Source organism: Vicia villosa, unplaced genomic scaffold (assembly GCF_029867415.1).
Source record: "Vicia villosa cultivar HV-30 ecotype Madison, WI unplaced genomic scaffold, Vvil1.0 ctg.001990F_1_1, whole genome shotgun sequence".
NCBI classification, from domain to species: Eukaryota; Viridiplantae; Streptophyta; class Magnoliopsida; order Fabales; family Fabaceae; genus Vicia; species Vicia villosa.
In genome coordinates, this window is record NW_026705802.1 from 93,066 (window position 1) to 165,154 (window position 72,089).

Here is a 72,089-nt window from a genome sequence, read left to right on the forward strand (position 1 = left end):
TGGAAAAACTATTAAAAGAAATTGATTTTAAAAGTCTTTTAAAAGAAATAAACACTTTTTTGATTTAATTTTAAAATAATTAAATAATAAATATTTTTGTGATTTTAAATTATATTCTCAAAATAGACAAGATAATTAAAGAGTTATAAAATTTCAAGTCAAAATGATTAATTTTACTATTTTAAAATAAATATCAAAGTCATTAAAAAAAAGTGAAATAAACAAGTGGTAAAAAAATAGGTTTTTACTTGGTAAAGCTTAAACCCACGCCCTTTACCTTGCAGCTCAAAACTATTACCACTGGACCATCGCGCTACAAATGATATACAAACGCGCGCATAAATATATAATATAAAATGTGTTCTTAGTTCAGGAACTTCATCTTCAACCTTGGTCCAAGTGATTTTCAAAAACCGTGTTTGTGATTTAGGCAACCATTCTCAACAATATAAAGACCAAATATGTTTAGAATTTCAACACAAACTCAACCATGTATAATTCATAAATTTATTCAAACTGTAGCTCACTAATTTCTTAGAAAACTACATGAACCCTAATTTTTCAAATCAAAATTAAATGACATATACAAAGAATAAATGGCAACCAGATGAGGGCTTCTGATCCTCACATTGCAACAAACATAATAGTATCGAGTTTTATTGAAAATGATACATAAATTCTAGAGTTCAAGTTTTAAAAAGTCACCTCTGCAAGTGGAAATCAAAACCTGGATTAGTGGATATCTGGAGGTGTTGTGATGATCTAGATAGCTCCAGTGAACTCCGAGGAAGCTTTTACAATGCCTAACTTGAATTGAGAGTGCCTCAGTCTCTCTGAAGACCTCGGGTTGCAGAGATGAACAAGTGAGATTATGAGATTTTGATTCAGGTGTTACAGATGGTTTCTAATACATACAAAAGTGTTTATATATTATATGGGATGTGTTTGGATGGTTAACTTGCAAAGAGATTTCAAGAATGAAGAGTTTCGATGATAAGGTTTTCAAAGCTTGAAAAATGAAGTTTTGACCAATTCTGATTTTGAGATGGTCTTGATAGGTTTTAATGTAATGAATTGGTGTGTTTGAAGTGCAGATGGCCTCTCTATTTATAGGCAAGAGGCTTTGAGAACTTGAGGTAACCTGATTCTTGAGTTTCAAGTTATGGTTTGGTTTGGAGTCAAAAATTAAGTTATGTGAAAATGGTGGTTTCAATTTGCAAGTACAAGCATGCTTCTGAAGTTGTTGGATGCAGAGAGGTTGCTTGATACCTTTAGGCTTACTTGTGCTCAGATGAAAATAAGTTGAGAACTTAATGCATTGACAAAGTGCAAAAGCAATGCTTTATCAAAATGGAAGTCGTGACTTTTGTACACAAATGGTATGAATCTTGAACAAAGGCTCTAACACTTGGGTAATACATATTATACTTGTGTAAACCTCTAATTAAGGTGGGATTTGGAAGCAATGTGGGTCTACAGCCAGAGATCTTGAGGTATGGCATAGCTTGGACATGAGTTTTGAACATGGGAATGACCTGAATGCTATGTAAGAGTTCTAATACTCTCTGTAAAGCCCTGAATGTCCTCTACAACTTCCATGTTTTGTGTTTCCTCAAATTCATCTTGCATCTTAGTGTAAAAAATTCCACAAAGTTGGAAGATAACTAGGTCAAAAACACTTTGAAATTTTTTTAAGTGTTGGATGAAACTTCATGAGCACATATCTCCCAAATGGATCATTTTTAAGGAAAGAGTTTTCAGTAGCAAAGTTGTAGTTTGGATCAAGATCTACAACTTTCATATTGGAAATTTTTCTTAATTCAACTTGGATCTTCTTAAGGAAAGAGTTGAACATTTTTAGGCATAAAACACTTAAAATTTCTAAGTGTTTTGAAATTCTCCAACTTTGACTGTTGTTGAATTTCTTGATTTCTTTGATTTTATTTAATCAAATGACTTCAATAAACATATATTCATGATCTTGATATTCAAAAATCCATGGTTGACCAAATTCCTCAAAATCCAAAGGTGATCTTGAACAATTGACTTTTTCCAGATGAATTGCATTCTTGTAAGTACCAATTGAATCAGGCTCTTCCAATCAAATAATGATGTGACTGGATTATAAGTAGACATTGGAGATCATTGAATCATGATTTGAACCATGGAACCAGATGAAATTGAAATTTGTTGATCTTGAATTCAACCACACTTGGACTTGGATATTGATGAGGGAATCACTTGAGCACATGAGAATACTTGAGCTCTTTTGTGAGCCTCAAAACCCTAATTGCTTGAGTTTCTTGACCAGTCATCTATCTTGTGAAACAAACAACAAGAAAAAAACAATATTTTTGTATATATTTGGTTAGCAAATGATTCATGAATGATTATGAATGATGAAGATGATGACAATGATGATCTCACTATTTACAAACTGAGGTGGAATCTCATGGTCAAAAATTAGGGTACAACACTTAAGACCCACTTACTTCTTCCCAATGTTTCTTTCATTGCTTGGAAATGAACTTGCACACTTGACTAATTGATTGTGCCAAATCTGGTCTAGTGCAAATCATAGCATACACCAAACAACCAACTGCACTAGCATAAGAAATCTTAGACATATCTTCATTCTTTGAGTCTGTATTCGGACATTGTTCCAAAGAGATCTTAAAAGTATTCGCCAATGGAGTACTTAGAGGCTTTGCTTTGCTCATGTCAAATATTCCCAAAACAAATTCAACATATCTTTTCTGAGACATCCATAATTTATTAACTCATATGCACCTGTAAATTACCATCCTAACAATCTTTTTTGCAACACCCATATTCTTTATAAAACAACCATCACCAAGGCTCCTCACATAAACACAATAATTATAGTCATATCTTCTATAGCCAATCAGAAGCATGTACGAATCAAAGCGCTTGTACCACTGTCTTGGAGACTGCTTCAAGCCATACAAAAACCTCTTCAATTTGCAAACAAGTTTGCCATGTTTAGTATCACCGAATCCCTCTAGATGCTCCATGTAGAATTTCTCATCTAGATTACCATGGGGGAAATTTCTTTTCAAATCTATCTGCTTTAAATGCATATCCTTGTGGGCTAATACTGCTCTGATAGTAGTGTCTCTAACAACCGAACTAAAAATCTCATCATAATGAATCTCCTTTTGCGGTTAATACCCCTTTACAATTAGGCGAGCCTTGAACTTTCCCGCTTCTTTTTCTGTTAATGCTGGCTTTTTCTTGTACACCCACTTGCAACTAAATATATATACATTACATTTTGCTGAAGAAGGTGCGATAGACTATAATTAAACTATGTTTCTTCTTCAAAGTTATTTGAAACAAATTTATTGACCCCACAAAGTTACTGACATTGTAGAAAGAAATTGTTGTCAACTTATGTGAAGAAAAATTATTGACCCTACAAAGTTACTAACATTGTAGAAAGAAATTGTTGTCAACTTATGTGAGCTCAAAATATATTTTCCTCTCTCCTTTTTTGGCACAATGATTCAATTGAATATTCATCTTATTATGACAAAATAATAATGTAGATCTGCTTATATGATATGGATGTACCTGTATTTGGTTGGGGTCATGCCACTTGGAAAAATGACATGATTATCACATCACTATACAAAATAGTGAAATCACACTTGCAGTCCAATCTATACACATGTCAATTGTCAACAACATAAATCTTTCATTTTCAAATATGATGTATTTTGAGGTTATTGCATCTCTATGGAAGTTGAACTACATTTCATTTCATCGGGTAATGTTTGCAAGTAAGCTAAAAACAAAAATGACGTTGAGATTGATGATTGTGAGTTCTTATGGGTAAATAATAATAAAGTCGACTATAAAGACAAATCTTTTATATTAACAATACGAACACGCAAAGTATTTTATATAATTATTTACGCTGATAAAAAATAATCTATTGAGCTTCTAACGAACATATTTAATAAATACAACAAGTAAGAAAAAACAAAGTTTACATATATCATATAATATTTTTAATTATTTCTCTACTAAAAAAAGTATATATCACATCGGTTGGGGAATGATTTCACCATGGTGGTTGTTCGTGATAACGATAGGTGTCATAAAAAGTTCACTACTTTTCCCCTTAGGCTAATGACTGAGGTGAAAATTTGGATAACGCATCTGTGAGATATTGGATCGAACTCTAGTATGGTCGAAGGGTAGCTTCTTGGTTCGACAGGATTAAGCATGAAGTCGAAGGTTGTTCACATGCTTGTGTCGAAGATGCTAGGGTTGTTAGCATGTTAAATTAGGTTTAGTGTTTAAACCCTAATTTGTTAAGTTAGCTTGTTTATTAAGTTGGCTTGTGTAATGAGCCTTGTGAAAAAGCCCATTAGTTAGTATGTTAGGTTTTATTATAAATAGCATACTAGTCTCTCATCATTGCTAAGCTGCAAATCCTAATTTAGGGTGAGAGAGGTTATTTGTTATTCTTGTAAACTTGTAATCTTGTTTTAAGAGAAAGTGAAAGAATATCAGTTATAACCAATTCTTGTGTTCTTCTTTTCTTCCCTAATTCCATATTATATTTTGTTCTTGACATCGTTTTTCACAACAAATTGGTGCGGTGAGCGTGGAGAAGATGCCTTCAACAAAGTATGAGATTGAAAAGTTCACCGGAGTGAATGATTTCGGTCTGTGGCGCTTGAAGGTGAAAGCCCTACTGGTTCAGCAGGGTTGTTTGGAAGCGTTGAAGGGAGAGACAACCATGAATGCTGCATTAACGGAAGCGAAGAAGACAACTATGATCGAGAAAGCACACAACACAATTCTGTTGAGCCTTGGTGATAAGGTTCTACGACAGGTATCAAAGGAGACGACGACATCAGGGTTATGGGCAAAACTTGAAAGTTTGTATATGACCAAATCGCTGGTAAATCGACTCTACCTAAAGCAGGCTTTGTATTCATTCAAGACGATTGAGGACAAAGTGTTGGCTGAGCAGTTGGATATGTTCAACAAGCTGATTCTTGATCTTGAAAATATTGATGTGAAGATGGATGATGAAGATCAAGCGCTGTTACTATTGTGCGCTTTGCCTCGATCACATACTCACTTCAAAGAAACTCTCTTGTATGAAAGGGAGTCCCTGACCTTTGAAGAAGTTCAATCAACCCTATATTCAAAGGACCTGAACGAACGAAAGGAGCATAAACCTTCGATTGTTGGTGAAGGTTTGGCCATTAAAGGAAAACTCTTACAAAAAGATGGTAAGTTTGACAAGAAGAAGGGCAAAAGCCAGTCGAAGTCCTACAATGGTGAAGCATCTGGCATAAGAAGGAAGGTCACACAAGAAAGGTGTGCCCTGAACGCCTAAAAGATCATGGAGGTAAGGATAATGGAAACACTGCCATTGTTCAAGATGATTTCGAATCATCCGATGTTCTTGTGGTTTCAAGCAGTGACTCTAGGAAGGAGTGGATTATGGATTCAGGTTGCACTTGGCACATGACTCCAAACAAAGACTTGTTCGAGGAATTATGTGATCAAGATGGTGGATCAGTATTGCTGGGAAACAACAAGGCTTGCAAGATTGCAGGTGTTAGATCTGTGAGGTTCAAGCTCCATGATGAGTCAATAAGGTTGTTGACTGAAGTCATGTATGTTCCTGATTTGAAGAGAAATCTGCTTTCTCTTGGTGAATTCGGCAAGAAAGGATATGTTCTCCAAGGAGAGAAAAGAACCTTAAAAGTCATGAAGGGGTCGAAGGAAGTCTTGAGAAGCGTGAAGAAACAAGGCTTGTATACCCTTTGTGAATACAAGACCACATCTCACAAAGATGTTTTTGATTCATGGCAAACTCAACAAGCATACAAGCAACAAGGCACTAGCAGAAGAACTCAAAGAAAAACAAGCATTGGTCACTCATGACAGAGCAGGTCGACCTACTATGCATATAGGTCGACTCAACACAAGCAAAATAAGAGGAACTCAGAAAAACAGCAGTCAGGTCGACCTACTCCCAACACAGGTCGACCTAAAATGAAGAAATTTACATATCATTCTGCTAGGTCGACCTACACAACAACTAGGTCGACCTAATCTGAGGAAAGGTCCCCAAAACGCATCTGAAGTGGATTCTGGTCGACCTACTTCTTTAACAGGTCGACCTAACTGGGAACAAATGACATCCAAAGGATATGCAGCTCTGTTAGGTCGACCTAAGCCCTACAAGAGGTCGACCTATCTGATCAAAAATGCCAAAATTTCTGGTTTTCTCTGCTCCAACTGATAAGCTCTCATATATATTGTCCAAGGTTCATTATTGCTTCTCAACACCAACAACTGAAAGATACACAAAGGCTTCTCATCTTCGTTCTTCATCATCTCCATCACAATTACACATAATCATTCTTGTGTTGAGGGTTAGTGATCGAGTTCGATAACGTCCATGGAACGGAATTGAAGATTCCTAGTGGGTGAAGATTTGTGGGGTTTTTGGTGAATAAAATCTGAGGGTTTTGTCCTCCAAGATAGGTGAATTTTGGGGGTTTTTATCAAGAAGCTTCATCAAGGATCCAGCTGAGTGTGAAGATTGAAGAACAAGTGTTCGAGCAATTCAAGACACTGCAGAAAGGGATCAAAGTGAAGCTCTTGGAAGACCTTGATCTGACTCAAGATTAAGGGGGAAGAAGATTCAAAGGATCGACAAATTCGGTTTATTGTTTATCGCTTTGTTATCTTCTTTGTATAAACTGCTTTCAACATTAATGGAAGATTTCCCAATTTCAGTTTGGAATTGGGGGCAGACGTAGTCGTAGCGAGGACGATCGACGAACTGCCTAAACAAATATCGTGTTCTTGTCGCTTTTATCTTTTCATTTACGTTCTGTTCATATTTGGTTATAATTGCAAATTGATCAACGATTCAAGTGTTAAAATTGTGAATTAAGAACTTGTATAAACATCACAATTCATCACACAATGAATCACTATCAATTTGATCATTATCACCAAGTGTTTGTGTTTTTGCTTCTTTCACTATTCACTACTAAAAACTTCGCTTTTAGTGACCGATTTAGTGACCAAAAAATTTTGGTCACTGTAGTGACCGAATTAGCCACCAAAATTTTATATTCATGAGCAAATTTTAAGAGGTCACTAAATCGGTCACTAAAATAAATCAGCCACCGATTTAGAGACCAATAATTTGTGATTGAAATTTTGGTCACTATAGTGACCGAATTAGCCACCAAAATTTAATATTCATCAGCCAATTTTAAGTGGTCACTAAATCGGTCACAAAAAATATTTTTATATACAATTTAATTTTTATATATAAGTTAGAGACCGAAATTTCGGTCACTAATATTTTTTGTTTTCTTTTTCTATTTTTAATCCTCTTTATTATTTTACAATTTCCTTTCCATTTTTTTAAAGATTTTAATTCTCTTTCAAATTTAAATTTTTACTAAAATTTTCATATTTTTATTGTTTTAACATATAATATATTTATAAAAAAAACTATATGTATGTATATATGTTTAAATATAAAATATAACAATTGTTGTTAAGTGGTGTAGTGGCAAATTGTTATTGATATACATGGAGGTCACAAGTTCGATTCCTAGGTATTACAATCTTTAATTTTATTTTATGAAAAAGAGCCCTAAAATCGGTCACTGAATTCGGTCACAAATTCGGTCTCTAAATTTCGGTCACTAAATTCGTCGCAAAAGCTTAGCGACTAGCACTTTTTCAACCGAAAAGTAATGGTCGCCAAATCGGTCTCTAAACGTATTAGTGACCGATTTTTAAGGTTTTTCGGTCTCTAATTCGGTCACTAAAAGCGAATTTTCTAGTAGTGTATTACTGCATTGCAAACATCGTTCATCATATAAGAAGTTAATCGATTTTCATTAGAGCGACATATTGATTCTATAGGGTATTCTCTTATCGTTTATCTCAAGCTATTTAGTGGTTTTAACACATATACAATCGTTTCAATAGTGGTTCGGAATAGACGCGAGTCGATTCAGAACCGCTTTTGCTTAAAGTTCAATTAACTCCGAAAAACTCTGTGAGATCTATTCACCCCCCTCTAGATCCTTAGGCCAGCGTCTAACAAGTGGCATCAAGAGCTCTGGTTTATTCCGTGCTACGTGAAACACTTATTGGAAAGATGGCTTCCGGACCTAAAGGGGCTCACAATAGAGCTCCAGTTTTCAACGGTGAAAACTATGGCTATTGGAAGGATTGTATGTGTGTCCACATCAATGCAATTGATAGGAACATCTGGACAGCTATTGTCAATGGTCCCTTTCAGATCACCATGACAAATGCAGCTGGTGCAGTTGTTCCAAAACCAGAAAATACTTGGGATGCTGAAGATGAAAAGAGATATGGATACGATTGGAAAGCGAGAAACATTCTAATCTCAGCTCTAGGAGTTGATGAATACTATCGCGTTTCCCATTGTAGATCCGCTAAAGCTATGTGGGACACATTGCAAGTTGCCCACGAGGGAACGGATGATGTCAAACTAGCTAGAATCAATACGTTAACTCAAGAATTTGAACTCTTCCACATGGAAGATGGTGAATCCATCGAAAACATGCAGAAGAGATTCGTTCACTTGAAAAATCGTTTAAATTCTCTTGATAGACCTGTTTCCAATGCAATTGCTACTAACAAAATCTTAAGATGTTTGAACAGGGAATGGCAACCCAAGGTTACAGCAATAAAGGAAGCAAATGATCTAAACACCTTAGACATTACCACTCTCTTTGGTAAACTAGAGGAACATGAACAACACCTTAAATGCCTTGACATGCATGAGAAAAGGGCAAAGAGAGAGAAGAACATGGAGAAAGAGGTAGAGAAGAAGTCAATAGCTCTAAAGGCTTCAAGTTCCAAGACCTCAAGACAAGAGCTAGAGGATAGTGATACAAGTGATGACGAAGACTCCGATGATGAGGAAATGGGACTGTTTGTGCGAAGATACAACAAATATCTAAAGAAAAATGGAGCAAAGCATTCTGACAAAGGCTTGATCAACTATAGAAAGCAATCAAACAAGTTCAAACAAGATGACAACAACAAAGGAAAAATCAAAGGCCCTTGCTTTAATTGTGGGAAAGCCGATCACTACAAACCGGATTGTCCATATCTTAAGAAGGAAAAAGAGAAGAACCAAAGCAAAGGTCATAACAAATCTAAAAGAGCCTACATAGCATGGGAAAGTGATTCATCTAGTGAAAGCTCATCAAGCGATGAAGAAGAATCAGCAAACTTATGCCTTATGGCTCATCAACACATGAAAAAGAAAGATGTAAGTCATCTTAAACCTGAACTCATAGATAAGGTATCTCATTCTCAACTAAAACTTGCTTTTGAAGAATTACATAGAAATGCAATTGAAGCTTTCAAACTTTTGGCCTCAAATAAGAAAATCTTTTCATATCTTGAATCAAAAGTTGAGAAAACCGAAAAGGATATGGAATCTTTAAAACAATCTATGCTAGACATTCAAAAGGATAAAGTTGAAATAGATCCTACATCATGGTTTGGTTGTGAGACATGTCACATTTGGCAAAAAGAAGTAAGAGATCTAAAAGCCAAATTAGACAAGGCTCTACAACCAAAAGTGACTTTTGCGGTTGATCCAAATAAGTTCAAAAGATCGTATACTCCTTTATATAGTAAATACACTTTTGTACCAAAAGTATCAACTAGCAAAAAAGCATATTCTCATCATATTACCTGTCATTATTGTTGCAAAAAGGGTCATACCATTGAAAAATGCAAATTTAGGAGGATTTTAGTTCCTAAAGGAGTATTTCAATGGTTGCCCAAGTGCAACAAATTATGTACTCACTACCAAGGACCCAATGAAAATTGGGGACCTCCCTCTCTAAATTAATTTTGCAGGAAAAGTGTCTTGACATTGCCGAAAGGTTGTGGTTCCTTGATAGCGGATGTTCAAGACATATGACGGGAGACATATCTCTTTTCGTTGAGTTTCACGCAAAGAAAAAGGGGTATGTCACCTATGGAGATAACAATCGGGGAGCCATACTTGGTAAAGGAAGTGTAGGTAACCCCTCTACCACTACTATAACTGATGTAGTGCTAGTAGAAGGCCTTAAGCATAATCTTTTAAGTATAAGTCAATTGTGCGACAAAGATTTTAAAGTAATGTTTACAAATTCTGGCTGCAGAATAGAACATACTAAGAAAAGAGATATTATGTTTAACGGCTTAAGAGTAAACAACATCTATATGCTAAACTTGGATGAGGTATCCAAGTCTAGTACCAAGTGTCTAGTTGCTCTAGGCGAAGACTCATGGCTTTGGCATAGACGTCTCGCCCACATAAATTTTGACTTACTTAATAAAGTTGTCACAAAAGATTTAGTAATCGGCTTACCTAAAATGAAGTTTTCAAAAGATCATCTATGTGATGCTTGTCAAAAGGGAAAGCAAACAAAAATCTCTTTTAAATCAAAGAACGTGGTTTCAACATCACGCCCTCTTGAACTACTTCACATGGATCTTTTTGGCCCTTCAAGGACTAAAAGCATAGGTGGAAACATCTATGGTTTTGTCATTGTCGATGATTACTCTAGATTTTGTTGGACAATCTTTCTACCTAGTAAGGATCAAACTTTTCCAGCTTTCACACAATTTGCAAGATTATGTCAAAATAAAATGAGCACCAAAATAGTTGCAATTCGAAGTGATCACGGTGGAGAGTTTGAAAACTATATTTTTGAAAAATACTGTGATAAACATGGAATTGAGCATAACTTTTCAGCTCCTAGAACACCACAACAAAACGGTGTGGTTGAACGTAAAAATCGGGTTCTAGAGGAGTTGGCAAGAACAATGCTGAATGAGCGTAGTCTACCTAAGTATTTCTGGGCTGACGCGATTAGCACCGCATGTTATGTTTTGAATAGGATAATAATACGTCCTATACTGAACAAAACTCCCTATGAATTACTAAAAGGTAGAAAACCAAATGTATCTCATCTCCATGTATTCGGTTGCAAGTGTTTTGTCTTGAACAATGGTAAGGATAATCTTGGTAAATTCGATGCTAAAGCTGATGAGGGCATCTTCCTTGGTTACTCACAATCTAGCAAAGAATATCGGGTATATAATAAAAGATTACTTATAGTAGAAGAGTCAGTACACGTGTCTTTTGATGAATCTTATACAAAATATGTCGAGAAAGGTCTTTTGTTTAATGGTGCAGGTCCATCCACTGAAGACATTGTCCAAGATAAGGAAGATGAGAATGAAAATATTGTAAAGAAAGATGCTGAGAAAGAGAAAGATGAGTTTCATGATGAAAATGAAAAGGAAAGCATCTCAAACAATGAAGAACTTCCTAAGGCCTGGACAAATGTGAAAGACCATCCAATTGACAACATAATAGGAGACATCTCAAAGGGCGTTACAACACGCTCAAAGATAAGTAACTTTTGTCATCATTTTGCTTTTGTTTCACAAGTTGAGCCGAAAAATGCTAAGGACGCATTACTTGATGAGCATTGGCTAATGGCCATGCAAGAAGAATTAAACCAATTTAAACGGAATGATGTTTGGGACTTAGTCCCTCATCCGGGAGATCATCAAGTAATAGGCACTAGATGGGTTTTTCGTAACAAACTTGATGAAAACAGCGTTATTACTAGAAACAAAGCTAGATTAGTTGCCCAAGGTTATAATCAAGAGGAAGGTATTGATTATGAAGAGACATACGCTCCTGTAGCACGTCTCGAAGCTATTCGTCTCTTACTTGCCTATGCGTGTTCTAAAGACTTCAAACTATTCCAAATGGATGTTAAAAGTGCCTTTCTAAATGGCTATATAAATGAAGAAGTCTATGTTGCTCAGCCACCCGGCTTTGAGAATTACATGTATCCAACTCATGTTTATAAGCTGAAACGTGCTCTATACGGTCTTAAACAAGCCCCTCGGGCTTGGTACGAACGTTTGAGCAAATTTCTTCTTAGTCAAGGGTACTCTAGGGGTAAAGTTGACACTACTCTCTTTATTAAAAGAAAAGATAAAGATGTTCTCTTAGTCCAAGTTTATGTAGATGATATTATATTTGGATCTACTAATGCAAAACTTGTCAAAGATTTTTCTAAGCTTATGCAGAGTGAATTTGAGATGAGTCTCATGGGTGAGCTAAATTTCTTCCTTGGCCTACAAATCAAGCAACTCAGTCATGGAACGTTTGTAAGTCAAACTAAATACTGTACAGAGCTGCTCAAAAGATTTGGAATGAGTGAAGCGAAGGAGATTGACACACCTATGGCAACAAATACTAACCTAGACAAAGATGAGAAAGGTAAAGAGGTTGATGTGAAATTGTACCGAGGCATGATAGGTTCACTATTGTATCTTACTGCCTCAAGACCAGACATTATGTTTAGTGTATGTATGTGTGCAAGATATCAATCTTGTCCAAAAGAATCTCACTTAAAGGCTGTCAAAAGAATTCTGAGATATTTACGCGGAACTACTACATATGGCCTATGGTATCCAAAGGGAAATGAGTGCTATTTGGTAGGATTCTCCGACTCAGATTTTGCTGGCTGCAAATCCGATAGAAAAAGCACCAGTGGAACATGTCATCTATTCTCAAATTCGTTGATAAGTTGGCATAGCAAGAAACAAGTATCGGTTGCATTATCTACTGCTGAGGCAGAATATGTAGCTGCCGGAAGCTGCTGTGCACAGATATTATGGCTCAAGCAACAACTTCTTGACTTTGGTATTAAGCTTGATCGTATACCTATCATGTGCGACAACACAAGTGCCATAAACTTGAGTAAAAATCCTGTCTTACACTCACGAACCAAGCATATTGAAATAAGGCATCACATCCTAAGAGATCATGTAGAGAAAGGAGACGTTACATTTGAACATGTAGAAAGCAAGAAGCAACTAGCTGACATCTTCACCAAACCTCTAGCAACGGAGCAATACTTCAACATTCGTAGGGAATTAGGGATACTCGATATCTCTAATTTGGGCTAATTACGTTTGTTTTCTCTTAAAGTTATTCCTTTACTTTATATCTATATATTGGTTGTTCTAAAGCTAACATTTCTCTTAGTGTAAAGGTAGTTCATTATCAAGCCAGGCATCATTCCACAATGATTAAAGGCTTCCACTAAACGGTGACACCTACATATTGAGAAGGCGGTAACGTGGTTGTTGTTCACTTCCAAAAATATTATTGATGACTATAATATGCTATCAATTATCATGCTTATAGTGACTTCATTCATATATCTCTCGTTACTCTCCTCTTCTGTTTTCTTGTATCTCTTTTGATGTTGTCAAAGGGGGAGATAGATGCTGAGTGTACGGGGGAGCTCAGCTGAGTGTACGGGGGAGCTTTTACCACTTAGTGCCAAAGCTTCTACTACCGGTTTGCCATCATCAAAAAGGGGGAGTATGTGAATACAAGACCACATCTCACAAAGATGTTTTTGATTCATGGCAAACTCAACAAGCATACAAGCAACAAGGCACTAGCAGAAGAACTCAAAGAAAAGCAAGCATTGGTCACTCATGACAGAGCAGGTCGACCTACTATGCATATAGGTCGACTCAACACAAGCAAAATAAGAGGAACTCAGAAAAACAGCAGTCAGGTCGACCTACTCCCAACACAGGTCGACCTAAAATGAAGAAATTTACATATCATTCTGCTAGGTCGACCTACACAACAACTAGGTCGACCTAATATGAGGAAAGGTCCCCAAAACGCATCTGAAGTGGATTCTGGTCGACCTACTTCTTTAACAGGTCGACCTAACTGGGAACAAATGACATCCAAAGGATATGCAGCTCTGTTAGGTCGACCTAAGCACTACAAGAGGTCGACCTATCTGATCAAAAATGCCAAAATTTCTGGTTTTCTCTGCTCCAACTGATAAGCTCTCATATATATTGTCCAAGGTTCATTATTGCTTCTCAACACCAACAACTGAAAGATACACAAAGGCTTCTCATCTTCGTTCTTCATCATCTCCAACATAATTACACATAATCATTCTTGTGTTGAGGGTTAGTGATCGAGTTCGATGACGTCCATGGAACGGAATTGAAGATTCCTAGTGGGTGAAGATTTGTGGGGTTTTTGGTGAATAAAATCTGAGGGTTTTGTCCTCTAAGATAGGTGAATTATGGGGGTTTTATCAAGAAGCTTCATCAAGGATCCAGCTGAGTGTGAAGATTGAAGAACAAGTGTTCGAGCAATTCAAGACACTGCAGAAAGGGATCAAAGTGAAGCTCTTGGAAGACCTTGATCTGACTCAAGATTAAGGGGGAAGAAGATTCAAAGGATCGACAAATTCGGTTTATTGTTTATCGCTTTGTTATCTTCTTTGTATAAACTGCTTTCAACATTAATGGAAGATTTCCCAATTTCAGTTTGGAATTGGGGGCAGACGTAGTCGTAGCGAGGACGATCGACGAACTGCCTAAACAAATATCGTGTTCTTGTCGCTTTTATCTTTTCATTTACGTTCTGTTCATATTTGGTTATAATTGCAAATTGATCAACGATTCAAGTGTTAAAATTGTGAATTAAGAACTTGTATAAACATCACAATTCATCACACATTGAATCACTATCAATTTGATCATTATCACCAAGTGTTTGTGTTTTTGCTTCTTTCACTATTACTGCATTGCAAACATCGTTCATCATATAAGAAGTTAATCGATTTTCATTAGAGCGACATATTGATTCTATAGGGTATTCTCTTATAGTTTATCTCAAGCTATTTAGTGGTTTTAACACATATACAATCGTTTCAATAGTGGTTCGGAATAGACGCGGGTCGATTCAGAACCGCTTTTGCTTAAAGTTCAATTAACTCCGAAAAACTCTGTGAAATCTATTCACCCCCCTCTAGATCCTTAGGCCAGCGTCTAACACCCTTGAGGCTGAAGTTGTAAGTGGTTCGACAAATGTTGCATCCACGAAACCATTGTCGAAGACAGAAATCTGGCACATGAGATTGGGCCATCTCAGAGAAAGGGGTCTGGTCGAATTAGGGAAACAAAATTTGCTTGGTGGAGACAAAGTCGAAAAGCTGAAGTTTTGTGTACCCTGTGTACTTGGAAAATCTTGCAGAGTGAAGTTCAACAAAGGCAAACAAATAACCCATGGATACCTTGACTACATCCATGCTGATCTTTGGGGACCTGCAAGGTGTGCATCACATTCTGGGGCGAGGTATTTCCTATCCATAGTAGATGATTACTCCAGAAAATTATGGGTATTCATCAAGAAGACTAAGGATGAAACTTTTGAGAATTTCAAAAGTTGGAAGACTCTGGTCAAAAATCAGACTAGCAGGAAGGTCAAGAGGTTGAGAATCGATAATGGCCTTGAATTTTGCAATAAAGCGTTCGACAGTTTTTGTGCTGACTCTGGTATTGCAAGGCACATAACTACTGCAGGTACTCCACAACAAAATGGTTTGGCTGAAAGGTTTAATCGAACTATTTTGGATAGAGTCAGATGCATGTTGACTAGTGCGGCGTTAAAGAAGGTGTTCTGGGCTAAGGCTGTTTCGACAGCAACATATCTGATAAACAAATGTCCTTCCACAGCGTTAGATATGAAGACACCTGAAGAAGTTTGGTTGGGACATCCACCAGATCTCGACAAACTGAGAGTATTTGGCTGCGTAGCCTATGCTCACATTAGGTAAGACAAGGTCGAACCTAGAGCTCTGAAATGCATGTTCATGGGATACCTTGAAGGAGTCAAAGCTTATAGGCTATGGTGCCTAGAGCCAGGTCACAAGAGGTGTATCACCAGTTGAGATGTAGTTTTCAATGAAGCTGAAATGGCTTTCAAGAAAACTAATGATGATGGTCGAAGTGCAGAAGAGCTGGAACAGGTAGAGATTCCTGTTGAGGTGGAACATGTTGATGCTGAATTGCATATCCCTGATAAAGTCGAAGAAGAAGTAGAAGATGCTGAGGAAATTGAGGAAACTGTCGATGACTACTTATTGTCAAGAGATAGGTCGAGAAGAGCCATCAAGCCACCTCAGAGACTTGCATATGCAGACCTTATAGCTTATGCCTTAATCTATGCAAGTGAGGTTCTAGATGAAGAACCTAGAGACTACAAGGATGTTATGAGGAGTCGAAATAAGACTGAATGGCTGAAGGCCATGGATGATGAGATGAAATCTCTTCATGATAATCACACTTGGGAACTGATCAAGAAACCTGTTGGGGCAAGGTTAGTCAGCTGTAAATGGATTTTCAAAGTTAAGGAAGGAATCAAAGGAGTGACGTCGAAAAGATACAAGGCAAGGCTGGTCGCAAGGGGTTTCATTTAGAAAGAAGGTGTCGACTTCAATGATGTGTTTTCTCCTGTTGTGAAGCATAGATCCATTCGAATGTTGCTTGCCATGGTGGCACAGTTCGATCTTGAACTGGAACAGATGGATGTGAAGACGGCGTTCTTGTATGGTGATATAGATGAAACGATCCTGATGAGGCAACCTGAAGGGTATGTCAAAAAGGGGAAGGAAGATTATGTGTGCAAGCTAAATAGATCTTTATATGGGCTAAAATAATCTCCTCGACAGTGGAATAGGAGATTCGACAAGTTCATGGCACGCATAAGTTTCATTAGAAGTCAGTTCGACCACTGCGTTTACTTCAGATTTCGACCTGGTAATTCATTTGTTATTTTGTTGCTTTATGTGGATGATATTCTCATAGCAAGCAACAATGTTGAAGATGTGATGAGGGTGAAGGATGAACTCAATAAAGAGTTCGATATGAAGGATCTAGGAGCTGCTTCCAAGATTCTTGGAATTGACATTCGAAGAGATAGAAAGAAGTCGAAGTTATGCTTATCTCAAGAAGCATATCTACGTAAGATTCTCGAAAAGTTTGGTATGTCGAATTCGAAGCCAGTTGTGACTCCAACAAACCCTCAATTCAAGATGAGTATTGATCAGTGTCCCAGTACTGATGTCGAAAGAGCCTATATGAATAGCATCCCATATGCTAATATAGTTGGTTCTTTGATGTATGTTATGGTCTGTACTAGACCCGACATAGCATATGCAGTAAGTCTTGTAAGCAGGTACATGGAGAATCCTGGAAAGGCTCACTGGCAAGCATTGAAGTGGATTTTAAGGTATATAAATGGGTCTTTGAACAGAGTCCTAATTTATGGTGGAGCCTTGGGTGAAGACAGTAAAGCAGCAATTGAAGGATATGTCGACTCTGATTATGCAGGTTGTATGGATTCCAGAAAATCTATTTCTGGATATGTTTTCACTATGGTTGGCACTAAAATTAGTTGGAAAGCAACACTTCAGAAGGTTGTTGCTCTATCAACCACTGAAGCGGAGTATATTGCCCTAACGGAAGCTGTGAAAGAAGCATTGTGGCTTGAAGGTTTTACGAAGGAGCTGAAACTTCAAGGTCGAGGTATCATTGTTAAATGTGATAGTCAAAGTGCAATACACTTGTCGAAGAATTCAGCCTATCATGAGCGAGCTAAGCACATTGATGTGAGGCTGCATTTTGTCAGAGAAGTAATCGAGCGTGGAGAAGTCCAAGTGCTGAAGGTTTTGACTGAAGACAATGCTGCTGATATGATCACCAAGACATTTCCGAGTTGCAAGTTTTTCCACTATATGTAGTTGATAAAGCTGCATGAAGAAAGCTAGTTTGTTCCCTTGATGTTTTAGATTTAGGTCCAAGGTGGAGATTTGTGAGATATTGGATCGAACCCTAGTATGGTCGAAGGGTAGCTTCTTGGTTCGACAGGATTAAGCATGAAGTCGGAGGTTGTTCACATGCTTGTGTCGAAGATGCTAGGATTGTTAGCATGTTAAATTAGGTTTAGTGTTTAAACCCTAATTTGTTAAGTTAGCTTATTTATTAAGTTGGCTTGTGTAATGGGCCTTGTGGAAAAAGCCCATTAGTTAGTATGTTAGGTTTTATTATAAATAGCATACTAGTCTCTCATCATTGCTAAGCTGCAAATCCTAATTTAGGGTGAGAGAGGTTATTTGTTATTCTTGTAAACTTGTAATCTTGTTTTAAGAGAAAGTGAAAGGATATCAGTTATAACCAATTCTTATGTTCTTCTTTTCTTCCCTAATTCCCTATTATATTTTGTTCTTGACATCGTTTTTCACAACAGCATCACTCCCCCTAGTTGGGCCTACGAAGCACAGGGAAAAGTGAATTTGGTGTGAGTTCAAATCCTATCAAAATTGTTTTTGCATTTTCAAAATGATGTGTTAGATTGGCTTTTACCCACCGTTGGAATTCCCAACCATGGATAAATGTAGCACCCTAACTTTCCCTACAGTTAGATTTCCCAAATGTGGGGTAATGTAATTTATTTTTAATTGAAAAAAATATGCCACTACCATGCTTCTATCAATTTTGGACAGAACGAAATTTATTTTGAAGCATAAGTATTTTTTTATTCAAATAGTTATTTCATAAAAATATAACCATTTTTTAACAAAAGAAGAAATTTCATCATCTAGAGAAGATATTGAAAGCCAAGAAAATGGTGAATGATAAAAAATTGAAAAGGAAGCAACACAATATGTTATCTCTGTTTCAACTTTCTTTTCTATCAATTATAGCCAGTGGGAGTCCTACGACAGAGTTTCAGTTGAAGAGGGGCCTTAGGAAGTGGGATCTTGTCTCCCCTTTTCTGTTTCAGCTAGCAGTAAAAGGCCTAGTCGGGTTGGTTTATAATGCTTCAACCATAGGAGATTTCCATGGTTTTCACTTCAATGAGGAAGTTCATTCCAAGATCTTACAATTCGTAGATGATACATTATCGTTGAATGACGGGTCTTTTAATAACTTATGGATTTTAAAAGTCATTTTGAGTGGATTTGAAATGGCTTCAGGTTTGTGCATTAATCTTTCCAAGCCCAATTTGTTCATAATTAATCTAAAGGACAGTTTTCTTCAAGCAACTTCTTCCTTCTTATCTTACGGGATTGGGTCAAGTCCTTTTGATTTCCAAGGTTTATGTCGGTGAAAACCTAATAAGTTTGGAATTTTGAAAACCAATAATCACCAAGCTTCGAAGAAAATTAAATTCTTGGAAGGGCATACAAATGTCGATTGGAGGAAGAATTCTGATGATCAACGCAGTAATGTCAGCAATCCCTATTTAAAGAGATTTTTTGGGTGTGGCATGGAAGGTCAACACAAACTTTACTTGATCAGCTGGACAAACATTCGTAAACTCAAGAAAAGGGGCGGGTTAGGAGTGAAATAAGGCAAGAGACTCAATGAGTCTCTCCTTAACAAATGTTTGTGGCATATTTTATTTGACAAAAAGCCATTAAGGTATGATTTTTTTCTTTTTTTAGGTATGGCGACATAAAGTCAAATATTCTCCCGAATTCGGTTCAATTCGTTCAAAGGAATGATTGGTTATGGTGGCGAGACCCGCTAGGCATGTTACACTGTCCAGATTCTAAACAAAATTGGTTTGCATCTTTGATCAACTGCAAACTTGGGAATGGAAGAGAAGCAGCTTTTTGGAAAACAAAATGGATTGGATTTGCATCTCTAAATTCTCAGTTCCCTGATCTATTCTTAAATTATGCATTGCCTAACTCAACAGTAGAAGAATCGGGATTTTGGTAAAATGATGTGTGGACTTGGAATTTTGCAATTATTATTGTTAAGCTTGTACCTGTAACTGATTCTCAACTCTCGAAACTAACATCTATATTTTAAGGCAGGTATAGATGGTTAATGAGTATGCAAACATTTTTATTTGGTGGAAACCCATTAGCATTTTTTCGATAAAAAGTTATTAGGCACTTCTCTCCAATTAGTATAGGGAAGAAAATCAATTGGAGTCTGACCATTTTTAGAAAGTTAGATTAACTTTGGAGAATAAAAATCCCTAGCAAAATTATGTTCTATTTCCTAGAGGTTACTTCTCGATCGTCTCCCGACCAAACATCAATTCACAAAACAAGGAATCCTTGAAGGAAGTCATTCGCTGGTCTATCCTCTATTCCTTTCCGTTGACGAAGACACCACTCTTCTTTTCGTAGGTTGTCATGTATTTGTTCGAGTATGGCTGAGGGTGTGTTGTGGGTTGGGCATCCCGGGTGTGCATTAGTCGGTACCCATCAACGTTCATTTCAATTTTTTTTGTTCTTTAATCAATGCGAGTGATATCAAGTCAAGTTTCAAATTCCTTACTCTCCCTAGTGAGAACGTTGGTTGTTAGATCATGGAAAATGCATTTCTTGCATGTATTATTTTTAGGAAGATACTTACGTAGACACAAACATAACACATAATCTTACCCTAAATCAATTATAATTTTTTTATTAATTAAAAAATAAAAATAAAATTGTCTCTCTCTTCCATTATCACAATCCTCCTATAATTCTAATTAAAAATTAAATTAAATTATAAATAAATTTAAAATTTTTTTCTACTTATTAATTGTTCCTAAAATTATGAATTTCGATTCGTTTTTATGCAAATATTTCTCTTATTTATAATAGCTGAATAAGGGGTTTTTTTTTTTTTATTTAAAGTTTGAGCACCCCTCGTAGTTCCTTTAATCCGAAGTTTTGCTTATAGAAAAACAATAGAAAATTCAATTTTAAAACTCTATTAAGTTTCCTATTTCTTCGAGAAAAAACTAACGCACTTCAGAAAAAGAAAAATCAATATAGAAGATTATAAATTTAGAACTATTCCATGCATCTTCTATGACCCCGTTACTTTAAAATCCATGCATTATAAACTACTGATTAAGATTCGGTGGAGAACAGATAATATTCGAATTTCAACGTGACTGACCAAAAAATGATACTAATGCATTGACATTCTGGTACGCAAAACGTGTCAGTTTCCGAATAAACGGCATAAAATCGTATATCAAGAGTTCTTTGGAGATGCATGCAACTCCATGCAGAATATGATATCCATCCAAAGAAACACATACATATTCTACATCATTTTTGATACATAATTGAATCAACTAAACATGTTGTTTTGACTTTATTCCCACTTTACCTTTAATAAACTTTAATCCCACTTATAAAAGTCTCAACAGTAATTGTCTGTTGACTCTCTGCTCATGAAATGAATGATGAGTAAAAAGTTTTTATGCTTAGAACTTTCAAAGGAGCCTACAATACTATGCTGAAATAATATATTGGACAAAGAGCAATTACGGGAGATTTACACACTACATTTTTAGTTTTATTTAATTGAATTTATTATATAAAATTTATTATATGAATTTATTTTTTAAAATTTTATTATATAAATTTTATTATATAAATTATATTTTATAGATTTTATTATATAAATTTTATTTTATACATTTTATTATATAAATTTTATTATATATAAATTTTATTATATATATTTTATTATATATTAATTAATTATATAAAACCAATAAAATCCTGCGTAATTAAATTTTAAAAAAAAAAAAGTATTTAATGTAGCGAAGTGGAAACCACGTCGCTACATTGGTCAACTTCACACTTTTCCACACCTGCCACACCTGCTGTGTGTGCAGGTAGCTGTTTCCCATGTAATCTTGTTGCGATGTTGAAGTCACGTCGCTACTTTCTAACGTGGTCTCCACGTCGCTACGTAGTTGCCACTTTAGCTCCTGCGACATGTTGGCCCACGTTGTTATTTTTTTGTTGCCACGTGATGTTGCATGTTGCGACGTGCTATCGACGTCGCTGCAGAGCATTTTTTTGTAGTGTGTGTAGTGTGTGAGTGGTAAATTCAATAAAAATGATTATTCTCTTAAAAATATAATCAAATATTTTTAACATATACCACTAATAGGACTTTTTGAGGGAGTCTAACCCTAAAGTGAATTAATATTATTATAGAAAGAGCAATCATCCAAGTGATTTTAGTCGCCACATCATCACCCATAAACTTAATATTGTTTATTTTTGTCTAATAAACTAAATGGGTGTAACGGCGAGTTTAGATAATCTACCTATTTGAACATATATCAAACCCTATGACTAGTCTACTTAAGAAGAATATGTATTGAGACACTAATTTTTTATCAATGTTTCAAATGATTTATTGTCATGATAAATATAGAAAATTTCTTTACCCACCTTCCTATGGGGTGACCCCCAGCGAAATCTCCCAATTGCCCCTGCTTCGGAGATGCATCTCCGAAGTTATTTTTTTTACTTCGGAAATGCATCTCCGTAAACACCAAAAAGTGGTGTTTTCGGAGATGCATTTCCGAAGTCAAAAAAAATTCAAAACCGTGAATATTTCGGAAGTTCATTTCCGAAAACATTGCTGCATATACAATTTTCCCTCCTTCACTATTTTTCTCCAAAACTTCTTCAAACCCTCTCCAAAACTCAATCAATCTCCATCCATTTTTCGTCTCAAAATCTAGTTTCAAACCGTTGATCACGTTAAAGGGAGCATAGAAAGCTACAATTTGAGGTAAACATCTCTCATTTCATCCCCTATTTCACTACATTGATTCAACAAATTTATGCTGAAACCTGCGATGGTTCGGAAGTTCATTTCCGAAATATATTACCTAACAAATTTCGGAAATGAACTTCCGAAATATGCCCTGGCAGTTAGAAAAAACAGTTTTGGCCAATTTTGCTAATTTTTGCATATGTTAGGTATGGTGCATCCGGACAACATTGTGCAAGACGATGACGTAGTAGTTCCGGAAGTTGTCAACGTTAATAACGATCTGGTTATCAACGTTAAATCTATGATCAATGCGGTTGATATACGGCAAGAATTTACAAATGATCGGAGCTTCGGTAGTCGTGAACAATTGCTTGATTGGGTTCGGAATGAAGCTAGTAAACTTGGATTTGGAATTATTATTTCAAGGTCCGACAATGGAAATAGTAGGCAGAAAGCTTTCGTTGTTTTGAATTGCGAACGGGGTGAGAGTTATGCACAATCAAACCGGATGCTAAAACACGAAGACACGGGATCGAGAAAGTGCGGGTGTCCGTTTAAGTTGCGTGCTATTCGGAGGGTTGATGATTTGTGGCGTTTAAGCGTCATTTGTGGAGTTCATAATCATGCCTTGGATGCCAAGTTACACGGGCATCCAATTGCGTGTCGTTAGTCCCGTGAAGAGAAGATTGTGATTTCGGATTTATCGATAGTTAAAGTGGCGCCTCGCAACATTCTTGCCGATTTGAAATGGAAAAAACCGGATAACGTTTCAAATATCAAGCAAGTTTACAATGAACGACACAATCTCAAAGTTTTGAAAATGGGGCCTCGGTCGGAAATGCAACAACTTTTGAAACTATTAGGCGATAACAAATATGTGTCAAGCTTCCGAACGTCCGAGGACAAAGTTACGGTGCGTGATATTTTTTGGACTCATCCCGAAAGTATCAAATTATTCAACACATTTCCAACCGTTCTAGTCATGGATCCGACGTACAAGACAAACAAATATAGGTTTCCTCTTCTAGAGATAGTCGGTGTGACCTCGACGGACAAGACTTATTCGGTCGGGTTTGCTTTTTTGGAGTGTGAAAAAGAAGAAAACTTTACATGGGCTTTGAGAATATGCAAGTCTTTGTTAGTTGATCAAAAGGTTATGCCAAAAGTCATTGTCACCGACCGGGACAATGCTTTGATAAATGCGGTCGATACCGTCTTCCCGACATCTACCGCGTTACTTTGTCGGTATCACATAACTTGCAACGTGAGAAGTAAGTTGAAACCCGCGGTTGGGACAAAAGATAGGCCGGATGAAAACGGTAAAGTTATCAAAGCAGGTGTTGTGGTTGATAGGATAATGGCGACATGGAGGGAAATTTTAGATGCATACTCCGAAGAGGTGTATACCGAGAAATTGGTAGACTTTAGGTCTTTGTGTGGTTCCATTAAGACTTTTTGTCATTACGTCGAATCCACCATTCTTGACAAAGTCAAGGAAAAAGTCGTGTGTGCTTGGACAAATCGAGTTAGACATCTTGGTTGCACCACGACTAACCGAGTTGAATCCGCACATGCGGTCTTCAAGAGGTGGTTGGGTGATAGCAAGGGAGATTTGTGTCGGGGATGGGACACCGTGAACCAAATGCTTGAAAATCAACACAATGAAATTCAAATATCGTTCGGTCGGAGCAAGACGGTTATGGAACAACGGTATAAGGGCCAAATTCTATTCTCCCAATTGATTTATAACATATCCCGATCGGGTTTGAATTTTTTGTTTCATGAAGCGAAGCGGTCGGAGACCACGGGGCCGGATAGTTCTTTATGTGGGTTCACCATTAGAAAGACATACGGCCTTCCATGTGCTTGTATACTTTCAAAAAAGAAGAAATTGAATTCACCAATACGTATGGATGAGGTAGCCGACCATTGGAAGAAGCTTCGTTTTGATGATTTTGACCCGCCGAAAGAAAATGGCTCCAAAATCACCATCTCCGACGAGTTGGAAGTGATAATGGAGAAGTTTGCTAAAGCGGATGACACAATGAAAATGCACATAAAAGAACAATTGCGAAAAATTGCATTTCCGAAGACCACCGATTTGAAACCGCCATCTCAACCGGTTAAAACGAAAGGTGCACCGAAAAAGTCCAAAATTACACAAGAAGACACATCAACAAAACGATCTCCTTCCTACTTTGAACATGTTGATGCATCATTCCCGGATTCACCGACACCGAAGTCCAAGTTTAGTGGTAACAAAGGAACCCATATTTCGAAGCCACCTCGCACACCGCCGATCAAAAAATCACCCATTGTCTACATTGATGAGATGCCACTTTTTATGCACAAATATATCGATAACATCGTTGATGTTGGAGGCGACGGCAATTGTGGATATCAGGCCGTTGCGGGTTTGCTCGGTAAAGGGGAAATAATCACACTTTAGTCCGACGGGAACTTATTGCGGAGTTGACTTCGTATCGGAACATCTACGGCCGACTATATGAAATCAAGAAAAGTTTGCAAAAATTCATGATTCACTTGTTTCATCACTTACCGGTATCGCTCCGGGTTCGAAATGGACGTCATTCCCCGATATGGGTCATCTAATAGCAAGTGCATATGATATGGTGTGTGTCGATTTGACGAGGTTTGGACTAAGCGAGACTTTCTTTCCACTTCATAGTCGACCGCCATTGGACGCGTCGAGCCGCATCATATGCATCGGGTATCTACGATCGCGGCACTTCGTCCAAGTGTTTTTGAAACCGGGGTGTCCTATACCGGCTACTTCTTGTCAATGGACGGCACATCGTTCAAATGAGGCGGAGACTTGGCCGGATCCTTTCGTTTCAAGAATGGCGGAGTTTGAAGAAATGATGAGCCAAGAGCGCGAGCAAAATAGAGAGCGGTCGAAGAACTTACCTATTTTTGACTTAGGATCCACCGATTGGTTCGGTGAATTTTAGTTTGTTCCGGATCGTTTTTTAATTGTAATGACCATTTTTGTATGTATTGTTGTTTTATCATGTAAAATCGGACCGATTCAATACATATATAATATAAGTATGTTTTATGTCATCATTGTCTAATTTATGTCTATTTTGAATTCATTTTGTATTTTTTACACAAAACACTAAGCAATCAACAAAATGTAAAATTTACATCTGTTTCTGCATAATTCAGAAATGAACTTCCGAAATATACTAGTCTGCCTCCAATTTTCGGAAGTTCATTTCCGAAAAGACCACTGAGTAGGATAAGGTTTGTTGGGCCATCATTGCTCCAATAAGTCTATAAATACAACACACTCTTCTTCATCCTCTTCACACCAGAATACACAAATGACACAAACCTATCCCCACCTAGCATTCGTCTACTTCACCACCGGCTACCCGATGTCGTTTCAATTTCGCTTCTCGCGCGACATGCTATTTGCGGAGTTGATAACGTCGCTCAACACGCTATTGCAATATTCGGAAAATCGAAAGGTTGTCAAGCTCGAGTACCGCTCGCCATCGCTTAACGACGAGGGAGACATTGAGTTCACACCTTTTGAGATCAAGAACAACGAAGATTTAGCGGTTTTGTGGACAACGTTCGACCGATTTTCTTCGAAGGGTCCGATCGAGTTGGACGCGAAACTTCAAAGATCAGGGGACGACGTTATCAAAATGTTGACTCATCCTCACCTACCCGTGTTTAACAATATGTAACTTTAATCTTATGTAATGTGATCGATGTAATCTTCATCCGATTAAATAAAGCGAATCGTTCTTGTTTGTTATTTTTCTTCTGTCCAAACCTTATTTCAGAAGTACATTTCCGAATTCCTCCAAGGGGGTGAATTCGGAGATGAACTTCCGAATACACCAATTTTCTGAAAAACAACTTTATTTCGGAGATGCATCTCCGAAATCAATGTTTTTCATTAAAAAAACACCTTTTCGGGGATACATTTCCGAAAACACTTTTTTTTTCAATATAAATACGTTTTCGAAAATGAACTTCCAAAACAAGGAATATTTTGGTAAATTTACCAGAGGTGACCAAGAAGGTTAGGAGGTGTGTAAAGAAATTTCCTAAATATATGTAGAGTTAGAGTTTCAAGACATGTAGGTTTGTCGTAAAACTTCATGTTTATATTCTATCTCAAAAAACTAAATTCATGTTTATATACTAGTGATGGACTAAACACACAAATTTTCCATATTGTGTGAATAACAAATATATTAGCATTATATGTAGCGATTGAATAACAAATACATTAACATTATTTGTAGCGATTGAGTTTAAAAAATTAATTGTGTATATTTTTAAATGTCAAAGAATTAATCTTTTAAAAAAAAATAAATGTGAATTCTTATTTACCCAACTCAAAAAGTTAAATAAGGTTACTTTTAATATAAAATATCTTGAAAACAACCACTACTAGAAATACTCGAATTTCCTGCGGATTTACCTGCGAATTTTAGCTAAATTTCCGCAGGAAACACGTTACCTGCGGATTTTCCTGCGGTTTTTTGTCCCCAGCTAAAACCTTCGTGGGTAATATTTTCAGCAGGTAATTCCGCAGGTAACTCCGCAGCTAAATCCGCAGGAAACATCCGCAGGAAATTCCGCAGGGAACGTCCGCAGGTAAATCCATAGGACTTAATATCTGCAGGTAAATCCGCAGGTAATATATTTTTAAAATAAAAAAAATATATCTATTAATATTTGCTACCCTAGCAGTATTACAGAGAGGGGTGTACCATGTGGTATTGGACTTTTCAGAGCATGCAGGTCATTAACAATTATCTATTACTGCATAAATTAATTGCTAACATCATTATATATGCCATAATATCTATTTGAATTTTATAGATAAATAAAACTAAACAAAGCTAAGTCTAATAGCACTCAGTCATATGTTCCTTCATCATTGCCATAATCTCGACATCCATTGTCTTAGGCACAATACCAACACCAGATCCCTTGCTGATAATATATTAAAATCCATCCCAAAGAATACTAATTAGAAAAGGAACTCCAGGAAAAGAAAAGTCTTAAACTAAAATGAAAAGTGTCGGTAATAACGGTAGATCCTCGCATTTCCAACAATCATCCAACATTCATTTCATATCACAAAATTCAAAATTGAATCCTTGAGTTTTGTTTTGTGGTGACAGGTTTATGCACTTTCAAAGCTTCTCACAGAAGAAGCGGCATTTAAATTCGCAAAAGAGAATGGTATTGATCTTGTTTCAGTTATAACAACTACTGTTGCAGGCCCTTTCTTCACTGCTAATGTACTGACAAGTGTTAAAGTTCTACTGTCACCATTATACTGACCAACTTAAAATTTAAGCATTAAACTTCCATGCTTAAAATTTAACATGAATTACTATAGTGACCAACTTGATCATGTATGTATGTAGGTGAAACTGAAAACTTCAAGATACTATCGGCTGTAAATGCGCGAATGGGGTCAATTGCTTTAGTTCACATTGAAGATATATGCAATGCTCACATATTCTTAATGGAACATGCTAATGCGGAAGGTATACATATGCAGCACACAAAGTTGTACACTGTCTAACTTGGCAGCTCAACTTTCAAAAGAGTATTCTAGTCCCTCCATGCAAAGGTAATATTCTTTCCTACCTTCTATATGTATACCGAATTCTGCAGGTTTTTTTAATTCATGTTTCTGATGTTATTAATACATTAGTTGCAGCAAGACTCAGAAAAATTATGACAAGGTTTTAATAATTCAACTACTTATTACAAAGTAATTACACAATTAATAATTAAAGTATAGCATACCATTGTGAGGAAACATTGACAATGATAAGGACCTTTCCTTTGTAGCCAAAGATCTTGAAGGTATCTCAAATTTCCAAGCTCAGGAGGTAATCTACTCGTCAACCCATTGGACTGCAGGTTTCTATAAGAAAACATAAAATTGAGTAAGTGAGTAAGTAGGAGAAGAAATAATTTCCAATAAGAACTAGCATAATTGAATTTCTTCTACATGTTCACAAGTAGAGTTAGCCATCCCTGTTCGACACCCACTCTGTCAAAAATAAGATATATGAATGGAAGATAGTGGATTCAATATTTCAATATGCAGCTGCATATAGCTATGGCTCAGAAAATTTAGCTTGTATACAATTTGAATGGAAGATAGTGCAACATGTACACCTTACAATCAGACATGTACGAAACATTTTTCTTCTGTTTGGAACCTTACGAGAAAGTAGGCTTTTAAACAAGCTTTCATGTCAAGATGGACAACAATCAATTCACATATATGCTCTGGAGATGAAGTGCTCTTTAAACTATATAGAGTTTGAAAAATAATTTAAACCATAACTAACCTGCCGCTTATGACGTTGGTTCCGATCCCTTAGTTTTTCACAAACTAATTTTAAGTCACATGTAACATTAAACAAGTCTTCAGCATCTAGATGGAATTCATGAAAAATGCTTTTTTCACTAATTCCTAGCTTCAAATCTGCGATGAAATTTAGTTACATGCCTGAGACTTATTTAAGGTATTAAATTGATTAAAATATACTATCCTGAAGAGTTTATGTAAATAAACTGAAAACAGCTTATGAACACTTCATAAACTATTTCTAGTGCTTTTGCTTATAAATAAGCTCAGGTAACTCAATGCAAATAGACTCATAATCTAACACTAGATAACATACTCAAGTTTTCAACAGAAAGTTAAGCTGAGAATCAAAATTACAATGAAGCACACATAAACTGCATTACATGGTTGTATCATATGTAATGAAAAGAGTTCATAAGCTGGAAGCTATGAAGCACAGACACCGGAAATACGACACCAACACTAACACGTTGACACCAGTAATAATTTTAAAAACTGAATAAATTAAACGTAATCACAAAAGAAGATTGAATGTATTATAACAAAAGAAGAAAAAAACACTACCTCCACCCCTAAATGTAAATCTAATTTTTTTTAAATATTTCTAAATATAAATCACATTTCATTCAAACTATCAGATAAAATTACTTTTAATTTCAAATCTATTCTATACTGCTTATAAATTATATCACTAAAAGCCAGAAAACCTACCTGATGACTTTCATGCGTGGGATTAAAAGAGCATCCTGGAGGATCAACCTCTAGTGCCGCAATATGAGCGAGCGAGAAAGAAATAATCCGGTTGGGACATTTCATCGAACACACCTTGCGAGCGAGAACGAAATCCGCATTTTTCTTCATTTCAACCGGTAAGTGCTCATCCAATTTAGGTTTATGAAGTTGTATACTCGTGTTAATTTTAATTCAAACTCTTCACCAAAATCAAATCACAATCAAACTGTAATAGAACCCAGTAATAGAACACGTAATTGAGTCGAAACCGTAAAAATGCCAGAATTCCAAAATGCAACCAATTCTGAACTGAAACAAAACTCGATTTGAAATCAAAACAAACCTGTGAAAAAGCTTCTCGAATCCAAACTCTAAACTGAGTTGAAACCTCCAAACTCGAACCAAAACGGTAATGATACACGAAGATGCAGGAGCATTCGACGGAGAGGACTCGCGAGGGTGGATAGAGAGAGATTCAGTGCAACCTTCATGTGGATGGAGGCGATTCACGGCAAGAGAAGAGAGAGACAGAGCTTCAGATTGAAACACGATTATTTTCTTTCTATATAAAATTTATAAATTTAACATCCTATATATAATTTGATATTTTAACAATATTATTATTAGAATAGTAGGATTAAAACTTTATAATAATAATAATTAAAAATTGATCACGTATAATTTTCTATAACTCAAAATGTATAACTGATAATGAGATTAAATTTAAAATTTAGAAATAATTTTAAAATTCATTTCAGTAAGTTATTTTTTTAGCAGTTGATTATTTGGTCCAATATATGACATATAGTAGGTTTGATTCCTATTTTATAAATTTTATCAGATTTTTGTTTTCAATTTTTTTGTATATTTTTTAATTTTATTATTCAAAATTATCATTCCATTTATTAAAATATAAATTGAAGAATAACATTAAATTTTAAAAACTAGCTTTTATTAAATTTAAAAAAAATTACTATTATTTGTTGAAATCATTTAGATGTATTAAATTTTTGGGAAATATTAATTTAAGATGCTGTCTTCCTGGTAGATTCTTTGATCCAATATGAGTTACATAATAGGTTCAATTCCAATATGAGAAATGTTTAGGTAATTAATAAAATTAAAAATGAAAATTTTCAACAATTATGAAATATATCAATTATTAAAAACTAACATTGAAATTAAAATTAAAAATTAATTCAAATACATTATAAAAATAATTACTAACATAGAAAAAATAAGGATTAAAAATTAAAATTAAACTAAATAAAAAATTAGAAAAATAAAAAAATAATAATTCAATTAGAGATTTGCAGCAAAATCCGCAGGAAAATTTCCTGCGGAATTACCTGCGGATTTTGTATTATAGTTTGATTTTGTTATGATAAACATCCGCAGTAAATTCCGCAGGAAAGTTTCCTGCGAAATTACCTGCGGATTCTATAGTGTAGTGAGATATTTTCTTTGAAATATAAATTCCGCAGAAAAATCCGCAGGTATTCCTGCGGAATTTTCTGACAATTTTTAATCCGCAAAAAAATTTATTTTAGGATCAAATTCCCAGGAAAATCCGCAGGTATTCCTGCGGAATATTTTCCGCAGGAAATTCCGCAGGTAAGTCGAGTATTTTTAGTAGTGAACAATTTAGTAATTATTTAGATACTTGGTGAGAGAAGGTTAAGTGCATGCCAAACATACTTGGTGGAGAAGGTACAACGAATATAAACTGAGTATAAGATAGGATTGAAGCTTTCAGAAACCCAAAAAGCACTTCCACGACTTCACATTTTTATGTAACTTGGTGCCGTGGAAGCCTTTGAGGGTTACCGAATGCTTTCTCCTTTCAAATGCCTTACACAATATAAGATTAAAAACCAAGGAATACCTATTTATAGTATACACAGATGACAGATTCATTTATTCTTCAACATCCAACAACTAATTGATTTGCATGATTTTAGATAAAGACTTATTATTGCTTAAAGATAGATTAGTTCGTTGACATTCTGGCTTGCAAAACGTGCCAGTTTAAGATAAAACAGAATCATATCGCATATCAAGCGTGCTTTAGAGATGCATGCAACTCCATGCAGAATAATTGAAAAATGTCTCATAGTATAAAGTAGTAATGGTGTGTTAAGTCTTGTTTATGAGGTGTCAAGTCAATAGATATATATTTCCATAATCTTAAAAGACGTAATTACTTACTCTCCCATTACAAGTATTGAAATAGAGATGTTGATAAATGATAATGATTAAAAGTAAAATAGAAAACTGACGCATAACAATTTTAAAAAAATTACTTTGGTCTCTAAATATAAAATGAACTTTGTTGACCGGGTTATGTAGTTCAAATGATATTTACTACTTTAGTTAACGGAGTGTAAGCTATTGATCAAATGTTTGAATTCTTGGTAACAACATTTTTTTTTTTTGTATTTCTCAAAATGTAGTAATGTAAACAATTTGCTGTTTTTTGTCTTCAATCTATTTCCTCGTGATGGAAAGGATTCTCCCATTTTCGGTCAAAAAATTATCTTTCGAAATGGTTTGAGACTGGGCTGATTAAGAAGGATGGGTTTGGTCTTCACACCTCCTTTTGGGAGAATTCCTGGATTAGGGATATACCTCTTAAGATTAGGTTGCAAGACTTTTTACTATCTCTCAATTTCAAGATGGTACAGTGCAGAGACAGAGCCAGAACTCTTAACTAGTGGGGGGCAACATATACAAATATTTATAACCACTACTAAAAATATTATATTTGATTACAAGATTTTACATCAGGTATAAAGATAACTGATGTGAAAAATATATGTCAAAAAATTTTATATCAGGTTTTATAACAAATTGATGTGTGTTTTCGGAACGATGGTTGGAGTTTAAACGACACGGTTTGGAACATTAAGTCGTTGGCTTGGAAGTGGTCTTTTTGCGGTAAAATTACCCATCCCAATTATTCTTTCTATGAGTTTTGTAAAGTTCCCATTTCTTTTCTCTTGTAGCTTAATTGATGGGTAATTTTCTTTTTTGTCGGTTTTTCCCGTTCTTTCGTGTAAAAAGGTTGGAGAACCCTTAGTTCTCCCGTTAATCAATTCCTTGCTTACACAAAAAACAAAAAAAACAAATTGATGTGAAAAAAATTTGATTTAGGGATTTTAAATCAGACATTTAATGGAACCGATGGGAAAAATAACTCAAAAATTAAAAATCCAATACACGGTGGCATTACCGTAACTAAAATGAAATTTTTTATTAAGGCTTTTACATCGGTGCGTTTAGCAACCGATGGGAAATATATAGCGAAATTAAAAATCCAATACACTGGCATTACCGTAAATAAGGCGAAATTATTTTATTAAGGCTTTTACATTGGTGTGTTTATCAACCGATGGGAAATATATAGCATAATGGGCTTTTACTTCGGCCCTTTAGGAAACCCGATGGGAAATATATACCAGAAAGGGCTTTTACTTCGGCCCATATAATGCCCGATGGGAAAAGTCTCCCACTATTTTCAACTAAACCCTAGCCTCCTTTGCTCACAAAACATATCTCAGCCAAATGATCTGTTTCTTTTCTTTCTTCCTACCTCTGTGCGCGACCAAACCCTACCACTGCTTCGACCTCCCACCGCATCGAGCTCCCACTGCTTCGACCTCCCACCTACTTCAACCTGCGGCGTGCGACCGAACCACTGCCTTCAGCTTGACGGCGCGCGACCGAGCCACCTTCTTCAGCCTGACGGTGCGCGACGCCATCCCCTCCGTTTCCTTTCAATCTCCCGCACATTTGTGAAGAAACGGGTACATGTTTGTGGTTTGTTTGCCCAGATTTTGTTTCATGAAAAAATTGTTAGTGTTTTTGGTGGATACATTGTTAAAGTTGTTTTTGTTAAATATAAACATTTTGATATTGATTTGCGAGTATATATTTTCTTTCTTCTCGTAGTTTCTTGTCTATGTAAAGAGTCAAAGATTTTGCTCACAGTTTTGGTTAGTATGATTTGAGTATACTTTTTGCCAGTGATGTTTTTGCTCGTTTTTTTTAATTAAATAGAAAGTTGAAATTCTTATTACTGATGCATTGTTTTAAATATAAATTTGAGCTCGTTTTTTTTAATTAAATAGAAAGTTGAAATTCTTATTACTGATGCATTGTTTTAAATATAAATTTGATCTTTTTGTTAGTGATTCTTTACATGTGTTTTGTTAGTTAAGGATTTCTAGTTTTTATTTGGTCAATGAAAAGTTAAAATCAAGTTATTGTTGTCTATTTTGTTCAAATTATGTTTTATACTACTGTTGGATAGTGTATGGTTGCTTTTTTCCACTACCTCTGGGGATAACCAATTCATATTAACTAATATACCTTCAGTTGGTCACCACTTGAAAACATATGTGGACCACAAAAGTAAAAATGTAACCCTGGCGTGTTAATACCAGTTATATATCGTAGCAATATTGGCATGGAGATTGAAGTATAATCTTATTGAATTTAGGTTTTGAACTTCGTTTTGAATGTGTTGATTTTTTTAATATGTTTATGTTTATTCATACCTGTTTGCTTCGTGAGTTCTGCCGGTAGTCAGTGAGATTGGTCTCAGGGTTATTATATAGTTAGACCAGATACCGAGTTTACAAAGGAAAAAAAGTTTAGAGTTAGAGTTAGCTAATCTAACTATCCTTCTTATCTTCTTTACTTATATGAAATAATTTTATTAGAAATGAGTACTAAATCTAAACATGAAATAATTTTATTAGAAATAATGTCTCACCCCCTCCTTTTGGACAAATATTTAATGTCAATTAATGCTGAAGATAGTCACCCTTCGCTTTTTCTCTGTCCATGTGTTTGTTGTGCAAATCATGAACCAAAGCTTAGTAAGAAAGAAATCATGGATCATATAATTTGTGAAGGGATTTGTCAAAGTTATACACAATGGATATGGCACGGTGAAGTGGTAGCAAAGTCAAATGTGTCCAAAAGAGATAATGTTAGTGTAGAAATGGATGATCGTCTGTAAGACATGATGCATGATATTGGACAAGATTCGTTTAATAGGGCACATGTGTATGATAGTTTATGCAATGACAAGGATACACCTTTGTACCCGGGATGCACAAATTTTACACGTTTGTTAGCCAAGTTAAAATTGTTTAATCTGAAGGCAATTAACGGGTGGACTGACAAAAGTTTTACCGAATTGCTTGAATTGTTGACGCAAATGCTTCTAGAAGGTAACGTATTGCCAAGTCGTTATTACGAGGCAAAGAAAATATTTTGTCCGATGGGTTTGGAGTATGAAAAGATACATGCAAGCCCTAATGATTTCATATTATACAGAAAAGAGTATGTAAACTATAACCATTGTCCGAAGTGCAAGGTGTTACGCTACAAAAAGAGACATGGTGAATCTAGTGATGATGAGGAGATCAAAAAGGGTCCTCCCGCGAAAGTGGTATGGTACCTACCGATAATTTCAAGGTTCAAGAGATTATTCGCTAATGAAGACGACACAAAGAATCTTAGATGGCATGCAGAAGAAAGAAAATGTGATGGACAAATTTGCCATGTAGCTGATTCTTTGCAATGGAAGAAAATAGATTCTTTGTTTCCAAATTTTGGCAAAGAGTCGAGAAACCTTATACTTGGAATTTCTACTGATGGAATAAATCCGTTTGATAATCTAAATACTAACCATTCTTCTTGGCCTGTTCTTCTGATGATTTATAACCTATCTCCTAGGCTGTGCATGAAGCGTAAATATGTTATGTTATCGATGATGATTTCGGGCCCAAAACAACAAGGAAATGACATAGATGTTTATATAAGTCCACTGATCGATGAGTTAAAAGTGTTGTGGGAGGAGGGGGTGGATGTTTTTGATGCGCATTCTGGTGAACAGTTCAATATACGTGCCATGTTCTTTTGCACCATCAACGATTTTCCGGCATATGGAAATTTGTCTGGGTATAAAGTTAAAGGGCATAAAGTGTGTCCTATATGTGAAAAAGACACATGTTACCATCAGCTTGAAAAAGGAAAGAAGACTGTTTATCTCGGGCATCAAAAATTTCTAAATCGTTATCATCCAAATCGTAGATTACAGAAACCTTTCAATGGGGAACAAGAGCATGGTGTTGCTCCAAAGCCCTTAACTGGAGAGGGAGTTTATCAACGGCAACATGGCATTACTGCTGTCTCTGGAAAGTACCAAAAGCGATCAATTGTGAAAAATATATGGAAAATAGGTTGCTTTTTTTATAAGTTAATTCGACATTTCTTTGATTTCTAATTGTTTTTATTTTCTTCTTAATTTTATGTCTAATTGTTTTTATCTTGTGCTTAATTTTATGTCTAATTATTTTTATCTTGTGTTTAATTTGATTTCTAATTATTTTTATTTTGTTTAAACAGATACATGGCTGATTCAACTGACAAATCCTCTTCATCTAGTAATCCTAATAAAAAAGAGTTAGAGTTCCAACTTTGATGATACAAATTGACAAAGTTCATCAAACGGGTGAAAAGATAGAGGTCGAGTTTGATCTAAAAACCTGTGAATGTACTGGTGTTGGTAAAAATGCTGCAAATTTTAAGAGTAATATAGCATCTCTTGCTCGGCAAAGATGTTCTATTTTGAAAGATGAGTGGAAAGACATAGATAATGGCATAAAAGACGCTATATGGCTTAATGTTCAGGTATTTTAAATTCAACACTTTATTATATTTTATAATCATATATATATACTAACAACATATGCCATATACTGTATGTGTAGGCTCATTTCACTATTCCAGACTGTTGTGTTAAAGACAAGGATGGTAAAATCAAGGATCTGTTGAAGAAGGAATGGATTAAATATGCGGGAGAGAGATGGAGAGGTTTTAAGACACAACTCAGAGACGAGTATGTTAATAATTCCAAAAAAGATCTCGCTCCTGCACATGTCAGGTATAATTTTATTAAAGAAGAAGTATGGGAAGATTTTCTGAAGTCTCGAAATATCCCCGCATTTAAGGTTAGTAGGAGTTATATTTGAGTTTTTTTTAATAACATTTTTATTATGTTTAGTGATAAATTTTTGAATTTATAATTAATAGGAAAAAAGTCGAAAGGGTAGGGAAAATGTGGCTAGGAATGTATACCCACATGTATTATCTCGTGGAAGGTATCGCTTGCTTGAGGAGACAATTAAAAATGAAAGGATATCATCGAGAGATGATTCTACATTAGATGATAATGGTAGTCCATCTCCACTGTCACGCCATGAGTTATGGAAGAGAGCACGACAAAAGAAAGGAGGAGAATACACATCAAAGTCTACACAAGCTGTTGCAGAGAAAATTGTCAGTAAAACTTGGAAATTACTTCAAGTATCATTATAGTTGTGGTTGATAAAAACTATTGAAATTAGTTGTGATTTTTGAATTTTGTAGGATTCTCTAGTTGAAGAAGTTGAAAAAGGTGTCTTTGTTCCACATGGACGTAACGATATCTTAACAGCAGCCATTGGAACATCTGAGCATGGCAGTCGTGTTCGTGGTGTTGGAAAGCACCATAAACAAAGCACTTACTTTGGAAGGTCGTCTTCACGTCAAGGACAACATATAGATGTAAATGAACAACTTTCATAAAAATTGGAAGCAAGACTTAGAGCGTAAGACGTTGGAACAATCTTTTATGGAGACACTTAAGTCTATGGGTTTATCTCAAAGCACGGATAATAATAAATGCATTGAAAAAATGGAAGTTGTCGAAGGAAGCGTAAGAGGAAGTTGTTCAGCTGCAAAAGGAAGCATAAAAGACGTGGAAGTTGACGATGTTCAGAGATTGTTACTCATGGTTGTGAAAATGGCTGACCAAAACTTGGAAATAGAATTAAGTCATTGTAAATCTACCGTTCATTTTTTAATGTCAGCTGAGTGTATCAGAGAGTTGTTAATGGGTTTTCATTGACTTGACGTGTCTACTCTGCAAGTTTGGTGCACGTAATTACAATTTCTTTTTTTATTACTATCAATATCTATTAATAGGTTATATCTCTCATCACTTCGAATCTAATGTTTATTTTAAAATTATTCAGGTATATTCATCGTGTGTGTATTGATAATTCCACATATGAAGTATATGGAATTATGGACCCTGTAATGTGTATATATACTAATAATGTGCCGAAATCTATAGCGGATGTTCAAAAATACATACAAGATAAGATAATGTTGGAAAACAGAGTTAACCACTTACTACCACTTATTCATGGGTAACTTTTTATGAAATTCTGTTTTCTATTTTTTAATTTTGATAACATAGATATTTTATGTGACTTTTGTGTTTCCACACACACGTACAGAAAACATTGGCAATTAATAGTCACGTGTCCAAGAGACAATACTGTGGTCGTCTTTTTTCACTTCATCGGGAAATTGATAAAGCCACGAAGAAAATTGTTACAACGTAAGTTTATCTTTTATGTGAATTTTGTTATAATATAGTATATATCATATATATATACATAAATTGTTACAAAAGTAATTTCATATTTTATGTGGCTTTATATGGATTTTTTTTCTGAATTAGTGCTTTTGAGGTTCATCAATTTGCAAATGGCAATAGAAAAAAGGTTACATGGCTTCAGCCCAATGTAAGTGTGATGTAAATTATATTTGTGTATTTAATTTTATGATAATTATTCACTAATTATGCCATTCATTCGTAGACTAGGAAACAACATAACTCTAATGATTGAGGGTACTATCTGATGAAAAATATGTTGGATATTGTCTATGCCAATATAACTAAATCTTGGATGCAGGTAATAAAATAACTTTAATTTGTTATTTTCAAAGAATCTTGCATTTCTTGCGTTTTAATTTGTTAATTTTCAAATAACTTTAATTTGTTAATTTGTTATTTTCAAATAATATAACCGAATCTTGCATTTTACAACTTAATGTGAATTTTCAAAGAATAACTCTATATTGTTATTTACGTATTGTAGGTATTTGATGATCCTACAGAATTAACACAAGATAATTTGTCTGACTTGCGACTCCGTTGGCCAAAATGTTTCTTTGAGTTATATAAAGATTAAGTTTTATCTGATGAGTTATATGAAATTGTCTATATTTCTGATTCGAGTTAGATTCTTGACTTTGGTGTTGTCTGCTGATGTTAATTAGTGTTATTGTTTATTCTCACCAAATGTAATTTTGGTGTTGTCTTCAGAAGCTACAACTCATCTTCTCGTGGATGCATGCTGGTATTTCAAATGCGCGAAAGGACTTAAATGGTTGGATATTTGGTGTTTTGTTATTTTGTAGTAGTCCACCGTGTATAAGCTTTCTTATAATTTTGTACACTTGTGTATCGTTGATTAATAATTTTGTAAATTCTGAAGAATATATATATATATATATATATATATATATATATATATATATATATATATATATATATATATATATATATATGTTAGCTATTTGGTGCAATGAAATTATATCCTTCATTGGTTAGAAAATATGAAAATAGTGACCTAAATGTGATCTGTGTGCTATGGAAAAAATATGCAAAATAGCGACCTAACTTTGGTCTGTGTGGTATTTGAAAGTTATATAGAAAATTAGGTACAAAAAAATTACAGGTTAAAATAGGAAAAACAGCTATTATACGCTTAAAAGCAAAAAACATATTACATGGGAAAAATGGAAAACCGATGTAAAAACTTAGCTATTACATCGGGCTAAGTGAAAAACCGATGTAAAAATGTCTATAACATCGGGCGGACATGAAAACCGATGTAAAATATGGCGTATATATTTTTTTATTAAAAAATTGCATTATTTTTCACATCAGACGTCTGAATTCAACCGATGTGGTATGTTAATTTTTCACATCGAGCCTTGACCCGATGTAAAATGTCTCTGACATATTACATTGTCTGACTTTACATCGGACCCAGGCCCGATGTAGAAAGTACTTTCTACACTAGTGAACATATATATATATATATATATATATATATATATATATATATATATATATATATATATATATATATATATATATATATATATATATATATATATATATATATAAAAGTTTGTCGGTACATCTAAAAATAGACCTTGTCCGAATAAAATTTTTATAAAACAATTTAGAAATTATTAGGGCTAAACTAACACATGTGAAAGTCTAAATCTTATATTTTTTTTTAAAATTAATAGTGCAAATATTTTGCAGATGATTTCAAATTGATTATCTTCTACACTAGTTACATTCAAGTCTAAATATTTTGTAGATGAATTAAAACTATTATCTTTTATACTAGTTAAATTCAAGTCTTTAACTATTGTTGCACATGCACAATGTGGGCCATGGAAACTGTATATAATTAGGATGTCAACGGAGCATAGAATGTTTGGAGCATGTTTCTCTGTGGTCTTTGTCGTGTTTCCAAATTTATTTCTCATTTCTATTCCAAATTTCCGTCACGGGAGAATATTTCCACACACATCGAATCTTAAGAAAATTTATATACTTTTATGACACTAGTATTTTGTTATTTTTTTCTTTTTAAAAAAAAAAAAACACATACATTTTGCATCTTTCATTTTTTTTTCAAATAAAAATACATATTGTATCAATAAAAAAAAAGCAAAAGAATTTGATGTAGAACTTGTAGCTTCCATGCTTCTGCCAATTTACTACCACAGGACTACTGTCATCCAGCGCAAGTGATTATTATGTGTGACAAATATATAATTGCTAATGACTCATCATTTTCTAATACATTAATATTGTTTATATAAAATTATATAATTATATATTATATAATATATAAAGTATAAAATTAAATAATTTGATTGGAGTTGGAGAATCTACGGGACAGAGGATACTTTCCCACTCCCCGCTCCAAAATAAAATCGAGGGAACTTTTCCCTCCATCTCCATTTCGCGGAGGAAAAAATCTTCAATTTCAATGCTCCGAACAGATAATTCTCACAAAACTCTTATGAAACAAATACAAATTAACATCCTTATATATAATAGTATTAAATATATGATAAATAAAACAATTATCAAACTAAGTATTATATAATAGAAACAATTTAAAAACTAAAAGTATGATAGAATAATAAATACTTAAGTATGATTTTTTTTTAATTTTATAAACAAGTTCATTGTATTAAAGATAAGTACTAGGAGTATTCAACATTGATATAAGAAAAAAGAACGAAACAATATATGATACATGAAACAATTTTTAAACTGCCTATTTATAATAATAAATGATATATAAGAATAGTCTATATAACATTGTGCATAGATTGTTTAAATGTTAGTGGGGGCATGGGCCAACACTTTATACTAAATAGCTCTGTCCCTGATGCATTATGCATACAGTGGGTGAGTTAGGAAAGTGGGAAGGTGGGAGAATCATTGGAACTTTAGGTGGAGGAGATTGTTTTTGGTTCACGAAGAACCCATGGTTTTTGACTTTTTTTTTCCAACTCTCAGTCAATAAGGGTCTGTTTGGTGCGCAGGATAAAAGACAAGATAGAATATCTATATCATATTCTATCTCAATCAAGTGTTTACTGACACAACAGGATATGATAAGTTAATCCTGAAACTTATCATATATTACCTCACTAGTTCAAATTATTATCCTGAATATGAGTTGAATTAGTATCCGGCAGAATATGATAAGAAAATGATTTACTAATTTACCCCTATAAAATATAATTTAAAATAAAAAATTAAATATGACAAAATATAAACAAAAATTAATTTAATATTAAATTAAGAATATTAATAATTAATTTAATAAAATTAAAAAATTAGAATATTTAAAATTAAAAAATTATTAAAATTTTAAAAATATGAATACTAATTTTTTTTTTATCAGATTAAATATATGTTCTTGCAAGGGTAATTTTTTCATTTTCATATATACTAGAATTCATGATCTTTTTCAAGAAAAATTGAAAGTATTTATTCAATAGTGTCAATAAGTTATTTTTAATTATAAGAAAATATTTTTTTACCGATTTTTAAATATTTTACAAAATAGTTATATATATATATATATATATATATATATATATATAAATATATATATATATATATATATATATATATATATATAAATATAATTTGAAATTATTTACTCAATAGTATCAATTTTTTTTACTTTTTGAAAAATATTTTTTTTACTAATTTATAAATTTTAAAATATTTTATAAAATAATTTAGAAAAATATAGTTAGTTTCCAAGAGTATATATATATATATATATATATATATATATATATATATATATATATATATATATATATATATATATATATATATATATATATATATATATATATATATATATATATATATACACTATCTGGTATTCTGTGTGAACCAAACACATGATAGGATAAGTCTTATCATGTCTGTATCATATCATATCCTTATCCTGCTTGATATCCTATCATGTCTCTATCATATCCTGCGCATCAAACGGACCTTAAGAATTTAGTGAGGAGAGTGATAGGTGATATTGGAAGCATAATAGGAAAGGTATTTTTCAATGGCTTCTGCTTAGTTAGTCAAAGCAGAGCTCAATCCCCTCTCCAAAATCCATCTAGTGATTGAAATATCATATTTTCTCGCATTTGGGATAGTTAGGAACCCTCAAAGTGGTGTGGTCTTCTCTAGAGAATATATTCAAGTGTAAGGTTATTGTTGTCGTGGATGGTCTTTCATGTGTGTTCTGTGGGTATCGAATTGAATTTTCCTCTCATTTATTTAGATCGGCTTGAATCTTTAAGTCGTTGAGGTTGCAGACAACACTTCCTAGGGACTTAAGTATTTTTTTGAGTTCTTTTATATCAAGCGGGTGAGAGAAAGGTATTTCTAATACGTTTTCTGGTGTAAAAAATGAGAACAGGGTCATCTATTTATAGGATAAAGTTGGCTAATAAAAGGAAAATATCCATGGTCGTTCTTAATGTTGATAATTGACTAGGCCATCCACATAATCGATTATCAATTACAAAAATAAAAGGTTTCCAAAAGAGTCATTACTAATATACTATTAATCCTAGTAGTTGATTATGAAACGTTGCAAAAATGAATAGTCAATTAAGCCTAAGAGCTAATCAATTACACATAGTAAAAAAAAGCCTTCATAAAGAACTTTTTCAGTTCTTAGCCAATTAATTAGGCCTAAAATCATTTTCTTGTAATTTTAATAAAAAGAGATGATATTCAAAAGGTTTAAAGTTGGTGGGTAATTTTACTTAGTAATGTCTAAAGTTACTCTTATACCTTTATAGACAGTAATCACTCGACACTAAATCGGGGAACTTTTACTCTTCCTCTCTTTCAAAACTCTGAAGCTTCTGGTACCTTGCCACATTATACTTGACTTACCACTTTACTGGAACCTTGAATCTTCTTCAAATTAAATTTGAGATAAATATTTAGGAAAGACACCATAATCAAACACACTTTTTAATCAGAGATCTTTGCTGACTTTACCGAATATCGTTTGACATAGGTGTTATCTTTATAAAAGGCTTTCATATATTGATCTCTAAGCATCACAACTTTATCATAACTTTATCACAAGAGTTGAGCTTTGATATCTTAAGCATATCTTTACCATCACAACAATTGAACTTTGATATCTTTAACACATCTTAATCATCACAACAATTGAGATTTGATATCTTGACCAATGACCAAAAGTACCATTATCTTAGGCCTCGGGATAAAGATGTTAGGGGCGCCAATACGATGAACACTATTGCTTTGAACAGAGAAAAAATTTAATCATTGTATATGACCAAGACTTTGACTCACAGGTAATGTCTAAAATAACATCACTACTCATTTTGAATGGTATAAAAAAAATTTATAGTGGAGCACTTGACATGACTTTACATGATCATAGATGATTTAGAAAAATATTGAGGTGGATATTGATTAGGTGGAGAAAGAGCTATTTCTTTTAAGCTTATAACCCAAATCACTTGAGAACTTTAAGGATAACTTTATTTATAGTATCAACGAGACTATTACTTAAGAAGAAGTCCATACAGCTGTGAGGTCTAAGGAAATTTCAAAGAAGAAAAATTTGAAGAATGACGATAATAGTGAAGGCTTGAGAATCTCAAGAGGAGGAAGTGAGCATAGAGGGATGTCTAAATACAATATGTTTGATGAGTCAAGGTTAAAATACTTTACTTTTTTAAATTTTTTGTCACTTCGTGAGGGATTGTCCCGCGAAAACGGGAAATGATGATTCTTTTCAGATTGAATTGCCTCAAATAAGGATAGTTATGAGAGTATTGGTGCATTGGTTGAATTTAGAGTAGTTTATCTAGGTAATTAACAATAAAGACTTTGAGGTTCGTGGTTCTGGTACAATCAAACTTAAAATATTCCATGATTGTGAGTTTAGTGTTCAAAGTGTGTGGTGTGTTTCAAAGCTAAGACACATTGTTTTATTGATAAACATGCTTGGTGATCTGGGATATTTCACTAAAGTTGATCTTGAGGTGTTGAAAATTTTGCATGGTGGACTTGTCATAGAAAAATATTCTTAAATATGTGGCTTATATATTTTAGAAGGTTTCAAAGTTTTTGTTCATTCAACATCATCTAGTGTAGACTTTCATGAAAAGAACAAACTATGGAATTTGAGGTCAAACCATGGCAGATGTATGAAGTTTGTTTCCCTTCACTTTAATGAGTTTTTCATGAAGACAACGGATAAAAAGAAATTTTATAGGTGAGTTTTCATTGAGTTTCTAGTGTAAGGATGGTGTCAAAGCAGCTTACCTGGTCAATAAATGTGCATACATATAAATAGGCTTCAAAATACATATTGAAGTTTGGAATAGAAAACTATGTAGACTAAAATGTTTTTTATGGCAAGGTTGTTTTTTTTTAATAAGCACTGGAATAAATAGGAGTAAAAGGGTTACTCCACCCGCACACACAAGGAAAACTCCGACATCTCAAAACAAGTGAGACGTAGAATATTCCAACAGTAAAAATCACAAAGGAACACTCGTTTGTAAAACGAACAAAGCCACCTCCAAAAGTTAAACACTATCTCCAACATACAATCATTGAAACTAAAAGGCTTATTTTTAAAAATCACCGCGTTTCAATTTAGCCATAAGCTCCAAACAGTCGATAACCATATTACCGCCCCAATCGTCCTCTTAGACAAACACTTAAATTTGTCACAGTTGTGAAAATAATTCACAAAATCCTCCATAGAAAAATTCAAGAAATCTCCAAACAAACCATAGACTCTCTCCTCCACACATTCATAGAAACCGAACAACTTGAAAACAAATGCTCTAAGGATTCTTCCTCCGATGAACAAAGCACACAAAGCAAATCGTTACCCTCCATCAAAATCCCTCTTTTAATCAATTGATCTTTAGTAGCAATTTTATTAAGCATAAAACGCCATCCGAAAACAGAATTTTAGAAGGAGCTTTAATTTTCCAAAGATGAGACAAAGCATTTACCGTAATTTGATCAAGAGGCGGACCCGACAATTTTTCTTTGAAACGATCATAGCAAGATTTGACCGAGAACACGCCTTCCATATTCTGCTTCCAAGCAAAAGTGTCTTTGCCATTATCCTTCAAAGAGAGCTGTTGTATATTGAAAAACAGCTCATGTACCAAAACATTGCGTTGCTGCACTGCCAGGACAGCATTGTCCGTGTCCAGCAAGGGCCACACGTCCCAGTTCTAGCAGCCACCATCGAATTTTCCTGCAATATTAACAGCAGCCAAATGATTTTTAGGAATACAAAACAACTCCGGGAAAGCCTCCATTAGCGTTTGTGGACCCAACCAATTAGAATACCAAAACGGACTATCAACATCATTCCCAACACTACACTCAATTGCTCCCGCAAAATGGTGATTGTTGAGATTCTCATAATTATCCAAAAGAATCAAATCCCTCTACCAAATTGAATCTTTCTTTTCCACAAACGAAATATCCCCGATTAAAACTTTCAACTTTGTGTTGCCGTATCTAGCCTCAATAATATCACGCCAAACCGCCTCCTTATCCGTAAGGATCCTCCACTTCCATTTGCTAATCAAGGCCACATTCATAATTTCCACATTCTTGACTCCTAAACCTCCCTCTTCACGAGCTTTGCACACCGTATTCCAACAAACCCAATGGATAGATTTTTTGAGATCACTCCCACTCCAAAGAAATTTGCTTTGAATAGATCTAATCTTATTCAACACCTTTTTAGGAGCCTTATTAAAAGATAGAGAATATAAAGTAATAGCATTAAGAACCGAGTTTATCAAGACCACTCTACCCGCCATACTAAGATGCTTACCTCTCCACACCGTCAATCTTTTTCTTAACATCAAAATTAGATATTTCCACATAGAAACTTTCCTAGCCCCCCCCCCCCCCCCCCTCAACCTTAACCCCTAGGAATTTGAAAGGCAAGCTCCCCACTTTACACGAGAGGAAAGTAGAAGTGGCTTCCATATACCACTCACCAACATTAAGCCCATTATGGCAAGGTTGTGAATTATATCTTAAATTACTATCCAAAAAGTGGAAAGGGCTACAAGTTGGGGGAAATGGAATCTGGAAGATCAAAGATCATCATTTTAAGATTTATTATTTTCACTCAATCCCGCCATGAGAAGAGAAGTTAATATCATGAGATGAAGAATTTAGAAAATACTACAGAGAATACTTGATTAGAGGTGGAGGTTCATACTATATATACTAGTAGTAAAAGAATGATTACAAAGTCATTTGAACATATCATTTGACTCGTAATAAGGTTTAGAGTGAGATTGTACCATCTCAAATGTACGGTTATGATGGCCTTAAGTGTTATTTTTTTAATGTTGATGATGTTAGAACAAGATTTGTTCTGATCAATATTCTTAGTTTTGATGATAACAATGTATATGAATTTTGCTTGAGATAATGTGGTACTCTAATTCTATGAAATTTCCATTTCAGGAAATATATAAAGAGTATGCACAAAATCAGCGCAAGAAGCACTGACTCAGAAGGTTCAAGTATGCAACATCAGAACATGCTCTCGCTAGACATCAGAAGATGGTCAAGCAGAATCAGAACATGGTCTATTGAAGCATCAGAAGAACTTGAGATCAGAAGCAGAAGCACTGAAGTTCTCGTGGTATCACGCTAGAAGCACTTCAAGGTCAGAAGACAAGAAGATGCTCTGCACTAAGCTGTTTGACTCTGATGATATTCAAACGCTGTTTAAACAAACATCAGATCAGAAGCAAGTACAAGATGGCAGACTACGCTGACTGACAAAAGGAACGTTAGAAGCTATTAAAGGCAACGTCAGTAGACACAACAAAAGCAAGGCTCGAGGTAGTTGACAAAAGAGTGAAACATTAAATGCAATGCTGTACGGATCACGCAACGCATTAAATGCTCCCAACGGTCATCTTCTCAAACGCCTATAAATAGAAGTTCTGATGAGAAGCTGAATACAACACTTTGCGCAAACATACAGAAACACTGTCAAATTCTAAAAGCTCTCAAAATTCATCTTCAACCTCACTTCATTACTGTTGTAATATCTTAGTGAGATTAAGCTTAAACTTAAGAGAAAAATCACAATTGTGATAATAGCTTATTAAGAAGCATTATAACTCTTATAAGAATTTGTTTACATTCATTTGTAAGAACTAGAGGAGATCAAGTTGTGATCGGATTCTCTAGAAATTCTTAGAGGGTATCTAAGCATTGTGTTCCTAGAGTGATCAGGTTGTGATCAGAATACTCTAGAAGACTTAGAGGTTATCTAAGTGGAAAACCATTGTAATCTTGTGTGATTAGTGGATTAAATCCTCAGGTGAGGTAAATCACTCCAAGGGGGTGGACTGGAGTACTTTAGTTAACAACGAACCAGGATAAAAATCATTGTAAAAATTGTTTTTATCTTAAGAGTTTTAAAATTACACTTATTCAAACCCCCCCCCTTTCTAAGTGTTTTTCTATCCTTCAATTGGCATCAGAGCGCCGGTTCTAAGGTGCAAGCACTTAACCGTGTTTAGAAAAGATTCAGGAAGAGAAAAACGCTTAAGTCAAGATGGCTGGTGAAGATCCAACACCTACATCTACATCTGGCTCTGCTGAGCAATACAATGGAAATGGTAACAATGGTTACACTAGACCACCAGTATTCGATGGTGTAAACTTTGAATATTGGAAAGATAGACTTGAAAGTTACTTTCTTGGTCTAGATGGTGACTTATGGGATCTTCTGGTGGATGGTTACAAACATCCAGTGAAAACTAGAGGAGTAAAGCTGACAAGACAAGAAATGAGTGATGATCAAAAGAAAGAATTCAAAAATCATCACAAGTGTAGGACTATTATGCTGAATGCTATTTCTCATGCTGAATATGAGAAGATATCAAACAGAGAAACTGCCTATGACATATATGAATCATTGAAAATGACTCATGAAGGAAATGCCCAAGTCAAGGAGACCAAAGCTCTTGCCTTGATCCAGAAATATGAAGCCTTCAAGATGGAGGATAATGAAAACATTGAGAAAATGTTCTCAAGATTTCAAATGCTAACTGCTGGATTAAGAGTTCTTGACAAGGGATACACCAAGGCTGATCATGTCAAGAAGATCATCAGAAGCTTGCCAAGAAGATGGGGTCCTATGGTGACTGCTTTCAAGATTGCCAAGAATCTGAATGTAGTCTCTCTTGAAGAATTGATCAGTGCTCTGAGGAGTCATGAAATTGAGCTGGATGCTAATGAACCTCAGAAGAAAGGTAAGTCTATTGCATTAAAATCTAATTATAAAAAATGCACTAACGCTTTTCAGGCTGAAGAAGAAGATTCTGAAGAATCAGAATCAGAAGAAGAAGATGAACTGTCCATGATCTCCAGAAGGGTAAATCAACTCTGGAAGAGCAAGCACAGGAAGTTCAAGAACTTCAAAAGTTCTAAGAAGCCTGAACGTGGAAAATCTTCTGGAAGCAGAAGATCTGACAAGAAGAATGTCACATGCTATGAATGCAATGAGCCTGGTCACTACAAGAATGAGTGTCCAAAACTTCAGAAGGAGAATCCCAAGAAGAAGTTTCATAAGAAGAAAGGTCTTATGGCAACATGGGATGATTCAGATTCAGAATCAGAATCAGACTCTGAAGGCGAGCAGGAAAACATTGCACTGATGGCCACAGTTGATGATGGATCAGAATCTTCATCAGAATCAGATTCTGAAGAGGTATTTTCCGAACTATCTAGAGAAGAGTTAGTTTCCAGTTTAACAGAACTTCTGGAACTCAAGGCTCATCTTAGTATCAAATACAAAAAGCTGAAAAAGCTATTTGATTCTGAAACTAAGAAGCTGGAAGTGGAAAATTCTGAACTGAAGGAAAAAGTTTTAAAATTATCCAAAGATATTGGATCTCCTTCTGATTCAGACAAATCCATTCCAAGTCTCAATCATATTCTGAAAGAATATGACTCGAGCTTCAGAAAGTTCTTATCTAGAAGTATTGGCAGAAGTCATCTTGCTTCTATGATATATGGTGTTTCTGGAAACAAAAGGATTGGCGTTGGCTATGAGGGTGATACCCCACACAAATTTGAACCTGTAGATGATATGAAAATCACATACAAGTCATTGTATGATCAGTTCAAATATGGCCACTCACATGATATTAGGCTCACTTCACATGCCAAAAGCTTTCATGCGACACACACTAAGAAGCATGTGACACAACCTAGAAAATATCATGCTGCTAAACCTAAAGAATATCATGTTATACCTCCTGTTGTTTATTATGCTAAACCCAAGTTCAATCAGAACTTGAGGAAAACTAACAAGAAAGGACCCAAGAAGTTGTGGGTACCTAAGGAGAAGATAATTTCTGTTGCAGATATCCTTGGCAGCAAAGAAGACAAAGCACAACATGTCATGGTACCTGGACTCTGGGTGCTCGTGACACATGACGGGAAGAAGGTCTATGTTCCAAGACCTGGTGCTTAAGTCTGGTGGAGAAGTCAAGTTTGGAGGAGATCAGAAGGGCAAGATAATTGGCTCTGGAACCATAAGTATTGGTAACTCTCCTTCCATATCTAATGTACTTCTTGTAGAAGGATTAGCGCATAACTTATTGTCCATGAGTCAATTAAGTGACAATGGTTATGACATAATCTTCAATCAAAAGTCTTGCAAGGCTGTAAGTCAGAAGGATGGCTCAATCCTATTTACAGGCAAGAGAAAGAACAACATTTATAAGATTGATCTTTCTGATCTTGAGAAGCAGAAGGTGACTTGCCTTATGTCTGTTTCCGAAGAGCAATGGGTCTGGCACAGAAGATTAGGACATGCTAGTTTGAGGAAGATTTCTCAGATTAACAAACTAAATCTGGTCAGAGGACTCCAAAATCTGAAATATAAATCAGATGCTCTTTGTGAAGCATGTCAAAAGGGCAAGTTCTCCAAACCTGCATTCAAATCTAAGAATGTTGTCTCTTCCTCTAGGCCGTTAGAACTTCTGCACATTGATCTGTTTGGCCCAGTCAAAACAGCATCTGTCAGAGGGAAGAAATATGGATTAGTCATCGTAGATGATTATAGCCGCTAGACATGGGTAAAGTTCTTAAAACACAAGGATGAGTCTCATTCAGTGTTTTTTGAATTCTGCACTCAGATTCAATCTGAGAAGGAGTGCAAAATCATAAAGTTTAGAAGTGATCATGGTGGTGAATTTGAGAACAGATTCTTTGAGGAGTTCTTCAAAGAAAATGGTATTGCCCATGATTTCTCTTGTCCTAGAACTCCAAAGAAAAATGGAGTTGTAGAATGAAAGAATAGGACTCTACAAGAAATGGCCAAAACCATGATCAATGAAACCAATATGGCTAAGCACTTCTGGGCAGAAGCAATAAATACTGCATGTTATATTCAGAATAGAATCTCTATAAGACCTATTCTAAATAAGACTCCTTATGAATTGTGGAAGAACAGAAAGCCCAACATTTCATATTTTCATCCTTTTGGATGTGTTTGTTTCATTCTGAATACTAAAGATCATCTTATTAAGTTTGATTCTAAGGCACAGAAATGTTTCCTTCTTGGATATTCTGAACGCTCTAAAGGCTACAGAGTATATAATACTGAATCATTGGTTGTAGAAGAATCAATCAATATCAGATTTGATGATAAGCTTGGTCTTGAAAAGCCAAAGCAGTTTGAGAATTTTGCAGATATAGATATTGATATATCAGAAGCTAAAGAACCAAGAAGCAAAGTTTCAGAAGCTTAAAATCTCAGAAGCAAAGGATCAGAAGATCAAGTTGCTGCTTCTTTAGAGAATCTCAGAATTTCTGAAGAGCCAACAGTCAGAAAATCTTCTAGAGTCACCTCTGCACACTCACAGAAGATGTCATTCTTGGAAAGAAGGATGATCCTATCAGAACAAGAGCATTCCTTAAGAACAATGCAGAATGTCAATTAGGTCTTGTCTCTTTGATCGAGCCAACTTCTGTTGATCAAGCTCTAGAAGATGCAGACTGGATAATTGCCATGCAAGAGGAACTAAATCAGTTTACAAGGAATCATATATGGGATCTTGTTCCTAGACCAAAAGGATTTAACATCATTGGTACAAAGTGGGTTTTCAGAAACAAGCTAAGTGAGAAGGGAGAAGTGGTAAGAAACAAAGCCAGACTGGTGGCTCAGGGTTATAGTCAGCAAGAAGGTATTGACTATACAGAAACCTTTGCACCAGTGGCCAGGTTAGAATCTATTCGCTTATTGATTTCTTTTGCCACTCAACACAACATCACTCTATATCAGATGGATGTTAAGAGTGCCTTCTTAAATGGTTATATAGATGATGAAGTCTATGTCCACCAACCTCCTGGTTTTGAAGACTCTAAGTCTCCAGAACATGTTTTCAAATTAAAGAAATCATTGTATGGATTGAAGCAAGCTCCTAGAGTTTGGTATGAAAGACTAAGTTATTTCCGTCTGAACAATGGTTTCACTAGAGGACAAGTGGATACTACTCTCTTCTGTAAAACATTTAAGAAAGATATTTTAATTTTTCAAATTTATGTTGATGATATTATCTTTGGAACATCTAATGCTACACTTGGAAAGGAGTTTGCTAAGTCTATGCAGTCTGAGTTCGAGATGAGTATGATGGGAGAACTCAAGTACTTCCTTGGGATTCAAATCAATCAAACTTCTGATGGAACATATGTTCATCAAACGAAGTATGTGAAAGAACTTCTGAAGAAGTTTAATCTTTCTGAAAGCAAAGAAGCCAAAACTCCTATGCATCCAACGTGTGTCCTAGGTAAGGATGAGGTAAGTAAGAAGGTTGATTAGAAGTTGTACAGAGGTATGATTGGATCTCTTCTATATTTAACTGCTTCTAGACCTGACATTTTATTCAGTGCTTGTTTGTGTGCAAGATTCCAATCAGATCCTAGAGAATCTCACTTAACAGTTGTTAAGAGAATTCTGAGGTATCTGAAAGGTACTACTAATGTTGGTTTAGTCTACAGAAGATCTAAAGAGTACAACTTAGTAGGATTTTGTGATGCTGACTATGCTGGTGATAGAGTTGAAAGGAAAAGCACTTCTGGAAGTTGTCAATTTCTTGGAAGTCACCTGATCTCCTTGTACAGCAAGAAGCAAGCTACCATTGCCCTCTCAACAATAGAAGCAGAATATGTTGCTGCTGCTGGTTGTAGCACACAAATGCTCTGGATGAAGAGTCAGTTAGAAGATTATCAGATATATGAGAGTAACATTCCTATCTTTTGTGATAATACTTCTGCTATATGTTTATCTAAGAATCCTATCTTACATTCCAAAGCTAAACATATTGAGATTAAACATCATTTCATTAGGGACTATGTTCAGAAGGGTGTTCTTTCTTTAAACTTTGTGGATACAGACCATCAATGGGATGATATCTTTACAAAACCCCTTGCTGAAGATAGGTTTAAGTTTATTCTGAAGAATATCAGTATGGATTTATGCCCAGAATGAGAAGATGAGAAGTTCTGATGTATGGATTAGTTCTGAAATGACCTTGTGTTATCTTCTTATAAGAAGTTCTGATGGTGATCAATTAGAAGTTTTGATTCAGTCATCTCTGACGTTTCATTATCTAAGTTGATTCAGAAGTTCCTTTAAAGCAAAACAGCTGTCACCAGCTTTCTAGAAAATGAACACGTGTTCACTCTTTTTGGACAAGCATGCGTACAGTTGAGGAGACGCCGCCCTAGGTAACTGTGCAAATCATTTCAATTTTCACTTTATCTCTCCTAACGTCATCTCTCATTAAATGCATTTGATTCCATGTTTTCTGTAATCATATTCATTCAAACACTATTGCATTTCATTTCAAATCTGTCCCTTTATATACTCATCTCACATTCACTTTAGTCTTTTTACATTCTCTCTCTTCATTCATCTTCCTCTTTCTTTTTCTGCATAAACCCTAGTTCGTAACCGAATCTTCAGTATATCTCCATGCTTTCTTCATCAGGTTCCGCTAGCAAAGAAGAAATGTCTTCTGCTCATCTTGTTCATCGCAAGTATGGTTATGCTCCATTGAAGACATGTTCCATTCTTTCAACTGAACTGGAAGTTCTGTGTGAATCTTCGGTAGATTTTGAAAATCTAAGATTACATGGTTTCAACATTGATACTGAGACAATGGCACAAGGCTGGTCAAACTACCTTGATAGATTGGTTGGACCAATTTATCCTGCATTAGTTAAAGATTTCTGGGCTCATGCAACGGTTACTCCAACTGCAATTATCTCCTTCGTGTTAGGGCATGAAGTTGTGATAACTGAGAAGTTAATCAGAAAGTTGTACAATCTGGATGATGAAGAAGGATGTACAGGTGCTCTTTCTGGTAGAGTTTGTTGGATAACAGTTGAGAGGAAAATATCTAATGCTTCTGGTATTGCATCTCATCAAACTGGTTTGTTGAAGCCGTTCTACAAAGTTTGGGCTGAGATTATTCTAGGATCTCTCTATCATAGAAAGAGATCTTTTACCTCTACATACATCATTCCGGATCACAAGTATGCTCTCTTCTGCATTGGGAGAGGGATTGAAGTTAACATCTCAAACATTCTTTTTCAAAATTTGAAAACAAGTATTGAAGAATCACGAGATGAAGAACGCAAGAAGTTCCCAGACTTCAAGAGGAATGCTAATCCCTTCGCCAGAATGATTTCAGACATTCTGATAGAAAGTGACTTGTTGGATCCTCTAAGAACTATTGGAACATCCAGGTTCTTTGGTGTCATTCAAGGACATGTTATGAATGACTTTGATCTACAAAGGATGCGTCTTATTGAGAAGGTAACTTCTGTTCCAAGAATATTTCCAGATATTCTGACCAGAAGGGTTCCTGTTGAAGGCTTTGCCTCCTTATTCAAATAAGAGCTTAACAAGGTTGTTAAGCGTTATTTGGAAGCTTCTGTAAAAGCTCAATCTTCTGTTGATCCTGCATGGATTAGAGGAAGAGTTCTTCCTTCTTTGGCTGAGCTGCAGCAGAAGGAACATAAGAAAGAAGCAAGGCTGAAGAGAAAAGCTTTAGAAGAAGAAGCTAAGCAAGCTAAGAAGCAGAAGATTACTTATGATCTTGTCAAAGTAAATTCCAAGGAATATCGAGAAAAGCGCATCATGGATACTTTCCGTGCTTCAAGAGCTGGCAGTTCCTCTAAGCCAAAGCCTCCTTCTCCTGACCCTCAAAATACTCTCACCATCACAAACAGTATCCAACCACCTCTTTCTCCTGTTATTCTTAACCCCCAACCACTAAAAGTTTGTCCCCCAACACCTTCTGATTACCCCTCTTCATCCACCCTCACCACAGAATCTCCACCTTCTGATACTCTTTTCTTACTTGACAGAGAATCCAACCCCTATTCTCTTCTTTACCCTGACTTTTGCTTTACTTTTAACCCTCCTGAACCCATCATTCCTATTGACTTTGCTTTGTTCTATTTAAAGTTCAGAAATAGAATGGAAGTTCTGAGAGCTGCTTATGACTCCAAGCTGGATCATGTTGCTACTCGAAGGCTATGGAATCGCTTCAAAAGAGAGTCTTGGAATGATGCACTGAAAATCCAGAGAAGATGTGTTGCTGAAGCATCTGGATCTTCTGGCTACTACTTGGATCTTGATGATGGCAAGTACTATCATTCCATCAGAAGCTGTAGAGCTCTTGAGGAGAAGAAGTTCACTGATGAGTTGGAAGATGAACCATGTCTGACTATGGTTGTTTGGAAGCCTCAATATCCGGTTCTAACTGGAGACTTCCAATGGTTATTCAACTGGCTAAGAATGAATCCTTCTGAGGAAGCACCAGATATGGTTATTCCTGAGGTTGTCTACCCTTCAGAAGTTGCTGCTCCCGTTCCTCCAAAGAATCTTGCTGAGATTCTTCAGGCCTTGAAGAATGAAGATTCTGAGATCCCTGATCCAGAATATGCTGAAGTTGTTTCTGAGTCAGACTCAGATATTGAGATGGAAGATGCTGAGATTCATCCTGCTGAAGATGATATTCTCATTGTAGATGTTGTTGCTGGTAATGTTATCCTTCTGAATGATAGCCGTGAATCTTCTTCTGCTGAACCCTCTGCTCTGGTGAACGCTATCAAGTCTCTTCAACATAATCAAGAAGCTCTTACTTCTCGTCTGGATAAGCATGATCAAGCACATGAAGAGTTCAGAGACTTCATGAAGAAGCAGAATGAAAGCACTGTTGGGATTCATGACATGCTGGCCAAGATTATGTCTAAGCTAGGCTAGTCGTAGTCTTTTGTGTCCTTGTTGTCTCCTTTTTCTTGCATCTCTCTTCTTGCATCTCCTTTTGTATCTTCTGATTAATTCTGATGAATGAAAATCTTTTATCTTCTCTCATATTGTTTGTCTTTTCATCTGAATCTTTTATGCTTTTTGATGTTATGACAAAAAGGGGGAGAAAAAGTGATAAATGATCTGATTTATATTATCAGTTGCTGGGAGTAAGTCTCCACATTTCTAATAGAATTTTCAAGTTCTATGTCTTTGAGTGTTTTGCAGGATTGAAGACATTCTAAAAATCTCAACATGAGAAGCAAAGACATGAGGAAAAGCAATTCTATATAGAAACAAGCTCATGGAAATTGAAGCAAGCTGAGTGCTGTGAAGCTTCAAGATCAGAAGCAAGAAGGAAGAATGTTCTGATATTCTTGTGATAGAATATGCTCTAACACATTCTTACTCCTTATATGTTCTGATACATTTTTTTCTATGTGCTCTGATACATATTTTATGTTCTGATGCATTTTATGTGTTCTGATACAATCTATTTTATGCTCTGACACATACTATATGCTCTGTTACATATTTTATGTTCTGATTCAGTCATGCTCTGACTTTTGTCGTTTAGTATGTTCTGAAACATTTCAGGATGTAGAAGATGCTCTGATGATGCTCTGGTACATTCAACAATGTTCTGATACAATCTAGCATGCAATGATTCAAGAAGAAATTCAAAGCTCTGAAGCTGTCCTATGGAAGCAAGAAGCAGAAGCTCTGAATGTTCTGAAGATCTAAGCATATGTGATCGTCTCAACTGAAATGGAAAATACTCAGGGAAGTCCTTTATTTATAAATTTCTTCCAGTATTTATTTCAGGGGGAGATTATTTATCTCAGGGGGAGATTGTTAATCTCAGGGGGAGACATATTCACACACTATGTTTATATGCTTATGCTATAACTGTGTAATTGTCTTTAGCCGTCTGATATTCTGATTGCAAATTCATATCATTTATATATGTTTTTGTCATCATCAAAAAGGGGGAGATTGTTAGAACAAGATTTGTTCTGATCAATATTCTTAGTTTTGATGATAACAATGTATATGAATTTTGCTTGAGATAATGTGGTACTCTAATTCTATGCAATTTCCATTTCAGGAAATATATAAAGAGTATGCACAAAATCAGCGCAAGAAGCACTGACTCAGAAGGTTCAAGTATGCAACATCAGAACATGCTCTCGCTAGACATCAGAAGATGGTCAAGCAGAATCAGAACATGGTCTATTGAAGCATCAGAAGAACTTGAGATCAGAAGCAGAAGCACTGAAGTTCTCGTGGTATCACGCTAGAAGCACTTCAAGGTCAGAAGACAAGAAGATGCTCTGCACCAAGCTGTTTGACTCTGATGATATTCAAACGCTGTTTACACAAACATCAGATCAGAAGCAAGTACAAGATGGCAGGCTACGCTGACTGACAAAAGGAACGTTAGAAGCTATTAAAGGCAACATCAGTTGACACAGCAAAAGCAAGGCTCGAGGTAGTTAACAAAAGAGTGAAATATTAAATGCAATGCTGTACGGATCACGCAACGCATTAAATGCTCCCAACGGTCATCTTCTCAAACGCCTATAAATAGAAGTTTTGATGAGAAGCTGAATACAACACTTTGCGCAAACATACAGAAACGCTGTCAAATTCTAAAAGCTCTCAAACTTCATCTTCAACCTCACTTCATTACTGTTGTAATATCTTAGTGAGATTAAGCTTAAACTTATAGGGTATCTAAGCATTGTGTTCCTAGAGTGATCAGGTTGTGATCAGAATACTCTAGAAGACTTAGAGGTTATCTAAGTGGAAAACCATTGTAATCTTGTGTGATTAGTGGATTAAACCCTCAGGTGAGGTAAATCACTCCAAGGGGGTGGACTGGAGTAGTTTAGTTAACAACGAACCAGGATAAAAGTCATTGTGCAAATTGTTTTTATCTTAGGAGTTTTAAAACTACACTTATTCAACCCCCCCCCCCCTTTCTAAGTGTTTTTCTATCCTTCAGATGAAGGGATGTAAAACTCATAAAACAAAGATCTTTAAAGAGACAGTCGAGAGCAAGTATTGTCATTTGTGGTTGAAGAGCCATGCTTGTAGATTTGTTATATTACATAAAGAGGAAAATGTGGATGGTAGCAAGTGGATGCAAGTGGTGAGATTAATGTTCAAGTGTGGCATGAACTTGATCAAGTTTGTTGAATAGTGAATACATCAAGGTAAAGAGTAGCAAAATGGAGAATTTTAGAAGTATGTCTTAAAATCTTAAGTGATGAAGAAAATGAATCATATTTCGAGACTATTAGAAACCAATGTTGCAGAAAGGAAAAAAGTAGTAAAAAAGTTTACAGAGGACGTCGAAACTACGGTGGCGACAGTCTAAAAGTCTCTAGCAATGGCAGCGAAGCTATGTTGTAACTTCGATGGTTTGCACTTTGCACTGCAACAGAAGTTAGGACGTGGCGGAAGACAATCCTTGATCCTCAGATCGGATTATGTTGGTTCGCAAGAATCACACTTTGTCGTTTCAATTCACAGATCCGTTGATGAATCGAGTATTAAAATATTGTAAATATAACTAATCTTAAGTTTTATGCTAAAAAATACTCTAAAATACTTTAAATTTATATAATGGATATTATAAGATATTTATTATAGTCTAACTTCATATTTTTGGACAATTAAAAATCTATGAGGTTTGAAAAGTTAAGACAACTTTTATATTAAGGATATAAGATGTGACCCCGAAATTATAAATGTAACTCTAAATAATGGATGAGATTACTTTTATGTCCATACAAGATTTTAAAAAAAAAAAATTTGTATTTATCGAAAAATTTTTAAAAAATACGAGATTTTTATTGAGTTTTACTGAAAACTTTAGAGTATTTCGACAAAAAAAATATTTTTATAGTACTGTAAATTTCAAAATTTTCGGTAGTATAAAAAATTTTTAAAATAAATCTATAGGAAATTTTGGAAAATCTAAAAAAAAAAAAAAAAAACAAATTTCATTCTTGCCACCCCAAATTTAGGCGTTTTAGTCTTTCCTTTTGTAAACAGGTTGGAGAACCCTTAGTTCTCCGGTTATATAATATCTTGTTTACTAAAAAAAATTTAGGGGATAGCATGTTAAATTCTGTTTTGTTTTATATTGCATATATTATTATCTATGGCCCTATTTCCTCTCTCCAATAGTATCCAAATAGATTTGGCCCTTTGTATTTATTCTTTCATCTCTATATATAATATTGGGTTAAATACGTTTTTAGTCCCTATAAATATGCGACCCTGTATTTTTAGTCCCTATAAAATTTTCCTTCAATGAATGATCCTTATAAAATTATTATGCATCTAGTTTCAGTCCCTTCTGTCAAACTAATATATATTTTAGAATGATTATTTTGCAGACATGTTCATAATGTTTTAAAAAGTTTCTGGAAAAAAAAGAAACTCAAAATTTAATTTCTAAGTTGAGATTTTTATTACTTTTATCATTATTTTTTGAAATTTGAAAAATTCATATTTAATTTTTCTCGTTTTAAAAAATTCTGAAACTTGGTAAATAAATATTTTACAGTATTCTAAATATATATAAAAAAAATTATTCAAAAATTTAAAAATTAAAGGATAATTAAACAGTTTTTAAAATTTTAGAAAATAGTAGGGACTGAAATTGCATGCATAAAAATTTTAAAAGGACCATTTATTAAAGGAAAATTTTATAGGGACTAAAAATTCAGGGTCACATATTTATAGGGATTAAAAACGTATTTAACCCTGTAATATTTCTACTCTTTCTATGTAAACAGTTACACAAACACTTATCACACAACAAAGGAAGGAGAATAAAAGCAAATCCAGACACAGAATAGAATAATAATGTTGGAGGAAATATGACATGACCCAATATTCTTTTCACCTCTATCTCACCTCAAGGGACAACCATGCATGCCTATAAATATTAGCACAACTAAATATTTGTTTATAAGTCAACTGAGATTGATTGAGGAACTCTTCATGTTCCCTCAAAGGCTTCCGGTATTCATTCATATATTAATTACTTGAATATTGGAAGCTTTTGTTGGAACTTGATAGCTTCTTCTATGTGAATATTGAGTTAACAAACCTATTAATTTTTAGAATAATTTTGATTATGTCTATCAGTTTTTTGGTTGTCCTTGAGACCAACAACTCTGGTGAGTTTCATCCATAGTTTCCCAGCGAAACAATATTCATATTACAAGGTAATACAGTCTTGTTCTTCAACCTTCACCAAAAACACTGTTAAACAAAATGATGCATTCTTGCTCTTCCTAAATCTAAAAGATTTTTTAAAGTACTCAGTTGTATTTCACTGAATATAAATCGGCGTCAATACTTTGATATTTGAACCCTAAATATAGGCCGCAAAGAATGATGCAAGGTTTTAAAACACGGTCGCTTTATGGTCGCGTCACGGTTTTCGCGATTTCGGTAGGTACAGGTGTATTGCGGTCGTCGCAGTATGAATTAATGACAATTTGTTCTTCTGTATAGAAAACGGTGATAACAGTATCGGTATCGGCATCGGTATCTACCAAAACCATTTTTCCACGGCCATATTCGCGGTTGCGGACGGATTTTTAAAACCCTGGGAGTGAGTAAACTCCCAGCACTTAAAAAATGCATGTCAAGAACAAAAAGTCAGTAAACAGAGCATCAAAATAGAAAGAGTCAATGTCTTGCTACACTGAATGCTTATGGAAATAGAAAGTAGAGTGTATTTAAATTTCTCCAAGAGAAATAAGAAGTACTCGTTTTTCAGAGAACTGTTGTCAATGTCTTTTTACACTGAATGCTTATGGAAATATTTGTATAGAAATCATGTAACAGAAATAGATTTACCTCATGATAATACGACCAGTCCAAGGTACAAAGATGCGAAAAGAAATGCAAATGATACTATCCCCTAAAAGTGGAATACATTATAGAAAGGAATGTCAATGGTAAATAGTTAAAAAAAAAATTAGTGGCAAGCTAACTATTTCACTATGCTTCCCATTGCTGTACTAATACTAACTAGCGGGATACCCGTGCCTCGCACGGGTACCAGCTTCGTACTCTCATTTGTTTTAGATCGTTTATTTTATATAAAAAATTATAAAAGATATTTAAATAAAATTTTATGCAAAAATAAATATGAAGTCAGGAAGAAAGACTGATATATATATATATATATATATATATATATATATATATATATATATATATATATATATATATATATATATATATATAACGGGAACATAAAATTACTAATCAAAATATTGAAGAATAACAGGAACATAAAGTTACTGATAAAAATAAATAATAATAGAACAACTTTACTATTGGTTTAAATATTTTTTACAATAATTCCAAAATAAAAAAATAATATATATATATATATATATATATATATATATATATATATATATATATATATATATATATATATATATATATATATATATATATATATATATATATATATATATATATATATATATAATATTTTTGTTTTGGTGATCATAAAATAATTATGAATTGTGTATATTAGCATATAGTTATAATGTTATTTAACTCGTACATTACTTATGTATGTTTGTCTAGTATTTTTTTACTTATAAATATTTGTCTCAATGATTTCTATATTACTAACATAAATAATTATAAAAAATAACACATTTTTTCCATACTTTATTTAAGTAAATTTATTTTTAAACTTCAATAGAATTGAAAAACTCTTTGATAGCTGTAATAAAGATATATATATATATATATATATATATATATATATATATATATATATATATATATATATATATATATATATATATATATATATATATATATATATATATATATATATATATATATATATATAATTAAATAACAATCTCAATTTTTGGTAGTATAATATTTTATGTATATTTTTTTTATTTTGTGTATACATTTTTAATTTGTAATATTTTGTTTTATTGTAACTTTTTTTTCTTCTTTTGTTCGACCTTAAAACAAATAAATATCAATAATATTTTATAAAACTAACTTTATAAATTTTATTATAATATATATATATATATATATATATATATATATATATATATATATATATATATATATATATATATATATATATATATATATATATATATATATTAATAAGCTTAATTTCCTAATTTGACTTAACTAAAATATTCTTTAGTTTTATGAATTAATATAAAGTAATTTGTTATTTACCTATTATAATATCTACCATTTCGATAATTATTAAGATTTAATATAAATATCACTCAAACATACCATCCATGAATGAGATTTATTTATTAATATTGGCACTTAAATATATAAAAATTTAAAGGTTATTCAAACATACAATCAACATAAAATCAATCAATGAATGAGATTTATTTATTAATATTTACACTTAAAATATAAAAAATTAAAGGTTATTTTGCAATAATAGACCAATTAGTTCACAAACAATTTCCATAACCACGTGCAAATTGACCATAATGCTTCGACTATTATTAATAAGAAGTTAAAAATTGCAATAATTATTTTCTTTCCTTTTATATATTCTACTTTTAAAAACAAGTAATTATTTAATATAAATATCACTCAAACATACGATCAATGAATGAGATTTATTTATTAATATTTACGCTTAAAATATAACAAATTAAAGGTTATTCAAACATACAATGAACCTAAAATCAATCAATGAATGAGATTTATTTATTAATATTTGCACTTAAAGTTTATAAAAAATTAAAGGTTATTTTGTAATAATATACCAATTAGTTCACAAATAATTTCCATAACTACGTGCAAAAATACCATAATGCTTGGATTATTATTAATAAGAAGTTAAAAATTGCAGTAATTATTTTTCTTTTAAAATTAAATTTCAAAATTAAATTTATTATACTTAGTCTCAAAATAAAAGTTATAGTAAGTAAATAATTATTAATTTAGGTAAACTATTTTTAATTCTTAAAACAAATGAGGTTGTGGAAGTGCTAGTCTATAACACTTCATGTGCACAAACATCTGAGGCTATACACAAAAAACACTAATCATCAAACAAAATTCGATAAATATATTTTACATGACAAAAACAATAGAAAAAACTCAATTATTATCGGTTTCTTTGTTCCAAAAGATATTGCTACTCTTGTTATATGATTTTCAAGGGTATGAATAAATTGTTTCTATAATGCATTCAGAAATATTTTCTACAAAGAATCTTCAGTATTAAGATAATCAAAATTTCATACTTCACTTCTTCCACTTCTTCTAGCAATGGTAGTGGATGGCACCGCCCTTGAGTAAAAGTTTGCCAAAGATCTCACTACTTTTGCCAAAGAAACATATGACTCATGCAATGAAACATGAAATAAGAGGCACCATACATCACCCAAATAACATATCCATGATTAATATAGAAAACATTACACATATGAAATTCACAAAATAAAATAACAAAAAATATAGATCTAAACAATAAAATTGAATGAGAACACGTAAAAAATCTTTAACATAAGAACTGAAATGAAAATGGAAAGAAATCCTGTAAAAAAATTTCCACCGCTTATCATCACTTGAATCAAGCCTAATCCATCTATGATGGACCTGACAGCCACCTTTCATAGCTATAGCTCTCTTTGATGTCATTGATGTTGCTAATTTTCTCCACAGCTCTGGCCATGTTTGAGTATTTTGTGCAAAGAAGATGATACAAATGTTGAACCGTATGGAGGGTTATAAATATTAGACGTATGATTATTGGGATGGTTAAAATATTAATGGGTACTAAAACGGTTTTCAATTGGGAATATAGAGGTTGAAACATTAGTGAGAAATAATTTCAATCCATTTAATTGATTGCGACTTAGTATGTCTATAGAATCGTGACTGCAAGTGCACAGTCGTATCGCGTAGCTTTAAAGATTATCGAACCCAAAGGACTAAAATTAACCTACCGTATGTTGCGGTGTAAATCTAAGGCTAATGATGTTCAGTTAACGAAATACGGGGAGCGAAGTAATTTAATAAAGTCTAAAATTAATTATGGGGAAACACCGGTATGTAATTATAGAACTTCAGGAATTCGGTAATTTATTGGAACTGTTTCGAAACGTCATAAAACTTCATTCAGTGAAAACTATCAATTTAAAAATCTTTGTCTCACACTCTCGTGTTTATTGATTCCGACTATATAATTAGGCCTAAGTGATCGCTCTCGCTGTGTCATAAATAATGCTAAAAATACTTTTTGAAAACAAATAGTGTTCAGTTAGTTTTAAAGCGCTCTTGCTGTATTCAAAATTAACGTTTCATTCTTATTGTCCAGTTAAAATTTCAAACTCTCATTCTTATTAATTTTAACCTCTATACTGTCTTTTACTCTTCTAATAAAACAAATGTTAATATTACCTTTAAGAATCGAACCAGAAAAGAGAATTGATTTGTAAAATAAATTATGCCAATTCGTTACCGAATTCCTTCGGTTAAGATTACATACAGGTATTTAGACATGATATTAATAACAAATCCAGAATAATAACGATAAATAGACATAAACTCAAACATGTTATCAGATACGGAAATTAATGGCTAAAGCATGTAAATAAAAACCTGGAAATTAAATTGAAGATTGAAATATGCTTTGAGTATTAGATGCAAATCCTCCACAGACCAGTAGGCTTTTTGCTTCTTCCTTCTCGGATTAAAATCAAATGCAGAAAGGGAAATTGCACGAACAGTAAAGCCTAAAACTAATTCTGGAAGTTTAAAAAGAAAATAAGGGGCTTTTCATTTCCGGTGTACAAATCAAAATATGAAACATAAATGGAAATTGAAAAGAAACTGGAAAATAAAATGCTTGAACTCTAATCAATATTCAGGGTAAAAACGACGGACGAAGGGAACCCCAAAATGTTGATTATGTGCCTTTTTATAAGTGAACTCGCAACTGTTGAAGGAGGAAACTTGGGAGAAGTGGACCGTTTTGTTGCTGAAGAGTCGGACTTGTGGGAGAATTTCTCGCTGAAGAAAACTTGGACTGGAGCGTTACTGAATGGAGAAAAAATCTGGAATAAAAACCATATAAAACACTCGTGGCGAGGGCCAAAAGTGTTAAGGACGTGCGTCCCTTTCTTCTTGAAAACGTGGCTAAGGTGGGGTGTAGGATCACAGGGCGGGGGCCACTGGGGCCAGGGGTGGACGTCCCTGCTTCTTTCTTCTTCATTTCATTAGTGGGCAAGTGGGGTGGGGGCCACAAAGGGAGGGACGAACGTCCCTTTTTTATCTTCTTCATCTTTCATCTTAGGCACGTGGGGTGGGGGCCCCTTGGCTAGAGGGTGGGCGCCCCCACTTCCTTTTCTTTATTTATTTTTTTTACTTTTTTCTTCTCTTCGTTTCTTTAATAAATAATGGGCTTTCAATTGGGCTTTCGTATTTCTTCATCTCTTCACTGAATAATCCTTCAAAAATACTCTATTTTTTTCTTCTTTTTAATCGAACTCAGGAGAAATTAAATACCTGAAATAAAATGAAAATACTAGCTTAATACTAAAATAAAATAATATAATTAATATAAAATAAAGACATAATTTATGTTAGTCGAATCAAATATACGATATATTTTCGTGTTATCATTAATCCTGTAACTGCTAATTCACATTAAAGACACGTTTGTGAATGAAAACCGTGAAACGTTTTCATGATTACGTGGAATTTTATTATCTAAAGTTAATATATTATGAAACGTTCCATTTAATTAAATGACTTTTTATGGAAGATGGGAAATAGGAAGATGGGGTCCAAATAACAAATTGGAATGAATGATTGGGAAATAAGAAGGTGGGGTCCAAATAACAAATTGGAATGAATGATAGAAATTGGAATACAGGTGGCATAGTTTTGAAATCCAACATGGATGAATATATGAAAAGTAGAGTTAGTTTTCTTATATGATAGATATCAAATTTTTTTATCATGTTCATTATTGCACAAGATAAACATTATTAATTACTACTTTTTCCCTATTAAAATACAAGGTAAATTCTTAAATATCAACAGTAAGTAGTTGGATATCCCGATCTTTAATGTAAATTATTTTTAAATTTTAATTTATTTTAAAATAAGTAAAAACAAGAAAATAAAATGGTATTGAATTATCTTATTTGATTGGTTAAAGGTACCGATACTTAGTTAAATTGAAGGGTACCGGAGTGTTCAAAATATAATCCCTATCTTTCAACTTAATAAAGTGGATAATAAGTAAGGAAATAATAGCAATTAATTATTAGGGGAAGTCATGTAAAATGTTTGAGATGACCGTTATAATAAATTAAAAGCTAGAATATGATTTGCGCGTTGCCCAGATGTGTTTAATCTATTTTTTGTATTTTATATATTTGAAATAGTTAAAATAAATTTTTAGATATGACTTTATTGGTGTAGGATTAAATTGTCTCTCAAAAAAGTAAATTTGTTTTATACAGATGGTATATGAATATTAAATTTTAAATTTTATTATTTTAATGTTAAAAAAGTTATATTTGAAATAATATACTTTTGTATTTGTTGAGATTTGAACTTGTGACCTCAAATAGAAACTCAATATGTAATTTTGTCTTTTGAGAAATGATGAATTTTAGAATTAACTAATCATATTTACTTAGAGTGATTCTTGTGTTGTTAGGATTTTTAATTTAAAATAAATTTTAGATCCATATCTTTCAAAAACCTCTTATAATAAGAATAAAATATTGTAGTGTGTTGAATTTCGAGTATGTTATTAATATATAAGAAATGATATATATGTATTATATTGTATTTTTTATCTAAAATTGTTTATAAAACATAAATAAATTAAAAAATGTAGGGAAAGGGATTGTTGGGATTCTCAGCATAAAAATTTGAAACATATATGTCTATTTTATCAACTTAATTTAGCAGGAAATATTATTCGGAAAAATGTAATAAACACAGAATAATAGTGATACACACTATCACTTCTTAGTATCAAAACAACTAAGACCTCACATACACAGTAAAATAAAACAAAAAAAAATATATAGAAGAAGATATGGGATAAAAAATATATGGGTAATGCTAACTTGTGCCCCAAGGGCACAAGTTAAGAAACTCACTTATAGAAATTTTGTTTTCAAAAAAAAAAAAATTAATTAATTTTATACTTTCATTAAAATCAGTACACAATTTCCAAGATATCCTTTCTTTAATTTGTTCTTAACTTGTTCCCTTAGGGCACAAGTTAGCATTACCCAAAATTTATAAAGAAACTTGCAGATCTTATGTCACATTCTCATTGGCTCTAATCCTAAAAGGATAAACACTTGTACTCTCTTGTTGTATAATGTTAGGAGGAGATTGTCTTCTTGGCATGGTAGATGGATGAGTTTAGGTGGAAAGATTACGCTAATTAAATTGGTGCTTAGTAGTCTATTAGAACAAGAATTGTTCTGATCAATATTCTTAGTTTTAATGATAACATTATATATGAATTTTGTATAAGACAATGTGGTACTCTAATCCTATGCATTTTCCATTTCAGGAAATATATAAAGAGTATGCACAATTCAGCGCAAGAAGCACTGACTCAGAAGGTTCAAGTATGCAACATCAGAACATGCTCTCGCAAGACATCAGAAGATGGTCAAGCAGAATCAGAACATGGTCTATGAAGCATCAGAAGAACTTGAGTTCAGAAGCAAAAGCACTGAAGTTCTTATGGTATCACGCTAAAAGCACTTCAAAGTTAGAAGACAAGAAGATGCTCTGCACCAAGCTGAATGACTATGATATTCAAATGTTGTATCTACAAACATCAGATCAGAAGCAAGTACAATATGGCAGGCTACGCTGACTGACAAAAGGAACGTTAGAAGCTATTAAAGGCAAAGTCAGTTAAAGCAGGAAAAGCAAGGCTCGAGGTTGTTGACAAAAGAGTGAAACATTAAATGCAAAGCTGTACGGATCACGCAACGCATTAAATGCTCCCAACGATCATCTTCTCATAACGCATATAAATAGTGAAGTTCTGATCAGAAGTGTAACACCCCAAATCTACCCTGCAATTATAAGCGAAAATCAGAGTGCATTTAAAATTATTCATCAAACGACGGGATGTCACAATTCGACTTAACCAAATAAACATACTTATATTGCATTTAATAAAGATACATTCCATTCGGAATAAAACTTCATTCACCACTTACAGCTTAACTTATAGACATCTTTATTATTCAACTTAACACAAGTGTCATCATGGAATACAATAATCAAGTGGTAACGACTAATCCCCCCCGAGTGCTACATATCAGAGCAATGGACACCGACTCGACTTGCCATAAAGCAACATCAAGATTTCACATCAATCACCTCGAACATCCACGACTACTCTTGAGTACCTGCCCATTTCCCATGGTAGGGGAAATATCAGCAAAGGGGTGAGATATCTTACAATATAAAGGAATGCATGATAAATAATATAGGAGATATAGATCATACATAATTTCACCACTTCGCATCGCATAACATCTTAGAACGACTTTCATCGCAAAACAACTTATCAATATAATACAACTTTCAAAACGGCAACAATATCATTAATCAGTTAAGACAACATATTCAAATTCACAATTATACTATCATCACGTCACAACAACAGATCATCGTCTCAACAATTCAAATAACATAATCAACTTATGAAATGGCAACAATGTCAACAATCAACCATGACAATATATGTTATTCACAAGTAAGATTCCAACACATCACGATAACATCTCATCATCAAGTCAACAAATCACCACAAACATAATCAAATAAGACTCAAATACAATTCACATGTGACCCGACTTATACAAATGCATGTGGTACCATTTGGAGTAAAACTCCCACTGTCTCAAAATTTGCCATTGGGCACACCGTCGCTATTTGCCATCAAGGCCACCGTCGCTTGTGCCATTAAGGTCACTGTCCCTTTATGCAATGAATGTGAATCAATAAATGTAACACCCACACAAACACAACACACATAGTTAATACGTCTCAACATCGTCTAAATCACCATCGAACATTATCAATATAATGTCGAACTTCAACAACAACAAAATCATCATCATTCATAAGAGTGCATCACTTCACAATCACGTCACTATGTTGCATCGTCATACAACAATAATTCACCTCAAAATACATCACAATACAACTTATCAACATTGATCATAGGGTCTACGACAACAACAACAATTTCCACATACTAGCGATAACGACAACAAATTCATCATGTTAACAACAACCACAAATTCATCATATTATAACAAACATCAACAAGTCATCATATTGCCAACAACATCAACACGTTCATAATATTCCTTAATCCAAGTAATCATCATAATACGTTATATTCAACTTCATATACATTGTTAATTCATCGCATGGCATCATCGTCGACTCATACATATCAAATTCACACAATTAATCGCATATATCATACAACATCTTTATCATTACGCATATCATCACATACATCATTATCTCATCATAAGGAAGGTACATATCATCATCTCAATAACATTGTATCATCATAATAAAACATACATCAAGTTATACTACAACATAGTTATGTCAATTCGTCGTAAAGAGCATACCTCATATGTTAACACACCATAGTTCATCATTTAATCCTAATAAACATAATAGGAAACTATATCCTATGGACAATTTTAAATCATCATGGTATAGTTCATTGCGTTAGCTTTCCAACGCTTCGAACGACGCCTAAAACGAAGTTACGGATCAAAAGTTATGGTCCTTACAAAATCTGTCAAAAATGGACATCAGCAGGTCGACGCAAAAACGTTTTTGTCCCCCTCGGGTATGCGCACGCCGACCCAATAGGTCGACGCATTCAGCAGAAAACCCAAATTTTTTCTTTTTAGGCTGCACAGGTCGACGCAAACCTCTGTGTAGGTCGACCTATGCTTCGTACAACTCAGGAAATCACCATTTTTCTTCCCTAATCCCCTCATGCAACACCCATTAACCCATACACCATTTATGCATCAACTGAAAGCAAAATACCAGACATGTAAGGTTCCTAAACATGTTTCTAACCATGGGTTCATACACAAACATCAACAACATGATTAATGACACAATTTCATGGATTCTATCATAAACCCTAACAATTTCAAACTCACACATCCATGGAGAATAACATACAATCTAACCCACCATAAACATCATCATGCCAACCCTTAGAGAGTAAGAACCCCACCCTTACCTTAGCAAAAGCTTCACCTTCTTCAATGGAGTCCTTTCCTCTTCAAGCCATAGTTTTCCTCTTTCTTCCCTTCTTTCTCTTATTTCTCTTGTTTCTCTTCTTTCACCAAATGAGAGTTATGTCTCTAAAACCCCAACTCTCCTACTATCTCTATTTTCTTAATTGGGCTTAACCCACAATCCAATCTCATATTCTATATAGGCCCAATTCATAATATTCCTCTAATTACTCAATTAAGCCAAATAACACACATAATTGAATAACCACATAACATAACGAATATTATTCCCAATAATATTCCCCAACTACAATTGCTCCTTAACTTAGTTAATACCAACTCGCGATTGTATTTCTCCGACTAATCCGACCATAAACTTAACTGCTCAAATCAACATATTAATCCAATTACGCCTTTAGAATAATACCGATAAATTCCGACTTCGACTAATTCCAACGAGTAAATCCTTGATTTAATTTAATTAAATAATTAATTAAATTTGGGGCGTTACAAGAAGCAAGGTTACAACACTTACGCGAACAACTCTGCACAAACAACCTTAAACGCTGCTGAATCAAAGTCTTACAAACTTCATCTTCAACCTCACTACTCTTGTAATATCTTAGTGAGATTTAAGCTTAGAACTTAAGAGAAATATCACAGTTGTGATTATAGCTTATTAAGAAGCATTTCTATACTCTTGTAAGAATTTGTTTTACATTAATTTGTAAAAGGTTCCTAGAGTGATCAAGTTGTGATCAGAATACTCTAGAAGACTTAGAGGGTATCTAAGTGGAAAACCATTGTAATCAAGGTTGATTAGTGGATTAAATCCTCAGGTGAGGTAAATCACTCTAAGGGGGTGGACTGGAGTAGTTTCGTTAACAATGAACCAGGATAAAAATCATTGTGCAATTGTTTTTATCTTAAGAGTTTTTAAAGTCACACTTATTCAAACCCCCCCTTTCTAAGTGTTTTTCTATCCTTCATAGTCTAGCCATATTCACTTTCTCTTTTTACAAGGCTCCCAAGTCGGTTATAAGGGAATTGAATAAAATTCAAAGCAATTTTTTGTGGGGTGGGGGGGGGGGGGGCGGAAGAGAAAAGGAAAACTCACTGGATTAGTTAGAACGACGTGTGCATGCCGGTGGACAAGGGAGGTTTGGGTTTCAGGAGATTTGAGGAGTTTAATATGACCCTTTTATACAAATAGAGGTGGCGTATTATAAGTGGTTCCAAATCTTTGTGGTATCATATGTTGAAGGCCCGGTACGGTGATATTAATCTAATAGTGACTAGCGGAGGAGGGAAACTTATTAACAATATTTCGAAGTCAATTTGGTGGAAGGACGTCACATCGTTGGGCAATAATATTTCGAAAGATATATTCGCTAAGAACTGTAAATTTCGTATCGGAAACGGATACACTATTTCCTTTTGATATTCTACTGGGCTGGAAGGAGTTATTTTAAAGAATGAGTTTCAGGGGCTGTTAGAGGTCACCAACTTGCAGGAAGTTTCTATTGCATCCATGGGAGGCTAGAGAGATGGCATATGGGAATGGAACTATTTTGGTATTCCTGCAGCAGCTATAATAGATCTAGTTCGTGTTTGTAACGCCCGGAAATTTATTTATTCGCTTAATTTAGACGTTTGTGATGTTTATAGAATTTTCGCGTTTTGGGGTGATTTAATCGGTAATAGTTCAGGATAGCGGATCGATATTTAATCGGAAATTTTAATATTTTTAGTATTAGAAATATTAATGAGGTAATATCTAGCGTTTTGAGAATTTTCCTAGTAATTGAGATTAGACCGGAAATATGAAGCAATGAGTAAAAAGTCGGTATATTTGAATAATCAGATTTTTTTCTTTTAATAGAATAAAAGTTGAATATCACTAAAAATAATATTTTAATTTATTTTATGTTTATGAGCATATTGGGCTCTTTTTTTTTTAATTAAGTGAAGAATAGAAATGTAGTATTAATTGTTAGGCCCAATGTTAGAATAATAAAAATAGAAGCATAGTATAGATAGTATTGAAAACCAGAAAAAGAGAAAATAGAAATCATTTTGAGAAGTGGAGCACTAGGGTTTGTGAAGAGGAGAAAGAGGGACCCAAAAGTGTTGCTCTAAAGTGCAATTTTTCTCAAAAATTTCATTGAAGTTTCTTAGAGC

General features: G+C 34.1%; 1 protein-coding gene across 1 annotated transcript; it reads left to right on the forward strand.

Annotated features, from left to right (window-relative positions):
• Positions 1 to 34,664: 34,664 nt before the first annotated feature.
• On the forward strand, positions 34,665 to 36,131 carry LOC131637408 (uncharacterized). The gene is made up of 2 exons (XM_058907995.1): positions 34,665 to 35,848; positions 36,056 to 36,131. Exons 1-2 carry the CDS (start codon positions 34,665 to 34,667, stop codon positions 36,129 to 36,131), a joined length of 1,260 nt encoding a protein of 419 aa, XP_058763978.1.
• Positions 36,132 to 72,089: the final 35,958 nt, after the last annotated feature.

Coding starts and splice junctions, on each gene's coding strand:
- LOC131637408 (XM_058907995.1), top strand. CDS start 34,665: ATGATGCATGATATTGGACAAGATTCGTTTAATAGGGCACATGTGTAT. Junction 35,849..36,055: donor ATTACTGCTGTCTCTGGAAA/GTACCAAAAGCG, acceptor TTGTTTAAACAG/ATACATGGCTGATTCAACTG.